Source organism: Mytilus californianus, unplaced genomic scaffold (assembly GCF_021869535.1).
Source record: "Mytilus californianus isolate M0D057914Y unplaced genomic scaffold, xbMytCali1.0.p SCAF_14, whole genome shotgun sequence".
NCBI lineage: Eukaryota > Metazoa > Mollusca > Bivalvia > Mytilida > Mytilidae > Mytilus > Mytilus californianus.
The window spans coordinates 35018757-35071298 of NW_026262626.1; the positions used below are offsets into that span (position 1 = coordinate 35018757).

Consider the following 52542-nt stretch of genomic DNA (forward strand, 5'->3'; position numbering starts at 1 on the left):
TAATACTTTAAGCAATAGGTCAACTATATTTGGTGTATGGAATGATTGTAATGTGTATATGTCTGTCTGGCAATTATCATCTGACCGTGACCTCATTTTTATGGTTCTTGGTCAATCTTAAGTTTTCCTGGTTAAGTTTGTTTCTTAGATACTATATGCAATTGGTCAACTATATTAAAAGCATGTAATGATTGTAAGGTGTATATGTCTGTCTGGCAGGGTTCATCTGACCTTGGCCTCATTTTCATAGTTCAGTGATCAATGTTAAGTTTACCTGGTTAAGATTGTTTCTTAGATGTGCAATAGGTCAACTATATTTGAAGCGTACTTGGTGTATGGAATGATTGTAAGGTGTATATGTATTTCCAGTTAGGTTTATCTGACCTTGACCTCATTATTTTGGATCATGTTAAATTTATGTGATATTTGTAGTAAAGCTTTATATTTAGGAATATCAATTAACATAATATCAATGGCTAGTAAAAAAGGCGAGACATTTCAGCGTGTGCACTCTTGATAGAATATAGCAAAGTGCTCTCTCCCAATGAAATTGTAGGATTTGGTGTTTCTTAATTGTGAAGAATGAATGAAAAAGGATTGTCCTATTGTTTAGGCCTACTTACAGTTCAAAACAAAGAGTTTCTATAAATGAGTTACAAATTCCCCTATGCTCATTTATCAGCTTGAAAGAATTTGTGATTAAAACTGACTAAAAGTTTAATTTTGAAACAATAAAAAAAATCAAATTAAGATGAAGTTTACTGGTGCAGTAGCATTGGTACCGTTAACGTTATTATGAGAATATTAAAAACTTCAAATTACTAAGAAAAATAATAAACAATATCAAACCAATGCAAAAAAATAAAACCTAAATCTTTAGCTTATACTCTTTCAAAAACTCAGATGACTGGATCCGCGGTTGGTGAAAATAGTAATTTCCAATATTCTGATAAAATTCTAAAAAAGGGAAATTAGTTTAACTTTTGAATATATTTTTTTTTTACTTTTAGAGGCATTTTATTTGAACATTTTCTTGACATAATGAAGTAGTATTTGATGTAAAGGACTGGACTCAAATTTTAAATTTTTTGATTTGAACTGGAAATAAACGATTTACGATTTATTAGAAAACACTCAGACACATTTAAACGTGTAACATGAGGTCAAATATATAATACAATATATGTAAATAACATGACAGATGAACAATTTAACATATTAAAGTCAATACACATAGCTGATTAGCATCAAACAGTGTGAATAATTATGCAAAAAGATACACAACATATATGGATCGATATGACATAAATCAAAGAAATACATAAACTTTTCTGATGAACAACGATAGCTTTTTGTATAGTTCAGTATTACAATAAGACAGTAAACCTTCAAACTTGAGAATGCTCGGGTAAGCTGTGTAGTACGTAGGTATGTATTTCTTTCTTAATGACACAATATTTTCATTTTTACATATAAACAAAATATGGAATTCATCTCCAATACCATTTGTACATAAGTTACATGTTCTATCCTCCCTTGGGATATTGTACCAACGACCAGTTTCTATGGGTAAATGTAAATTAGATGTACGTAGTTTAGTTAACCACGTTCGATTAAACTCACTAAGTCTCAATAAGTGATTTTCCAAACATACGATAACTGTTTTTTGAATATCGAATATAAGAGGCCACGGGAAGAATTTTGTATTTTTGTATAAACTGGTCACATAAAATTTGCTTCACACAATTTTATCACAAAATGGAACTGGTTTTTATAAATGTAACTCATTCCAATTCCATTAAAAATAGTTTCTACACATTTAATCCATTTGAAGGTATATGAAGGTATATTTAGTTTTAATTTGTAAGAATAACACCAGTTGTTATAAAATACTACTTAGTTTTGAATCATTTTGTACAAGTCTTGTCCAGAATGATATCATTATAAGTTTAACTTTAATTTCGAGGGGAAATCTCCCAAGTTCACCTAAAACCATAAAATTTTGCATAGTGTTCCTTACTTTGAGTACTCTTTTACACGATGGATTTGTTCGATAGTTTTAAGGTTTTCGTATCCCCAAATTTCGGAACCATACAATAGAATTGGTTCTATCATCGAGTCAAATAGCTTTAATTGGATATCAACAGGTAAAGACTCATTTCTGATAAGTTTATAAACACAAAACATTGCCGTTTCTGCTTGTTCTACAAGTTTTTTCTTAGTCTCAATAAATGTACCATTATATTTAAACATAACTCCTATGTAAGGATATGTCTCTAGATATGTATCTACAATATCAAGAATTTGACCTTGTAATGTAAAACTGAAATTGTGGTTTACTTTTCTTTTAGAAAAGATAATAACCTTGGTTTTATTTACATTTACTTGTAGTTTCCACAATGAACAATAAGATTGAAATATATCAAGAGCTTTTTGTAAACCATCTTTACTCTCTGCTAAGATGACTGTGCTATCCGCATATAATATAATAAAAATTTTATAAAAAATATGTAATTCACTCTCAAGTTTCTCTTTAATCCTTTCTAACGGCAGTCCATATAGCTGACAAAAATAGTCTTCAAAATCATTTAAAAAGATCGAGAAGAGAAAAGGCGATAAATTCTCCCCCTGTCTAACACCTGTTAACAAAAAGATAATTCCTCGCTAAAATATTACATGATTTACATTCATACTCACAACCAGGAAACATTTCTTACCATTTCATTGTACTGTTGTGTCATCTTTTATATTTTCCAAAATTATAAGAAAGTCCTTACATCACTAAAACTAATCCATAAATGAAATGCCTAAAAAGGAAGTCTCGCATTAATTACAAACATTACACTGACTATGAAACTAATTCTTAAATATAACCAATCAAGAGATCATTTGAGCCTTGAGCACTTTACAATATTCTAAGTTTGTAAGAGAATGATAATCCCTTTCTTCATAAGTACTCGATAACGCTCGTACTTAATCATGAAGAAAGAGATTATCATTCTCTTACATATACATAGTTTGCTGATGACATTTTGAATATTACCCTTCCGTCTTCTTCAATGAAATCATCGGGGCGCGTCATTTCATTAATGAAATCAAAATCCATTGCCTTAATCAAATCTGTTTGTACTATATATTATGGCATAACAGAAAACTGATTCAAGAATGGCTCGATGCTGGAAGGTATATACTTTATTCGATGTCTCATGAAGGAATGTACCATTCAACCGTTCCATACTTTCGATAACGTTGTTCCGTGTAAGAGTTTTGTGCTGCAAACAAATGGTAGAGTAGAATTTTGTTTATATTTTTTATGTTAAGATCGTCTTTATCTATCTGGTCTAAGACTTGTGCCCATTAATTAAAATAAATATTTATATTGTAAAGTCTATCAACGAATCAGTGTCCGTTTCCCCTTTCCTTTGTATAAAAAGGATGTCTTAACAAAGCACTCCGTTAGCATACTTAAAGAACAGTACGCAACAGGAAATGCGACTAAGAACATCTGCATTCCTATGATGAATTCCAGGTTGATGTTGAATTAGCATCTCAACTGAACTTGTTCTCTATTCATACAGCTATCTGGCCTTCTGTGTTCTTAAAGTTAAGTTACCACTTGAGTGATCCGTGATCAGTACTTCGTACTTTAATTGGCCTTATAAACTTTTTTTTTATGCGAGCGTCACTGAGGAGTCTTTAGTAGACGAAACGCTCTTCTGGCGTACAAAATTTAAATCATGGTATCTATGATGAGTTTCCTTACAGTAAACTTACTGCCGTATAAATAGGTATGGTTTGAAATGCTTCTCAAAACAAACGACATCAAGCAATTCCTTGCATGTGACACAGTGCTTACGTTCGGATTTTGAAAGAGCACGGCTAGCGTAAGCCACAACATATTGTAGTCCTTCATCATATTTAAGTGATAGTTTGACTATCCCTTTAGAATCTTCCGCCTCTCTTTTGTCATCTGCAGCATTTATATCTTACTATCCAGCATGCGTTTTACTCATTTTTGAATGCCACACGGTGACCTGTAGTTGATCACGTCCTTGTCCCTTGGTCTTTGGTTGATGGCTGTCTCATTGGCAATCATATCACATATTTATTTTTATGTAATTTTGTGATTTTCAATAATCCTGATATGAAAGCTACCTTACTGTAAAGTTTCTTAGTCGGTATCTTTTGGTCTGTCGTTGGTGATGACTTTTTTTTTCTGATATAGTTGTTTAAGGTGTACGTGTCTAGTCGTTGGTGATGACTTTTTTTTTGATATAGTTGTTTAAGGTGTACGTGTCTAGTCGTTGGTGATGACTTTTTTTTCTGATAAAGTTGTTTAAGGTGTACGTGTCTAGTCGTTGGTGATGACTTTTTTTTCTGATAAAGTTGTTTAAGGTGTACGTGTCTGTCGTTGGTGACGACTTTTTTTTCTGATATAGTTGTTTAAGGTATACGTGTCTAGTCGTTGGTGATGACTTTTTTTTCTGATATAGTTGTTTAAGGTGTACGTGTCTAGTCGTTGGTGATGACTTTTTTTTCTGATATAGTTGTTTAAGGTGTACGTGTCTAGTCGTTGGTGATGACTTTTTTTTCTGATATAGTTGTTTAAGGTGTACGTGTCTAGTCGTTGGTGATGACTTTTTTTATCTGATATAAATGTTTAAGGTGTACGTGTCTAGTCGTTGGTGATGACTTTTTTTCTGATAAAGTTGTTTAAGGTGTACGTGTCTAGTCGTTGGTGATGACTTTTTTATCTGATATAAATGTTTAAGGTGTACGTGTCTAGTCGTTGGTGATGACTTTTTTATCTGATATAGTTGTTTAAGGTGTACGTGTCTAGTCGTTGGTGATGACTTTTTTTTCTGATATAGTTGTTTAAGGTGTACGTGTCTAGTCGTTGGTGATGACTTTTTTTTCTGATATAGTTGTTTAAGGTGTACGTGTCTAGTCGTTGGTGATGACTTTTTTTTCTGATATAGTTGTTTAAGGTGTACGTGTCTAGTCGTTGGTGATGACTTTTTTTCTGATATAGTTGTTTAAGGTGTACGTGTCTAGTCGTTGGTGATGACTTTTTTATCTGATATAAATGTTTAAGGTGTACGTGTCTAGTCGTTGGTGATGACTTTTTTTCTGATATAGTTGTTTAAGGTGTACGTGTCTAGTCGTTGGTGATGACTTTTTTATCTGATATAAATGTTTAAGGTGTACGTGTCTAGTCGTTGGTGATGACTTTTTTTCTGATATAGTTGTTTAAGGTGTACGTGTCTAGTCGTTGGTGATGACTTTTTTTCTGATATAGTTGTTTATAAGGTGTACGTGTCTAGTCGTTGGTGATGACTTTTTTTCTGATATAGTTCTTTAAAAGAGGGACGAAAGATACCAGAGGGACAGTCAAACTCATAGATCGAAAACAAACTGACAACGCCATGGCCAAAAATAAAAAGACAAACAGACAAATAATAGTACAGATGACACAACATAGAAAACTAAAGACTAAGCAACACGAACCCCACTAAAAACTGGGGGTGATCTCAGGTGCTCCGGAAGGGTAAGCAGATCCTGCTCCACATGTGGCACCCGTCGTGTTGCTTATGTTATTACAAATCCGGTAAATAGTCTAATTCGGTAAGTCACATTCGTGAAAAGGGAAGGGTATTGTAGTTACGACATAAGGAACATATCCGATATCATCTGTGAAACGGTTATTTCATAACGGTCAACCAACTCGTGATGGCGTCCGTAAAATTTACGAAGGGATGATTTCAACTTCACCATTTGGAACTCTTGGCTTAATAGCTTCCTTGTGAGCAGCAATCCTCTATCAAGGAAATCATGATAGGAAACACAAGCCCGGGAATATCGTATCAATTGGGAGATATATACTCCGTATGCAGGCGCTGCTGGAATGTTGCTACATAGAAATAAAAATTCACAATTGGGAAGCTGAAATCATCTCTTTTGTCGTAAAGTTTTGTTTTCAACCGACCCTCATTGTCAATTTCTAGATGTAAGTCAAGATATGAGGCAGACTTAACTGTATCTGTAGTATCCTTTATCTCTAGTTCGATGGGATAGATTCGTTTAACATAGTCACCAAATTTTGTATTATTTAGTGAGAGAACATCATCTATATAGCGGAACGTAGAGTCAAAGGATATTGCTAACTTCTTATCTTTCTTCCTAAGAAGTTCCTGTATGAAGTCAGCCTCATAATAATAAAGAAATAAGTCGGCAAGAAGAGGGGCACAATTGGTTCCCATTGGAATTCCGACAGTCTGTTGAAAAACACGTCCTCCAAACGTAACAAATATGTTGTCAATCAAGAAATCAAGCATCTTGATAATGTCAGTTTTAGAGAATTTTTTGTTTGAGTCAGAGTGATTCTTTACAAAGTAGGATTTATCTCTTTAAGGTGTACCTGTCTAGTCGTTGGTGATGACTTTTTTTCTGATATAGTTGTTTAAGGTGTACGTGTCTAGTCTAACGAACTATTTTGTTTAACAGTTAAGCATAAGACGTTAGAGGGGATATATTTGAACTATATTATTTATAAATTTTTAATTCGCAGTCTGTTTAAAAAGTTTCTTTTAAGAGTGGATTAATTCGGTTGATAGTTATTTACGTACTGTATAAGACAGATAGTAAGTGCACTTGAGGATAAGCTGGTAACGCAACAGTACCCAAATTGCATCGAGTTCTTAAATTTCACCTATATGCATAAAAAAGCGACTGATATCTTATAGGTTTTCCTTGAGACTAAGAAATTCGTATTTTTATCGTTCATCATTATGCACCTATTTCGATGTCACTAAATATTCTTTGAGATACACAAAACGGGCACATTATATATCAACAGATGAAGTCTGTAGTGAAAAAAGTTAAAATTATTTTGCAGAAATGTTGCATGCGACGTCTACAAACACTCAACTTTTAATAATGAGAAAATAAAATTTGTCTCCAACATCCATTTCATACAAAATGCACAAGCATGAAGTAAAATTGTCAAATTGCTTAAAATGTGTGGAGAAATAAAACAAAACATCAGTTATTCAATTTTTACTGATGTGTAGTTAAGCATGGATGCAATTTAAGTACTCCTCATTACAGAATCCTGGATCGTTAAGAGGTCGGTTCAAACCCATTTTTCTATGATCAGATGATTCAGTATGCTTTCAAAATAAAATTTATGGAACTTTATAATAGATTAGGAACATATACAAAATGAATAAAAAATGGAAACTTGTGTCTGTTTCTGAAATAAAGGAGGGTGAAAACAGAGTCAAAATAGGTGCAAATTGGTACTCTTCCGTTATATGTTCTGGAACGCAGATGGGGCCCAAATATATGTGTATAGTTTTTGCTGACAATATGTATTGGTTAGGCTTAAAGTATTTGCTCACGATATATAATAGCAGATACATATCTCTGAAATAGTCAACGTATTTATCAGACAATTTCATTTCCTGGTAAAGCAAATCGCAACTCTTAAGCGCTATATAATTTTTCTTCTTCAAAGATTCCATGATACATGTATGTACCAACAATCAGGGTTCCTGCAAACAATTGTGAAATATACTGATAGACACAAAGTACATCTTTTTTGCGTTACTAATAAGCGCAGCGGTCGAGCTTGAACAACCAAATCGAGACGCTGATATTTTGCAATATTTATTCAAGTAAAATTTGATAATCAATTTGTCAGATTGTATTTGTGTTGTTTTCATGACCAAAAGTTCTCATTTCCTTTACTATTTAATGGCATGTAAATTTAATAAATTCGGATCAAACTTATTAATTTGATGCGACAAAAGTATTGACATGCAAGGGACTGAAAAAGGCGAAACAGATGTAGCGAAGACTGACACGAAAATGTATGATGCAAAGACACTTAAATGATGTCACTTATACCTAATATTAGAGTTTAAGCTCTGGAAGGGTAGCTGTGTATGATTTTAGATGTAACCAGTCTTTCTAATGAAGACGAACCAGAGATAGAATGGTATACGTCAATGGGACAGCAACCAACAGCGATATACGTCAATGAGACAGCAATCAAACGGGAATATACGTCAATGGGACAGTAATCAAACTGGGGTAAACATCAATGAAACAGCAATCAATCGGGGCTATACGTCAATGGGACAGTAATCAAACTGGGGTAAACATCAATGAGACAGCAATCAATCGGGGGTATACGTCAATGAGACAGCAACCAATCGGAGGTATCCGTCAATGAGACAGCAACCAATCGAGGATATACGTCAATAAGAGAGCAACCAAATGTACAGGATATACGTCAATGAGACAGCAACCAACAGCGATATACGTCAATGAGACAGCAATCAAACGGGAATATACGTCAATGGGACAGTAATCAAACTGGGGTAAACATCAATGAGACAGCAATCAATCGGGGGTATACGTCAATGGAACAGTAATCAAACTGGGGTAAACATCAATGAGACAGCAACCAATTGGGGATATACGTCAATGAGACAGCAATCTATCGAGAATATACGTCAATACGACAACAGGGGTTAACATTATTGAAAAAACAACCCAATGACACAAACAACCAAAAGAAATCAGTCAAACAGCATACATTCTTGCCTAACTTTTACATGGTTTCCAAAAAAAAGTCCATATGTGTATATACCTCAGTGACTTTTTGATTGGTAGAGATTAAATTGTGTTTGAGGAAGTCATCAGAAGTAATTCCATATTGTGGATATTTCTGCTAAAATTAAACACAATTGGTTAAAGAATTAAACAGCATATCAGAAAATATTGTATCAGCTGTCCCTACGCTATTTAAATTAAGTAATTTTGGACATTTTACTTATTATTTTTTTACTGTAGTAGTGCAGATCAGAAAATATTGTATCAGCTGTCCCTACGCTATTTGAATTAAGTAATTTTGGACATTTTACTTATTATTTTTTTACTGTAGTAGTGTCTATTTCGTTTTTGTTTGTTTATTTGATTGTTTTTTGTTACGTGTTTATTGCCGCTTTCATCGACCTTGGCTATTGGCGGCTAGCTTTTTTATTAATGTAGGAAGCTGGGTACCCGGAGAGAACCAAAGACATTCGGCATGAAAACTGACAATCCTTGTCAACAAACATTGGATTCGAGCACACCTCCATATGAGCAGAGTTTCGAACTCACAAACTCAGATTTGACAGGCTAGTGAACACTGTAGATGAATTTCTAGTTCATTTATTTTTCTTTCGACAACTTAGACGATTCGACCACCGAATCCATCGTGAAATTCTCATAATTGACAGTGTCTTTGTATGATACGGTGTTCAAATCGAATTTTGAAACGGTGGTAATGTTGTCTCTTCTACGCTACGCTGAAAGATTAGCAAAGCAACGTCACCGCTGTTTCGGAGTTTGGTGTTAAAATGTTTATGTTATTCAAGATACACAAATGCGCACGGAAATCAGTAACTTACTTTCGTGATGATTCTTTGGTGAAAAATCTGTTCTGCTTCTACTAAACATCCTGAGAAAGTTTAAGGGTAGCAACATAGTTATGTTGTCAATAGATTATGTGTCTATTCAAGACGTTTACAACAAAAAATGTTTGAATCGGTATCTAATCTTTGGGGATTAATTTAAACAAGTTGCTTTATGAACTCGCAACAAGAGAAACCCTTTCTATTCAAATCATGAATACCCTCATGATTTAGGCTGAATTGCTAAAGAATGATGATAGGTGACGACGGACTGGTTAACGTGTTGGAAATGTGTCGTAATTGTTAAAGAATGATAATAGGTGACGACCGACCTACGTGTTGGAAATGTGTCGTAATTGTTAAAGAATGATGATGGGCGACGACGGACCAACGTGTTGGAAATGTGTCGTAATTGTTAAAGAATGATGATGGGTGACGACGGACCTACGTGTTGGAAATGTGTCTTAATTGTTAAAGAATGATGATGGGTGACAACGGACCTACGTGTTGGAAATGTGTCGCAATTATTAAAGAATGATGATGGGTGACGACGGACCTACGTGTTGGAAATGTGTCATAATTGTTAAGAATGATGATGGGTGACGACGGACCTACGTGTTGGAAAATGTGTCGTTATTGTTAAAGAATGATAATAGGTGACACGGACCTACGTGTTTGAAATGTATCGATCTGGGTCAGAAGGTTAATTTGTGTATTCAGCATATGTTCAGATGCGATGTAAAATGTCTCTCTCTGTTTCTAAACAAACAAATACTATATTGTCATATAATATAGCTAATAACAAAATATTTTTCTTTATTATAGATATATGGTCTACATTATGCAATAAATTACAGTCATTTGTTCAGATGCCCTTGTTCTCCGTTCTTATTACTGTCTTCCGTGTGGTTCGTTGAAGTCAATATCAGGCCCTATTGATACTATTCCGTATGGGTTAATAGATGTATGGCTTTGCTGAAAATAAAATCAAGATGAATGCTAGCTTACTTATACTTCATTTACTCATGCTGAATAGTTTTGTTTGGCGTCTTCTTCTTATTTCAAGCATTCCTCTTATCAATTACAAAATTAGGAATAAATTAATGACTTTCATTCGAAATTGTACATGTCTTTACTAAGTTATGACTATGACATTTATCACAAATTATTCCAATTAGGATAGATCGTGGAGATTTCCTCCAATAGAAGTATATTGGGTTTTTGGAATATGTGCTGAAGTTTTTAAATATGCACTGAAGTTTGGAATGGACATTGAAGTTTTGGAATAGGCACTGAAGTTTTGGAATAGGCATTGAAGTTTTGGAATAGGCAGTAAAGTAATGGAATAGACATTGAAGTTTTTGAATAGGCAATGAAGTTTTTAAAAGGACATTGAAGTTTTTGAATAGGCAATGAAGTTTTTGGAATAGTATTGAAGTTTATTATAGTACTTTAATGTGTTATTGATTCACTATCTACAGCAGTGGTGAGACATGACATGTCTTTTTTACTGTCTGTTTCATTTTTCGTTTATCTATTAAACTATGATTTTCAGCAACAAATTATACTGAAAACAATTTCGTATGTAACAAAGTTATGTTGTAATTTCTCATCAATATTATGTCGATAAATTGTTAGTGAAACATGGGATAAGAAAACAGGTGCAAACACAATATCGATAAAAACCTTTAGTTTTTATGCCCTACTATCAGGGGCATTATGTTTTTTCGGTCAGTGCGTCCGTCTGTTCGTCCGTCTGTTCGTCCGTCTGTCCCGCTTCAGGTTAAAGTTTTTGGTCAAGGTAGTTTTTGCTGAAGTTGAAGTCCAATCAACTTGAAACTTGTTACACATGTTCCCTATAATATGATCTTTCTAATTTTAATGCCAAATTAGAGTTTTGACCCCAATTTCACGGTCCACTGAACATAGAAAATGATAGTGCAAGTGGGGCATCCGTGTACTATGGACACATTCTTGTTAATATTAAAATTCTCTACGGATAAAAAAAAACCTTAAATATTCTCCAACAAAAAGAACGAAACAAAGAACCTTCAGAGCACATGCAATAAATTAATAAAAAAATAAATGTAATTTATAATACCTGATAATGACACATTATATGTTGATGATCAACTGTTTCTGATGTACCAGCGGTCTGATAAATATCCTTTACGTACCCCCACATGTTAGGATAGTCTACAATTCTCTTCTTGTTACACTGAATAATGAAATTGAATTTAAAAAAAAAATCAAATTTCGTACGAAAACCATTATTTTTAAATGCTTTTCTATTTGTCTACAATGCCCTGTGTATCCATATGCCATCATATTCACGCCTACTTAATATCTTCTTGACGAACCATAACCAATTTAATCAGCATATGCATTACGTTGGTAAATCCATTTATCGATTTTAATCTCTTAAGCAGAGCTATATAAAATCCCTCGTCATAATGTTCGAAACAATTTAAAACTAGTAAAAATGGCTTGAAAAGTCAACACATCTGAATTTTAACCTGTTTTCATGGAAATGGTTTCCAATTATATATTTTTTTACCCTTTAGTTCCACTGTACATTCGTAATCGAGTATTTCAGGGAATTATACATATCAAAATATCTAAACTGAAATCTTCTACTGTTCACGAGGTTGCTGTATGATATCTACAGTAGTCTGTATAAAAAGTGTAGTAGGTGCAACACTTTGAGGTAGATTTCAGTAATTGTGACCCTTTTTAAAAAGGTGTTCTTTAAAATTGTTTTACGTTTAACTGTACTTTCATTGTATATAATACCAGTATTATTGATTTAAGTGGACGTTTTGTATTGTTTGTTTTTCTGAGTACCCGTGTCTATTTGACTGATCTAGATTTAAAAAAGGGGGGATGCTCGAAATAATAAGTTGACATGGTATTTGTTTGTTAAACTTTTCTAAAGCCAGGAACCTTGTCAGTGGTTGTATAAGCTTTTTTCCAAATGCCTTTGTCCATGAGGTAATTCAATGGTATGGTAGATGTTTTTGATAGTCTGTTAAATATATTCATTACTTGTCTATAGACTTGATCGGCTTTACAACTTCATATATTATTAATATTGAAATGTGTCTATTGTTGTGGAAAGTAGGTTGACCTCTACAGGTGTTTTGGAAGTTAAGTATTTGGATTGCTGTTTTAGATATATACACCACAACTCCTTATATATAAAAATAGACAAGGAAAAGATTTCGGATGGTGTCCTGATATTTCTATACATCTCGAATATAACAGAGAAAAATATCTATTGTGATTAAAATTAATCATACACATGTAAAATCATGCACTATTTTTCCAGTCCTGTCTGAGGTTGTTTTTATACCCGTTTCCTGTTTTCGAGGGATGAAAATATTTGATATAATATAAAAATGCAAAATACCTTGAAATGTCCTACATAAACCATGTCAAATCTGACAAGAGTTGTGAAAAGGCGAATGTCTGCTTCAGTAAGAAGAACTCCAGTTAAAAATCTCCTATTAGAAAGTATTTCTTCAACCTGTTAATACACTGGTTTATTAAATATTGTTAGTCTATTAAAATTTGAACAAAATAAAGCAAGTTTTCCAAAAAACAGCATTTCAAAATTTAAGTTTTCCAACTAATTATTTGACTGCTTGCAATTCGAAATTTTCTCCATATTGAAATTAACGCTTGCATACACATTTGCCAACATTGTTGAATAATGCATTTATATTGACCCCTTGATATTTCTTTTGTTTTTGTGTCGTTCGATTGCTGTCTCGCCGACGTAAACCCCCACATCTCCTTGTATTCATCTCCCCTATATTTCTTATATATGTCGTTCGGTTGTTGTCTTTTTGACATATACCTCACATCTCCGTTAATTCATCCCGGCTGGATTTCTTATTGATGTCGTTCGGTTTAGTTTCGATCAAGCATAGCTCAAGTCGTCTTTTAGTCACATTAATAAGCAGTGCCCTACTAGGAATAATTAAATATAATAAATAGTTTACAATTACGTAATATATTCTTCCTGAAAGGATGTACTTTAATATTATATGTGAATATGATATGATATCATTTAACTTATAAAAATAAGGAGATATGATTGCCAATGAGAGAGTTCAAATGACGATAGATAAAAGCAATCATGGGTCACCATAAGGCCTTCAACAATGAGGAAACCCTTACTGTACCGTCAGTTATAAAAAAAAACCTACATAAAAATGTGAAACAGTTCAAACGAGAATTTATAGTTATGACATATATACTGATCTGTTATTCTACAGATACAACATTTACTTACTCGATCAAGAGATTTGAACAGAGTCGTTACAGCTGTATTGTATGCATCCTGCTTGGTTGCAAAACCTTATTTGTAAACACCATTATTAATTTCCCTGGAAGTAAGAAACGTATAAACTGACGTTAAAACCTATTACCGTTTTCTTCAATTAAATCAGTTCCCGGTATGAACTGAATGACAATTGATGTTGATTACAAAAGTACATTGTAAGACCTTGTAAGTGTATAATGAAGACGTGCTTCTATTAGTCACATTATTATCAACCCCAGCACTGTACTCCAAAAATGTCTTAGCAGTTTTAAGGTGCTGTAGTCCACAACTGACAGCTGATGTCAAAGTGAAAGGTGCTAAACAAATTTTGATTGATGCAAATCGACATATTTTCTAATTCAACAATCACCCCCCGGTTTATGGTTGAGTTCGTGTTGCTCAGTTGGTGTTCTATGTTGTGTTTTGTATACTGTTGTTTGTCATTTGGTCGTTTTCCGTTTATTTGCCCTGACATTGTCAGTTTGTTTTCGACTTTGTTGTCTTTCACCTCTGTTTTGCATCCCAAATGTAATATCTGTTTATACCTATGTCTAATATTTGTCATATAATGTTTTATATGATAAACCAAATCTGTAGTACTATATATACAAGTTTATATATTTTTGTTTTTCAAATTTAATATCAATTCCGAACCGAAAATTCTTGTTATACTATATAAAAAAAAATGCATGTTATGTTTTGTGGAAATCTTACGGATAAATCAATTTGTTGAGTTCATCAATTTGGGAGCGAAGTTCTTCAGGATATAAATCTAACGATTTCTGTTCTTCTGTTGGGCAAAATTCATTGAATTCTGAATTAAGCATTCTAATTATTTCACTCGATTCATTATTTACAATTATTCCTTGAACTTTATCCCATAATACTGGTACGGACACAACTGCATCATAATCTGTAATCATCACAAACATGTTATCTTTTACCAAAATATGCTAATTTTCAAAGTCGTATTATCAAAATTGTGTTAATTTAGTAAGAAATTTTAAAAAATCAAAATGTAAAAACCTATCGTTAAAAGAGAGATGAAAGATACTAAAGGGACATTCAAATTTATAATTCGAAAATAAACCGACAACGCCTATCGCTAACATTCGCAATACAATAAAAGAACAGAGTTCCAATGTCCCCAGCGATGCATATATTTTTCCGTCCAAGGGCAATAACTAAAAAAACTTCTTTTTTGTTCTTCAAAACTTTTTATCAATATCTTAGGAGAAATTATGTCTTGGGAGAACTTACAATGCAACTTTCCATATAACCAATATTTCCAAAGGGCATAACTCTTTTAAAAATAGTTGATCGCCACTGATTTTCGAAAGTGTCCGAGACATGAAACTACACAAGCCATTACCAACAAATCATACATCATACGTACTTGCATTTGATCTCAAATTGAAGCCAGCAAACTGTAAAAGCGGCCATGATGGTAAATTTCTCATAAGACTCACAGTCACCCGGAGAAGGTAAAAACAAATTAAAGAACCATGAGTTCATAATGGCTATTTTACTGTGCCAATCGGACAATGAGACGAGAGTACACAACTTACCAGGATCGACAATTTCATACACTTCTCGGAGATAAGTCTTGCCATTTATGGTGTCTGGGGTGCATTTAGGTCTCTGAAAAAGAAAATACCGATTATATGATTGAATATAAACACTAAATGCATTACATTGGAAAATAAAATGTTCTTAACAAAACTTTTTTTTTAAACCAAGGGGCACAAACAAATGTCCACTAAGGACAACTTGCGATCAGTTCTTGGGATATACTATATTGCGGATTAGAGAATCTATTATTTTGTTTTCTTTTCTTCAAAAATATAATTGATGGAGATCACACACAATTTGTTGATAACATGAGTTCAATGAGATAAATGTCATTAGCTTTATATTGCAGACACCATACATATATGTACATATTCAGCAAGTTCACAGTTTGGTATTTTTACGACAATCAATCGTACCTTATCAGTAAAACTCCATCCTTTTTCTGTAAGTAGCCAATCAACGACTGTACATGATATAATATTATCTAATCCTTTTAGTTTCCGAAAAATGAACGTACGATGTGCCCATGGACATGCCAATGATACGTAGAGGTGGTATCGATTAGCCTCGGCTGGAAATCCAGAAGATCCATCAGCTGAAAATGACAAGGATTGCCAGTATATATATATATATATATATTGAATACTGTGAACAAGCGAGTAAAAGACAACTCTAGGACAGTAAGATAAGTACAGACACACGTAGGAGCAATTATAACAGTCTTTTAAATGCCTTATTGTAAAACAAAAACAGAACCATTTTGCGCCCCTTGAATACAGGACTACGTTTATCGTGGTGAACTTTCTCCTTATCATTACCATCTTTTTTGTGCATATCATACCACAGTTATTTCAACGCTAACGAAAATCTGAGATCATCTCCGCATCTTCCAGGTTATGACGAATGCTTTGGTAGGCTGGGTATAGTCTTAGTTGTCAAGTTACGGCGACCTGTGCGGAAAGATAAGAGACCATATACTTGTCTAATGCTTTTGCCAGAACCACTATTCCACCGGTTCATTCACAAATTATTGATAACACTTGCATAAGTAGATATAAGAAGATGTGGTATTAGTGCCATTGAGTCAACTCTCCATCCAAGTCAAAATTTATAAAAGTAAACCATTATAAGTCAAAGTACGGTCTTCAACACGGAGCCTTGGCTCACACCGAACAGCAAGCTATCAGGTTTTTTAAAGACATATATGAACCAGTCATCATAAATATCTGAGAGTATAGTTTAAGTCGACACTAGGGGTCTTGTTTTCTTGAATTTCTCATATGAACGAAAAGAGCTGAAGCTATACGTCCCTGAGACAGCGACCAAACGACAAATACAATATTTATATAGAGCACAACATACTGTCTTCAACAATACAAAATGTTTATTAAAAAGGCAACTATATTTGGAAAATGAATTTTTGACGAAACTTTTTTTCCATATTTTATTTTCAACAAAATGATAACTTTATCATGGCAAACATTTTTAAATATGTAAGCAAGTTTAGATTTTTTAACTTTCAGGTTTTTCATTCTCCCAAGGTTCTTTTTTTAACTGTTTAACAACACAGATCAGCTTGTCAGTTATTCTCTCGCCTTGCAAAATTACCAAAAAATAATTATTATCTATATATATAGTCATACAGATTCGTGGGTTAATTTATTCATTCATTCATTCATATCTTTAATTCCTCATAAATGAGATTCAATGAACATATAATTAATGAATATAAGTAAACGTCATAATTACACACAAAATATTAGTATAAGAGCAAAATATAAAGTAAATACACAAAAGATAAATGACTGGTTATACAAGCAATATTTAAAATACTGATGCAGTGACACATCATGTATTGGCACATCTAATAACACTGTCTAAGAGATCGACTATATTCTGCTACACACTGGATAACATGTGCATGACACAGCTTGAGAAACTGAACCGATTCATCTATGTTTGAAAAAATTGTCAGTGGTTTTCGACCGAGTAACATTTGAAACAGGATTTCGTCGTCATACATGTTTAATTCACAGTAAAGCTGCACTGGAACATTTTCAACTAAAATGTCCCACCAGACTTCGCGCTGTGCATTAGTACTTGGGCAATTGCAACACGCGTGTACATAAACATCTTTAAAATTCATTGTGCATATATCACATGTATTACTTGTTGTATTTGGTATTTCAGTTAGTAATTTAGTGATTAAGAAGGAATTTTTAATCTCCTTAAAAGAATTTGAGTATTTCCAAAATTCCGTAATAGTCACTGACGTGTGAATATTCCTGAAACGTGTGAAATTGTCATCAGAATTAACACGGTTTAACCAATTGTTTAACTGTATACTATCAACTGCGCTATAAACGATAGACTTCCAAATTTGTTTTGATGGGAATGTTCCCTCTTCAATATAGTCAAGAAGGTAACTAATAAGTCCATACTGTTTTAAAATGTCAACGATATCAGGAATAAATCCGTAGTGTTTCCTTTGAGAGTCTACAAAGAAAGTAAACAATATGGTGAGAAAAATTCTCTTAGAAAGAGAGGAAATGTCTAAGATACACAGTTTTTGTAGGAATATGAGTTTTCTTTTGTCAATATATCCTGTTATTGGATGAATACCAAGAATACTTTCGCACATATCAGATCGAGTCGACGTTTTCAAGTTGAGAATATGTTTCACTATAAAATGTTGAAACCGGTTTAAAGTAGCTTTGTCATAAGATTTCATGTTATTCCACATCTCACACCCGTATAAAACACTGGGTAGTATCACAGTTTTATATAGATTGAGTAATACACACAGATTCGTTGCGTTTGTCTTTATACCATTCAACGCAAAGTATGCGTTTCTGCCTTTTCTGCATGAACTTTCAGTTCTTTGATTTGATTTAAATCGAGAGTTTAGTTCTATACCTAAGTGCAGATAGTTATTTGCTATCGGGATACGTTCATTACCAATTAACCATGGAAAATTGACATTGATCTCTCTTGTATTTACAGAAAATTTAATAATACACGACTTATTTGCATTAAAACGAAAACGCCATTTCTTTGAATATTGGTTACACACATTAAGCATACGTTGTAAGGCTACTGGAGATGTGGCAATACATGATATGTCATCTGCAAGAGCTGGTGCACAACAATTGATATTGAAAATACCTGTATTTGGATTAAATTTTTCCAGATCACAAATTAAATCATTTATAAATACTAAATACAATAAACCTAAGAGCACACCTCCTTGTCGTACACCTTCTAATACAGAGAAAAAATCTGATTGACATTGATTGACAACAACTGCACTTTTCGTATTATAATGGCAGTCATTAATTATTAACCATAGCTTGCCATTTACACCAAGTTTAAACAGTTTGTACATTAAACCTAGCCTCCATACCGTATCAAATGCTTTCCTGCTATCCAGGAATGCTACAAAAATTTTACTAAATAATTCAATATTATGAAATATAGTTAGGATGCAGTAAGACATCCGAGATATTTCTGAAAACCTTGCTGCTGAGGGTTCGGAAAGACACTTTCATCAAAGACATATAACAACAATCTTGACTTAATAACATGCTCAAACACTTTGAGTACACATGAAAGTAAGGTGATTGGTCGGTAACTGTCCGGTGAAGTCTTAGGTTTATTGTTGCCTTTAAATAATGGAACAAGAAGACCTAGTTTCCAGCCATTAGGGATACGACCTTTACTCACAACTAGATTGAATAACGATGTTAAGCATCGAACTAAAGTATTTCCACCATACAACAGATGTTCGTGTTGAATTTTGTCATGGCCACTAGCTTTTCTACGCTTTAAGAGTTTAATTATACCATCGACTTCCCTTTCTTGGATAATACCACCTGGTAAATACACGTTTTGTTCATAACAAGATTTTAATATTTTATTGTAATCAAGTTCAATCTGTTGTTTCGTGTCATTATCATACACTTCATCACTGTCAGGCTGGTAGAGTTTCGAAAAATAGTCCATAAACGCATTAGCGATGCTTTCGGGAGTGTTGCATATATTGTCATCTTGGATTATTTCAGGATAAATTTTGGACGAGACAGTTTTATTACGTTTAATGAGTTTCCAAAAAAGACGGATATCGCATTCAGCTGCCTTATTAATGTCATCGTTAGTTTGTTGTATATATTGTTCATACGCAGCCTGTTGTATATTTCGGAATTCATGTTTTGCTCTCTTGTATAACCTATATGAATCGTGATGCATACCTCTAGGGCGACCATCAATAACCCAGGCTTTTCGTAATGATCGTTCCTTCTCGTGGGCAATCTTAACACCAGATGTCCAATACGGTTTAGTAAAAGGATTAAATCCACACTTCGGGACTGTTTTATCTGCTGCAAAATGTAAAATAGTCACCATATCGTTGTATATAGTATCAATATCTGCATTATCCGAGTCCATTTTCTTTATCAAAATTTGTAAAGGTTCGTGTAAAAATTGTTTATACAGTTCGATTTGATCGTCCGTTATTTTGTGCCATGCTGGTAGCTTACTAAATGAATTCAATATTTGATGAGGATTATGTTGCAACACTATTTCGGCTAAAACTGGTAAATGATCGGATGTACTACTAACCGAACCCTCGCTAAGTATTTCATAAGACTTAAGCTGCCTATATATACTATCATTCATAAGAATATAATCAATCATTGATGTCTTATTAATAAATGTATAATCTGGCCCTTTATGTTTAATTTTTCCACCTGAAAACAGCAATTGATATCTTTTAACAAATTTCAATAGCTCCGCAGATTTGTACCTGTTTGAACATAATTTATCTTTCTCAAGACAACTGGCATTTAAATCCCCTGCGATTATAACATTGCCATAATTACTATAATGAGTATATAATGTATCTAATATATTAAGTTCAGTTCTATAGTTATCTACAGATTCATCAGACGGTAAATATGCACCAAAAATAAATAATGACCCCTTAGATGGGGTTTTGATCTCAAGACCAACAATTCTTTCTGAGTTCGTATCATGAATTTCATTAATAGAAAATTGTAGTGTGCTCTTATACAGGATGGCAATACCACCTTTACCATGATATGCGTTATAAAAATTAGGCAAGGAATCAGCTTTACATACACATTTATATCCTTGTTCAATACTTGACAAATAATTTAAGGATCTGGTTTTAAGTTTATGTTCAGAGATAATACAAACATCACAGTCAGTACTTCTTAATAAATTACTCAAACATACAGTAGAAGACATAATACCTCTTACATTCCATGCTAAAAGTTTTAGACTAGACATTATAAGAAACAAGGTAACCAAGGTAACAAGGGAAAATAATATTTTACACTGCATTTTGATTGTTTATTATGAGTCTGGTTCATGTTGAGCATCATCCGTAAAGCGTTGATTCCATTCACGGTTGCTTAACCATTTTCTACAATACACGCCCCTTTCGGCCAAAAGTTTTCTGTTTCGACAATTTCTGCACAATTTTCTGCGATGTTAAGCTTTGCAGATATCCGACGATCATTGTTCCTTGTGCTAAACAAACGTAAGTATGTCACATGTACATTTTTATTTTCTAAGTAACTTAAAATTCCAGCTCGCGTAGATTTTGAATCAATTCCTGACAGGTAATACCTAGCCGTTCTGTTCTTTGTAACACCCGTAAAAAAGTTTTCATTTGTCGTTTCAACATTGCTAGTGAATCCTTTAAGTCGAACAGGAATTTTATAAGTAATGTCATTGTTTTCCGTATTTGGTTTCGAAATGTCTCTGTTTTCTTTGCTTTGCGTTTCATGCGTCATGTACGGCAAACCTGTAACATTATCATTATTGTTATTACCGTTAGGAGATTTTTTTTCCATGTTTTGTTTACAAGTTACGGGTGATCGCCTGTCTGGTATTTCTATAGGTGATAACTGACCACTTCTCGTACTAGAGTTCATATGTATACCGGTAGTATGCGGACTATCTGGGGTTCCCGGTGGGGTTGCTTTAGAGGCATAAGATTGTTTTGAATTCCATTTTAAATCGCTAATATTTTTTTGTAGACTAACGCATAATTTACTATATCGCTCAAGTTCGGAGTCAAATCGTTTTACATTAGCTGTATACGAATTAAAGTCAAATTCCCCAATAGCTTTGGATTGTTGGTTTATTAGCTTGTGGTTTGTGTCATACTGTGTAAATTTTCGTTCGCAATTGATTAGGTGTTGGTTTAATCGCTCATTCGTGCTCGAAAGTTCTGTTTTTAATTTGTCGTTTTCAGTTTTTATGTTTTTGATAATTCTTTTATTTTCGATTTCGTTTTTCTCTAATAGTACTACTCTTTCAAGGAGAGTTTGTACAGTTACCCTCATTTCGATGATATTACATTCTTGGGTCACAGTTTTACTTTGGTCACTAATTGATTTATGGTCATCTTTTCTGAAAACATCATCAATGCTCGAATCATCACCGTTAATGAACATATATATTATGTAGCAGTCTTTTGCATATTTTTGTGTAGAGGAACTTTTGTTAGTGCTTTTTCTGGTAAAAAGTTTTCCCGTCGGACACCCCTGGATAGATTTCGCTCTGCTCGCTAAGATAGTACGATACCAAGTTATCGTATTCTCAGAATCATGGGTCAAATCAATGAGTTTTAAGTAATAGTTATACACCGAGGGATAGGTGTGTCTGGATAAGGAACCCCGTCGGCCGGAGGCCGGAGGGGTTTCTTATCCAGACATACCGTATCCCGAGTTGTATAACTAACTTACACCCCATTCTAAACCCTATATTTGTTAACATTGATTATTAAATGAAAAAAAAAAAAACGATAGCGTATATATTGATAATATCAACCATGATTTATAAGAATATTTTTTTGTTACATGAAACCCCACTAGTAACCTTTCTTTGGTTATCTTCGTTCAAACTTTGACAAGTGAGTATATTTTACAAATGTCAAGTTGTTTTGCATATTCCCGTTAAATACATGTGCTAATATGGATCAGCAGGTCAAGGTTGACTGTTTCGTGTATTCTTATTACAAACAAAAAAAATACATCATGCTCCTGGTATACAGTTGTCAATATGGACGGGTATAAGACGGACGACATTTTGTGGCAAGGCTTGGATTTGGTAGAAGAGACTCAAGATAAAGGAAATATTATAACACAAAGCACCTACCTGTATCAGTCTAATAAAGGTAATCATAACTGTATTTTATATCTTACGATTTTATTAAAAACAAAAGCCCCCTCCCTCATCTCGAGAATAAACAAACATTCATATTCGAACATACTAAGGAATAGGTGTGTCTGCATTAGAAACCCGACTACAAGACACTCTCTACATACAATATTTAAAATTGAGAAACTCCCTTTTTTTAGGGTCAATCAGGGGCTGATCCAGCCGGGGGTTCCCAACTCAAGAGAAAAAGGGGGGGGGGGGTCCAACCATTCAAATGCATTGATCTTTTAAATAAAAGTCGGGTCCAACCCGCGGAACCCCCAACCCCGGATCGGCCACTGGGTAACCAGGGGAGGGGGGTCCGGGAGTTAGAATCCAAATTTTTTTTAAAGATCAATGCTTTAGAATAGAGACATATGACTGGGATAAAAAAAAATTACCTTCAAGCAAAAAAGTATTTAAATGATTATTTTTGTATTCCATATAGATGCTTATTGGAATTTCCTAAAATGTGTTTTTTTTAATATCATGAAACAATTTGTAGTGAACACTATTAGTAATTTCTTATGTTCATAATCAATATCTATTGTTACGAATAACAATGGACTTTGTTTGCGGGATGTAGAAGCAGGGGTTTCCAGAAACCCCGCTCGTCACACCCTGTGGTCAAAATCCATTGTTATTCGTAACAATAGATCTATTCAATTTACACTTGTTTCAGAAATAGAAACTATGAAGTACAACAATAGAACTGGGGTGTAATACATATGAATCTCTTGGAAGATCAGAGAGTTCTTGGTCTAACAAGGATATAAATTCTTGATTCGGTACAAAATCGGCTATTTGAGAGTTCTGAGTTTCTGGGTATTCGTCAATGGCGTCATTGTTGTTTACATATGAACGACTTGGGGTGTTTATCTCGGTCAAAATTTGGACAATTTGACTGTTTTGGGGTAAATACTCCCTGAAAGTATCATCGTGTACTTCTTGTAAACCACAGGGCTCATTTTCAATGTTTGTAGTTTGATTTAAATCAGATAATTCACTGTTGAAATCACTAGACGATACAACACGACCATAAACGTCGGTAGCCATCTTATCTTTTCTAAAAACCTACATACCAACAGAATAACCACTATATTGAACAAGAAGATCACAAAAGTCTGAATCGCTCACCCGGTAAAAATATGCCATTTTGATATTTTTACCAGTACTGCAATCAGTTGTAAATCTTATTGAGTAATATTTTTGTAGATCTTGTGTTGATGATCATTTTACTGTTTACAGTTTATACCTATCTATTTAAGTTTTCGAGATAATTTGTCAAAATTGTAAAAATTTAAATAAAATTTATTTAAGAGCAATAAATCCTGTCAAGGATTTGACAATTTAGCCATGCTGACTCATTTGTAGATTTATTGTGCTTTTTACAGTTTCTCTCTATCTACTAAAGTTTTTTTACGAATATGCCAAAAATGGGTAAAAATCATCATTTAGGGGAAATAACTCTTGTAAGAAGTCGGTTGACAATTTTTGCCATGTTGAATTTTTGTAGATCCTATGGTGCTGAACAATTTTTTACTGGTGCTGAACATTTTTCACTGCTTACTGTTTCCCCGCTATCTATGATAGATTCTGCAAAAAAACCACGTCAAAATGGGTTAAAAATCATCTTTCAAGGGCAATAACTACTCTAATGGGTTAATTTTTTATTTCGAACATGTTGACTTATTTGTAGATCTTTTTGCTTAACATTTTTGCTATATATTGCTGCTCTATATCTTTCATAGTTTCTTTAAAATAAAATGGGTAAAATGGTTATTCAGGGGCAACCAATTCTGTAGTTGACAATATCGGCCATTTACCTTATTCGCAGATTTTATTTTGCTTAACATCTTTGATATCTATAAGTTCTCTCTCTCTATCATTTCTTCTACAAACATTGCATACAATGGATAAACACATGCTCGTTAGGGCAATAACTCCTATGAGGGATCAATTTACGACTTCGTCCATGTAGTTGACTTATTTGTAGATCTATCTAGCTGAATATTTTTGCAATTTACAGATTCTCTATCTATTCTGGTTTCTGGAAAAATGGGCAAACATCATCATTCAAAGGTAATAACTCCTCTTTAAGGGGCAATTGAAGATTTCGGCCCTGTTTATATACTTTTAGATCTCGTTTTTTTAACATTTTTGCTTATACAATTTCTGTCTATTATATTATCAACAAAAAAGAAAACAAAAAAAGTGGTAATAATCGTCTTACAAGGGCAATTACTCCTATAAGAGATTAATTGACGATTTCGTCCATGTTGACTTACTAGTAGATCTTATTCATCATGACATTTTAGCTGTTAAAATTTCTCTTTTTCTTTTATAGTTTAACAAGATAACAACCTAAAACTTCGATATTTGAGGAAAAAATACAAAAAACATTATAGGGGCAATAACTCCAAAAGGGATTGTCCTATTTTTCTGAAAATTACACAGGATCTTGACCTGCTGATCATTTTACCTACGTCTGGTTTGCTCTAACTGTTTTTGTTTTTATAGATATAAGCCAAAAACTGAATTTATCTTTAAAAATATTACATTTTAGGGGGAATAACTCCAAAATCGGCTGTCCGATTTTTCTGAAAATTTTAAAGGAGACAGACCTTGACCTGCTAATATTTTTTTCCCAGTTTTGCTTCAGATGCTTTGGATTTGATATATAAGCCAAAATGCATTTTACCCCTATGTTCTATTTTTGGTAACCGCGTGTTTATTAATGTATCAAATCCCTGAATATAATATCAAAACTACATACCCTTCAGATGCTGAATAGAATATCAAAACTACATACCCTTCAGATGCTTTGAATTTATATATAAGCCAAAATGCATTTTACCCCTATGTTCTATTTTTAGTAACCGCGTGTTTATTAATGTATCAAATCCCTGAATTTAATATCAAAACTACATACCCTATGGAACATTCCGGTAGAGTTTTGTATTATTTGACCTAGTTGTTTAGAGGTGAAGAGGTTTTTTTAAGTCAACGACGACGGACGGACGACAGACGAAGGACGCCAAGTCATTGTAAAAGGTCGCATGACCCTTTGGGACAGGTGAGCTAACAAAGAAATAAAAAACGGCACAAATATTAGAAAGTAGGGCCAAAATGTGCCCGTTACCATAATAAGCTAGCTTAGAGAGTCACTGATGTTGGCTGAATACTTCCGCTCAAGAATAAAAAAAAATTATCAGACACAACACTCCTCACAGAACACTCCTGACACAACACTCCTTACAGAACACTCCTTACAGAACACTCCTGACACACAACACTCCTTACAGAACACTCCTGACACACAACACTCCTTACAGAACACTCCTGACACAACACTCCTTACAGAACACTCCTGACACAACACTCCTTATAAAACACTCCTTACGGATTTCATTACAACATTTTAATTGGAATCGGCAGTATTTATGAGAGCCCAGGAGATCTTTAAAATCGTCAGACCATCAGATTTGAACTGAATATGTTTGTTCATCATGCCATTAGCTCTTTCTGTTGAAAGATGTTAGACCTTTCACAAAGAACATTGATAGAAAACTAAAATTACGAATGTATAACATAAGATGACAAACCTAGAGGCATAAAAAGTTTCTACTGCTCACATGGCTTCTGTTTACTCGTCTCTAACTTGATAAGGTTAAATAATAAACAACAATAAATACTTCCTTTCATTTTCCATAGTTTGCCACTTCAATTATCTGGTTAGAGAACTATGAAACCCTTTCATTAAAATTTGTTTCAAGCAAATTTCTATATGCATGTTTAACCATTCAACCATCATCCAAAGTCAGTTGGTGCAATGTTTTCTAGTTAGAATTATCAACCATAATTCCAAATTTAGATTAAAAACATATCATTCCCCTTATTAAATAAAAAAAAAGCGCATGATGCAATTACCGTGCGTACAAAATGACATTAGGTACTCTCGCGACCAAAAGTTTGGAAAGACATCAATATATTAACTTGAACGTGGAACTTGATAGCTTTAATATCAAGCGGGCCTAAATACACACGGATAAACCAATATTATGATAACTTTGCCGGAGTGAGTTGCAACATAAACTTAAATACATTTAAAATGTATATATGTATAATTATATGAATTAGAAATTTACAGACGAAATATACACGTCAATGCCTAGGCACTGGCTATTGGAAGGATGGTACTTTCGGGGACTGATAGTCAGGCCAGGTCATTAGCAGCATTGCCGGTCAAGTGCTGGTAAAAAAATGCATACTATATGATATCCATGTGCACAACACGTGTTTCAATAATCTTAATCTGGTACTTTCGAGACCAAAAGTTTGAGAAAAGCAAAATGAATTCCTATAGGGTTTCAAAATAAACTATGACGGTTATTTTGAATTTTCAATCAACACCTTAATAATAAGATCTAATAACACTTATAAGGACTTTCATAATAATATATGCTTAAGCTTGGTTTCAATTGGTTCAGCCATTCCTGGGAAGAAGTTTTTCTAAATTCAGCCTATCAGAAAGTAGAAAAGCCATAGTGGCCATGTTTTAAACATAGGTGTACAAAGCCGGTTACAACACCCGGGAAGGTACATCTCTGCCAAATTTGGATTCTTTGTGTTCAGCTGTCTCAATGTGAAAGATAATGGACGGACGACAGACGACATACAGCAAGTGATGGTAAAAGCTTACACGACCGTCGGCTTGGTGAGATAAAAAGAGCTTTTAACATGACAGGCAAAATCAAGTGAGGTAATTTTTACCTGAAGGAGTTGAAACCTGAAATTTACAATCAAGATATATCCATATATCCTTAAACCATACAAGTAATGAAGCTACTGTCGCACGAGTGTGGTTTGGGCCTCGTGTACTGGCAATGACACAGCTATAGTCATAAAACCTGGGACTATGTTAGTATAACAGTCCCAGATAAAACATATGATACCAATTTCAATGCGCTCGGTTTTCCAACAGTTCTTTCAATAGTATGATCATAGCTATAATAGTTGGGACACAACATTGTGTCCATCATATGTGTTCAACATTGGAATTCTGGTTCTTCTATCTGCTCAGTTCTGTTATTCCTCATAATTAGATATTAATTAAAAGTATACATATATTTAACCTTGGTTTTGACAAACATTTATTACCTGTTTAAATTATGGTGTATCCTTGCTGATAGAAAAGGATTTTTATAAGCTATTTCAAAAAATATATTTAATGTTTTTACCTGTAATAAAGTTCCTAAATTTTGACTGCTTTCTTACATATTCTCCAGTATCATTAATTGATGATTTCCAACTCGCTTTTTCTTTTGCTGCCATAACTTGCAAAATGTATCGCAAAGTTCTATTTTAAAATCTGTTTGTTAATATAGAGTCGTTATTTAGAACATAAACTTGTGTTTTATTGTGTACAAAGGGAGACAAATTTAAAAAAATATTAACCAGCTTGATTCATTCCCAAATCTCTAGTAAGTACCGGTACCTAAAATTTTAATAAAGATATTTTTGTCTGGTCATGCTTGCAATATAAGCTATCTTTAAGATCGCATAAGTGTGAGATCCACCTCGATCAATAATTAGGAATAGAGGTGATATATGCTTTTTCAAGTTGTATTTTTCACCTGCTAAATGTTTGAAGTTTTGTGTTGCCATATCCTTATCCGTCAGATTTACCATTATACAATGAAAATGTTTCAGTCATCTTGTATACTCCTGTTTTTTTCCGGTGAGCATGAGAAATGCTTCTTACGTTTCTTATTAATAGTCATTGGGCTTTCTTTCCATTTATATTCGTGGCTATCCGATATTCGTACGTCCAATTATGTTACTTGTGTCGTCTAGAGTCAGCAACTTTTAGAAATCGCGAGGGATTAACATTCAGAAATACATCTTGAAATACTTGAATGATTAAATTGTCCAAGGAATACCAAATGCAGTAAGAAAAGTCAGCTGATGCAATTCATAATTAAAATGAAACTGATGCAATGGTTTGTTGTAAAACTATTCATTGCAAGATTTTTTAAAGAAAATGAAAGATATTTTTTCTCGTTATGCGGTAATCGTTTCTGCACAATGCTTTCGCAGTTGGTATTTTAGTGCATGGTATTTTTTTCTTTCCAATTTTTGTCACAATTTTGTCTTGTGTATTTTCATTATATTTGTCCAACATGCAATTTTTTGTATACAATCTTGTTTCATGTTTATTTCTTAACAGTTTCATAATCTGGTAATTGTTTCAATTTTTACTTCAAACATTGTGTTTGTTTCTTTACAATATTTGTCATCTTTCTTTCTTTTTTTTTTACTGACTTACTTAACAAATTTGCAACTCTCTATACCTATTTCGTTTCTATTTTTATCTTTGTTCTTTTATTTCTGAACAATGCATCAAGCATTGTATGTTTTTTTCACAATTTTATCACAGATTGTATTTGCTTCTGTACTTTGTCAAAAATGGTATTTGTTTCTTGTTTATTATGTAACACATTGTAATTGTTTGTTTATATTTGTCCTACATAATAATTTTGTCATACATTGCATGTTCATACACCGTAAGTTGTAACTATTAGAGTGTATTGGATATGTTTCTGGATATTTTTTGTCACTGTGGGGATTTTTTTGACAATTTTTTCTGGTATGTTATTTGTTCTTTTACCATTTTTTCACATGTTGTATAATTTAACTTGTATTGTTATTCCACATACAATTTTGTCACTTATGTTATTTTTATTTCACGGTACCTGGACATATTGGCACTGAATGTTTTAATTTCTGTATTGTTTTGTCACATGTGATATTAGTTTCTGTACATTTTCATAACCATGACATTTTTGTACCAGTTCATTGCACATGGTATGTATTTCTGTACAATTTTGATACACATGGACTTCCTTTTTGCACCATTTTGTTGCACATGGTATTTGTTTCTATACAAATTTTTCTAATTGAAAATGGTTATAACTAAAAAAAACTTTTAAACAGTTAAATTTTAAATTTTTAAGTATAAAATACATTTTTTGAGCCAAGAGTATATAAATTTTGGCATATAATAGTGGTGAAATCTTATATTAGGATCTAACAGTCGTATTGACCTTGATGGACTCTTAAGATGGAAACTGAAAGTTTTACTGCAACTATCCAGATGAAAAACAGCAGAGAAAATGAATGAGAAACTGTGGATTCATTTATATTTGTGGCTACCAATTTTTTGTGAATAAAGGGAAAATATTTTTTCATGGATATTTGAATTCATGGTTTTAAAAAAATTCTGCAAACAAGCCTATAGAAATGTGTACTATGTTGAAAATTAAAATTTGTAGTTATCATGTAACCATGGAAACTGGTATCCCACAAATAACAAGCATTCTGAGAGTATTGCATGGCAATACATAGTCCCCTACCGGTTAAAATTTCATTGTACTGGAACAAAATGCTAACTTTATCTATAACTTGAAATGGCGTAAACTATATAACAAAATATCAAATCAATATCTTCAAGCATGACGAAAAACACGTGGAAAAACTGATTATTAGCGTATATTTTCTAAGTCCAAGGACCATAACTCTGCACAAAATCATCAGATCAGAACAAAATTCGAACTTGATCTGTAACTGGTCATGATAAAACTACATACCAAATATTAAATCAATATCTTCAAGCAAAAAGAAAAAAAGTATGGAAAACTGATTTGCCTGACTGACAGGTGGACAGACAGACAGACAGAGTGCAAACTTAAAGTCCCCTTCGACTTCGTCAGTAGGGGACTAATAATAAATCCAGTATATGTTTTCAAAAATATTTATGATAATGTTTCCTCTATACCAAATCCCTTCATTTTTATTTGTTAAAGTAAGATTCAATTAAAATTCCACAAATAAATTCTTACAATTTTATTATTCTGAAATTTCATCAAATTTTTTATTACATTCAATATATAAATTCAAAATAATATTTACAAATAACAATTAAACAAATAAAATGTAAATACCTTGTCATATACTAAATTTCAATTTAATAATTCATACATATATTACAACTGTATCGAGTCGAATACAATATTTTTCCACTCAGATTAATTTTTCTAGGCTTGCTGAATATTCAAAAAAATGAAAATGGCTACATGATGATTTGAAATTGAATGATTCAGTGTTAAATCCTGATATATCGGTATCACTGGTGTTTGATAGTTTTCTTGTAGATGTGTAATGTACATGTAGGCTTATTGATTTTTAGGCATTGACCATTGACCATTCATCTTAAATCTTATTATTATTATACAGGGTTCTCACTAAGGACTCTTCTTTTTTTGTTGGTCATGGTGAGTCCAACAGTCAGAAGAAGAAATTGTATTGCTGTTTATTTATCATTTCAGTCTCCAGGAAAAATGGAAAGGGAAAGGACTAAAAAAAAATAGATTGTTTTTCAATGTTTTCCTATAAAATGATGATATGCATGCTCAGGATTGTTTTTTATCTTAAAAGTAAGACGATGTACATGTGGTATGATTGCAAATGAGACAACTCTCCACCAGAGACCAAATGACAAAGAAATTGGCTTATAAGTTTTCAAAAAATTGACTGATAATGACAACAAAAAAGATTGCCACATGTGATGCCAGTAATTCATATTAGCCTTCTGAGCAAGGTGAGTGAAAATTGAAATAGAATATTTCATTGATTTGTATCTAGGATTTGTAAAATTTTGAAGAATTATTATTATGAATTTTAAACCAAAATCATGAATATAAAGCAGCAGCGAATTACTGCAATATATACATATATATGTATTTATAACTGCAACAATAAGGGAAAAAAATTATTATTTCCAATCGATAATGTTAAGATTTATGGGTCAGAAACCTGGTTTATAGGAGCAGACTGTTCGTTGGCCTATTCTGTAAATAAGGTTTAAATTCCAGTGAGATTCTAGTTACCTAAATGTAATGTAGTGAAAATAAATTAGCAAATGACAAAACTAAATACTCTAAACATCAACTAGGCAAATCCAGAAATCTTAGTCTATTCATAAACTCAAGCAAGTACATTTGTAAGCGGATGTCTTGTCTATTGTTTGTAACAAAGAAGCCAGGTACCCCAGCTCTTTCAAGCATTACTTGTTGGTCCATTACTTTTTGGTCCAGGTCCATAATAATTTTCATGTCTCTTTTCTTGACTTCATCCTCCAATCTTTTTTCCATGGTCTACAATAGTGTACAAATGTTACTTATTTATATTTAACAAAGAGGCAATGACTTCCCTTAAAATTATCCAAAATTATCATTAGTCATGACACACCTACCTCTTAAGGGCATACAATGCAGTTACAGGGGAGGGGGGTAATGACTTTGCTAAAGTAATATATTGTTTTTGCGACTTCAAACTATGACATATCAGAAAAAGGTGCATTTTTCAACTGATTTTAACCATTAACTTATAAATGAGTACATGGACTCCTCTTTTTAAAAATGACATTTCCAATGAACTTTTTTTAAATTGGATAAATATACAGCAAAAGATGGCTGGTTTTTCTAAAATCATGAAAATTTAATAAAATAAATTATTTCCAAAGAATTGTTACACAAATTTAGAGCATACTTATGTAAAGAAGATATTCCAAATGCTTTTACAAAAATCTGCTTTTGTTTATCTTTTGAAACAAATTAAGTTAGAGAATGGAAACTAAAAATTTTGCAATTTTTTCCATTTATAAAGGGATATAACTCTAGAACAGTTAGAGTGACGCTACCAAAATTAAATCTTGATCTGTGTTTTGTGGTAATAAGCATTGTGTATAAGTTTCATAACATTTGGTTGAGGCAAACTAAAGTTAGAGAACGGAAACTAAGAATTTTGCAATTTTTCCATTTGGGTCTGTCCATTAAGCCATGACATAAAATTAAATGGGACATCATAGTTATATTTTAGAATGTGACACAGATTGAAAAAAAAATTGATTCAGAAAGAGGATATACCAAAGCATCCAGAAAAATACAACAGAAGATAGTTTGACCATTATAAAATTGATTCTGGACGCCTTCTTTTACAAATAAACATTTGTAACATATGTGACATGTCAAATATTCATTTAAAAAAATATTAGTTATGAAATCTTCTTCACTTTGAAAGCAGTGTCAACAATGCTAAGAAACAACAGTAGATGTCATTTAAATTGAAACAATTAACCAAATGAAGATGGGGAAGTGATTTTTTTTTATTTCTTTGATACAGCATATGTGACCAATATTTTGCCAATTGATTTATTATTTGTAAAAAAATCCTCCCAAAAGTATTGCCATAAAGTGACAATTTATATTTTACAAATGTAATGGGAATTATATTTTAACACACGTTTAATGAAATTATGAAGGAAAAAGGAAAAAAAACATATGTGACTTGACATTTTGACATCTGGTATAAAATATGTGACTTTTTACAACATTTATATTTATCTTTTGATTTTCTAGATTCAATTTAATCGTATATGCTAATTAATTAAGTATGGATATTTATCCTAGGATTTATAGTTTCTGCAATTCAATATTAAATGCATATTTATTATAATCAAGTATTTAATATCACAGTGAGACAATATTTTTGATGTTCCACTTCCATTCTGCAGTATTATAAGAGGCCCCATTCTGAAATTTGATAAATTATACACAAACAGGACAAATCAATGCAAATGAAACACAATGTACATGATATAAGAATGTGGTGATTGGAGGAGCATTTTCCTGATATGAACTAATGTACTTTGAATATTGACAACAGTGTAAGAACCTAGTTGAGATACCTAGTCTTGTAGCAAACGTTTTGATCAGTATATAAGAGAAGCGGAAGATACCAAAGGAAAAGGAAGAGTCAAACTCATAAGCCGATAACAAACTGACAATGACATGGCAAAAAACGAAAAAAGTTTAAAAAACAAAACAACAGTCTTCAAAACACAACATATAAAAAACTAAAGATTAAGCAACACAAATCAAACCAAAAACCGGGGTAGATCTCAGTTGCTTCGAAAGGGTAAGCAGATACTGCTCCACATGTGATATCCGTTCTGTTGCTCATGTAAGTAGAAGCCCAGTGATAAGTCTTATTCAGTAGGTGACATTCATGAAATATGGGGTCAGGATTGTGGTAACGACAATTGGAACATAACCATTGTCATCTGTGAAACAGATATTCCATAACGGTCAACAACTCATGAGTGTGACCTTACAATTTTCCAAGGGATGATTTCAACTTCACCTTTTGGAACTCTTGCTTTAATAGCTTCCTTGTAAGCAGCAATCCTCTATCAAGGAAATCATGATAGGAAATGCAAGCTCTGGAATATCGTACCAACTGGGAGATATGGTCTTCAAATGCAGGCGCTACTAGAATGTTGCTTCACAGAAATGGAAAGTTCACAATTTGGAAGCTGAAATCATCTTTTTTGTCGTAAAGTTTAGTTCTCAACTGACCTTCAATGTCAATTTCTAAATGTGTCTGTCCCGATTGTCGTTTGTTGCTGTTTATCAATTTTTTTTTTTTTATAGTTTTGTTCATAAATCAGGCCTTTGGTTTTTACATTTGATTTTTTTTTTAAACTTATGATTTTGGAGCCCTTTGCAGCTTGCTAAGCGGTGTGGGCTTTTGCTCGGTTTTGAAGCCATAGGGTGAACTATAATTGCTATTAACTTTGTTATCATTTGGTCTCTGGTGGAGAGTTGTCATATTGGCAATCATACCACATCTTATTTTTATATGGCAAAAACGGTCTGTTTAAACAATTTTATTTATAAATAACATGTGTGATTATTGACAACATCACATATGTGCATTGCTTGAATTTTCTTCTAGTTACATGAATAAAGTTGAAAATAAAGTCAAGATTCAATAAATTTTTTTTTATTTTAATTTATGAACCAAAGAAATTAATATTTCTATTTGTAAGTACCATCGGGATATGATAAGCTTCATATGTTCATATTTGGCAACAGACGTATATATCTTGGTTTTTAAGTACTAAATATTTTTAAAGGATATAGAAACAGGTATAAGACAATTCCTTCTCGATTTTGTGTACATTTGTGATAAATTGTTCATACGTTGTAATGCTGTGAAGTGTTGATGGACAAAGTACAATCGGTAAACCTCGGCAGATTCCGCTACCCTACGTTGTCATAATCGTTCAGAACAAGGCAATGATGATAACTTCCAATATAAGCAATTGTCCTAAATAATGACTCGTGTAAACAGTGGATAATAATGAAAATAATGTGCACGTTCGTTGTCCTTCATGTTGACGGACATTCGAAAGAAGCGTTTTTCTTTCTTTTTTTTTCCTCATACAAGAAATAACAGTGTCAATATTATCTAAATACAAATAGGTCAACTATAAACGTCTTTGTTTTCATACACATTAACTTTCAACTGACAGCTGTTATGTGCCTTACGAATAATTTTCTGTAAATGTAAATTTGACGGAATGTAATCACATGAACAGCATATTAAAATGTTTTAAATCATCCATTTTCACAAATCAAATTCACAAAAACAAGTAGTTTAAGACAAAAAACACACTAATAAGAACTGAAATGAATTAAAATCATTCACCCTATATTTTTTCAACATATTTGTTTTTCATCTTATACATGGTGATGTATTAATTGTCCCATTTAAAAAGGGTAAAAATAAGGCCTTTTTGAAATATAATCTTTATTATAAAAAAAAGTTGACAACCAACCAAAATATAATTATTCATACTATCTCTTCATTATATCAGCAACATGTTTGCCCATTTTGTAGCATTCAATTGCTCCTTACAAAAAAATATTATATGTTTTCCCTGCTATAACACTAAAGCACTGTGTAAATGGACTGACCCATTTATAAAGGGGCATAACTCTAGAACGGTTAAAGTGACACCAGCAAAATTCAAACTTGATTTGTGTTTTGTGGTAATTAGCATTGTGTATAAGTTTCATAACATTTGATTGAGGCAACATCAAGTTAGAGAACAGAAACCAATTTTGGGACGTACAGAGACGGACAAGGGTAAAACTTAATGCTCCTCCGCTACGACGGGGGCATAAAAAGTTAGGTATGTCTGTCCAAGGATTTGTATACTGAGTCTCACTATACAAATACAAATCCTTGGTCTGTCCAAAGGATAGAAATTTCCAAGAAATCAACATTTTAAGAAAATGTCAAAAATTTCGACCCTATTTATCACTAAAAGTAGCACATGAAGGTATACTTTTTTTTATAATTACATATTTAAATTGACTCTGTGAAAAATAGCTTGAATGCAAATTTTGTCAAAAAATTCACTGTGGGACCAAAACTGTATTGTATGCCCTTAAATAGCAAAGAATATTGTGCCTTAACAGTGCAACTTAAATGAAAAACAGAAGGTCTCGTAAAGGATTTGTTACTATTCCTCAGTATACTGATTTTCTAACTTGTCTGAGACATTGCTCATATAAACCTTTAATATAAATTTGATAAAAATCTGGCAACAATTGTACACATGAGAGTGCCAATAATGCAATTTTCCATATAATTAATATTTCCAAGGGGCATAACTCTTTTAAAAATAATTGATTGTTACTGATTTTTCGAACTTGTCTGAGACATTGCTGATATAAACCTATCATATAAGTTTCATTAAAATCTGGCAAGAATAGAGCCCTAACAATTAATTTTCCATATTGTTTTATATTTCCAAGGGCCACAACTCTTTTAAAAATAGTTGATCCTCACTGATTTTCAAACTTGACATTGCTGATATGAACCTATGATTTAAGTTTATGAAAATCTGCCTAGAATTGTACACGTGAAAGCACTAACAAGACCAGATGGACAAACGCACTGATGAATGCCCAGTATTTCTATGTCCCTGATAACGCGTTGCACGGGGGACAAAAATAGATGAAGCCCAATTTAACTACCAATAAAGAGGAAGTGCTTGTTTTTTTGTTTTTTTTAGACTCACTGCTACAGTAGAGATGTGAAACAGATTTGCAAAAGTCATTTTAAGTTTTTGGTTGTTTCAGTTTATAAGTGGTATAGGAGAGTTGTGATTTAAACATTTGTTCCCATTTGAAAAAAAAAACAACAACATTGAATCTCTATGTTTTGCTATGAGAAACCCTCACTTATCAATGTGATCCTAAATTTAAGTATAACTAACTTCATATTAACTTTACTTCCTGTTAGTCAAGTCCATGAAAGTTTGGTCTTTTTATGTAAGGTTATTTAGGATGTGTTGTTTATTGAAAACTATACGTCAACAATTTTCAAATGATGATGACTTGATTGATTGATTGATTGGTGTTTAACTCACTTTCAGCACTATTTTGTTATTTCGTGGCGGTCAATCTTTATTGGTGGATGAAGCCGGTGTGTTAGAAGAGGACCACGACCTTTGGTAGGAAAACTGACATTCCTAGTCAATAATGATTGGAGTCCAGCACACCTGCCAAGAGTGGGATTTGAACTCACAACCTCAGTGTTGACAGGCTAGTGATACAGTAGTTTGACTACTTTGACCACTCAAACACCGAGGCCCCCAAATGATGACGAAAAATACTATGGTAAATGGTTATGACTATGTGTTGACCATGCTACACAGAAGGTGATGAAGAACTTAAAAGACTGCACCTTTCTCAAAACTGATAATGAATCATATAATATTTATAGAATATTTATTTTTGTACCTCTTTTTCTCTTTCAATTTGGACCTCTACTATAGGAAGATTGTGGGGTTTTGTCTGGCAGGCTTGAAGAAGTTCTTTGTGTCGTTTCTGTAATTCATGTCTTTGTGCTATATAATGAAAATAAATAAATTTTGTCAATCAGCTGTTTAGAAATGCTACAAGTATCAAATGATAATATTATTTCAGATCAGTGCATCATAAAACTGTATTAGTAATAAAATAGGAACATTTGTACATGTAAAAACTAAACTTAGGGGAGGGTTGATGCTCACAAACATGTTTAATCCCTCCACATGTCCCAAGCCAGGAGCCTGTTATCCAGCAGTTGTTGGTTGCTGTGTGTCATTATTGTTTTTTGTTTACTGTTGTAAGCATAAATCAGGCCCTGTATTTTCTCTTTTGAATACTTTAGTTCTGAGATCCTCTGTTTTACTGTGTCTGATTACATTTTACACAGAAACGACTCATGATAATGTCAGAAATCTATGCAGCATTAGGATCAGTACGACATCTTATGCATGAAAACATCACCATTTGGACGATGTCACCTTACGGTAGGTTTTAGTTTAAACATATTTTATTTGCAAAAAAAACTCACAAAAAGGATTAGACACATGTTAGTCCAACTTAGATTGTCTTCTCCTAAGATACAATATTAGACAATATAATTTCATAGCAAGTAAATATCAAATTTATTATTGCACAATATATAATCAAACATCTGTAATTTAAGTGACATATTAAGAAATAGAATAGAAAAAGGAAAGATAGAAGGAAGGAAAAAAAAATATGCATATGTGTGTGTGTGTGTGTGTGTGGATCATTACATTCATCTTATACACATGATTAAACAAGGAACCTTTTGGTCTTTTTTTATATAATCAAAAACATTTCTAAATATTTCTTCATTTTGCTCATTTGTCAGATTTATACTACCAGATGTTATTAATTTTAGATCCAACACAAGGTCATCGCGTAACTAACTAAGACTATTCCTAAGAATGTGACGTAAATTTGTATATAAAGGACATTTAAAGAAGAAATGATTAGAATCTTTGCGGGGAAACCCACAGCAACAAGATGGATCTGATACAATATTTATTTGAAAGAGATCAAAATTAAGGAATGTAGCTGAACATCTAAATTGCGTTAAAGCTGTTATCCTAATGCTAGCAATTTAAAGGTCTGGTTGGCTTGCTTGCTTTGTTTGTATAAATGTTTGCTCAAGCATTGTAATAAAGATTGACATCTGCAATCAATAGATAGGTGGGGCTTCAGCTTGTATACATTATACATAACACCCAATAACATTTTAAGTATCAATAATGTATACAAGTTGTTATTTTTAGATTTTGATAAAGTTTCTGTTTTTTACATAGTAGGTTTTCATCAGGTTAAGGAAATCAAACTAGAACAGCAAGGTCGACTTTTTTAGATCGAAATATGATTAGATTATCACATTTGCTTAATTCGCAGTGTACAAAGTAGGCATGTGCAAAGAAAAATGTCACATGATACAACTTTTTCAATCTCTACTTTGAAACAACAAATATCCCAGAACTCTCCTTTTGTTTTACATTTGTTATCCAATGGATTAGCTTTCCATATGGTATGGGTTTGTGCTCATTGCTGAAGGCCGTATTGTGGCCTGTAGTTGTTTTATCCTTATTCTTCGGTCTTTGGTGAAGTTGTGTCGTTGGCAATAATACCCCATATCCTTATCGTCATATCAACATTCTGTAAACATCCTTATTGCTGATAGTTCATCAATATTTTGTACATAACAATGTAAACAATATACATGGACATACCAATTTATGTTTTCTTTATACACACAGATGTCTGTTTTTAGTGAAATTTTCTTATTTTTTTTCCTGTCACACTGACATTTACCCAATACCTCCTTTAAATCATTTGTACCAAAGCATTGTACTATGTAGCAACATATATAATAAAACCTTATTTTACTCAAGAAGACACTTAATTTATACAGTTATACTGTTACTATCCATAGCTCATTATACATTATCTATGGGATACATATACAAGTAATGATAGAGTATTCTTACAGTATTGGGTACTGTAAATTCAGAAATTATTGCGAGGTTTTTATTAATGCGAATAATGCAACTGGGTAAAGATCGCAAAATAAAAACTCGCATTATGGTATCTGATACATATATCTGTATGGAAATTTTCCTGAAATCGCGATTATTAATCCTGCATTTTTGTCCATTTTTCGAAAATCACAATAATAAATGCACGCAATAATTTCTGAATTTACAGTATATGATATAAACTTATAACTTTTGTGTTTACTTCCATTCTTTCAGTATTACATGTAGTATCAATAATGTAGTTTTCGTCTGTCAATGGACATATAATGCAACTTAATTTAACAAACCAAACAAGACTTGAACACTTTGACATGGAGTCTAGCATAATAATATACAAATGCTACAGAAATATTTTCATATTTCTATTTAGATTTGATACAAAGCATTGACCAGAGAAACAAAGTTTGCAAAAAGTTTACATTTACTATGCAGCTGTGAAGTTAAGAAACTATGTGTACAATTCAACAGATGCATGAATTCTACATCATTTGGTATCTGGTGGATATTTGTGTCATTGGCAATCATACTACGTCTTCTGATTTTTATATGAACTTTCAAAATTTTGAACCAACATCTTGCACTTTCAATATCTCGTGTGGTAATGTATATAAAAACACATCAAAGACATCAGAATTGTAATTTACATTTGAAATGTAGTTATTTGTTTCATTACACATTTACATACAAAAATTCACATACTGAGAATACAAATTGTGTTTCAAAATGATTGTAGATACTGGTAGTTTAATCAGAACTGCAACATAATGGTCAACCTGATATCCTGGCTTTATGGATCAAATTCTAGTTGTACCTTACTTTGTGAGCATTACCACAGCTGCACATACAGTTTAACTAGATTCTGGTTTAACAGTTCTATTTGTTGATCCTTTTTGATTGACTCGTTTAAATTGTCAATGCCATCATTTATGAAAACTGTGCATACATGTACAAGTTATACTTCCCTTGTGATAATTGATGATTAACTTGTTATATTTGCAAGACTTGCCTTGTGATAGTTCATGATTAACTATAGTTTGTGAAAATTTCTAGTTCACTGCTATACATAAAATTGAGAATGGAAATGGGGAATGTGTCAAAGAGACAACAACCCAAACAGCAGAAAACAGCCAACGGCCACATGGGTCTTCAACACAGCGAGGAAATCCCGCACCCGGAGGTGGGCTTCAGCTGGCCCCTAAACAAAATGTGTACTAGTTCAATGAAAATGGACGTCACACTAAACTCCAAAACATATAAATGAACTAAAATTAAAAAACATACAAGACTTGTTATGATTTCTGATAAAATCTGTTATACTTATCTTTGTTCCGTTTAGTATATTACACTTACCTTGTTATAATTCATAGTTAACATTTACACTTGGTTCATGAAAATTTCTGGTTAACCTATTTTACTTACTTAACTCATGTTTAACTGTTGAACTTACCTTTGTGATCATTTATCAGTTTCATTCTCTGAGAAGACAAATGTTTCTCCTCTAAATGTTGTACTTCTTGTAGACTACGCACAATTTCAAAGACAGTACCATCCAGTAAAGCATTAGCTAAACTTGATAATAAATCATAGGGAAGTCTCTGCTGAAATTTTCTAAAACAGATAAAGAATAATTAGACAAAGATATGTTATGAAGTACATTTTGTATAAATCTAAATGTATTTAATGTTTAAATTAATTCATCTCAAATCTCTTTATGAATCAACAATTTGTCATGAATAAACAACATTATCATTATAAAACATCAAATATTAAACATATTTAATTTCCAATTTGGAGCCCTTGTGGGGCATACAGATACATATATGTTATAAGAATAGAATGATCCAAATACAGACAGCAATAATATAAACTGTTATCACAGAGATATGTCTCACCTTTTTGTAATTTTGATAATGCAAATGTTGAAATTAAAATAGCAATACTTTAACATTTAAGTTATGCAAATATTCAAAGTCGATGAACCATGACTGAAGGTACATGGCTAAACAATCTCCATGGAATGAGATGTGCCAATGCTAATACAACTGCATACCAAATACCATTGACTTATTATAAGTCGTTCCCTTTAAACAAACCTAAACACAAACATTAACTTGTAAACTATGTAAAAGTTTCAAAGTCATTGAACCATGATCAGGGGTGGGGCTATATAATCTCCATGGAAATGATACTTGCAAATGCCAATAAATTTGCATACAAAATATCATTGACTTAACATTAGCAGTTCATCTTAAACTGATCTAATCACAAACTAATACATGTAAACTAAGCAAAAGTTTCAAAGTCAATAGACCATGACTGAGGGGGCGGGGCCAAATATTCTCCATGGAAATGAGATGTGCTAATGCTTATACAACTGAACACCAATTAACATTGGCCTACCACTAATGGTTCCCCTTGAACTGACCTAATCATAAACTAATACATGTTAACTTAGCAAAATTTTCAAAGTCTATAGACCATGACTAAGGGGGCGGAGCCAAATAATCTCCATGGAAATGAGATATGCCAATGCTTATACAACTGCATACCAAATATCATTGACCTACCACTAGTGGTTCACCATGAACTAGACCTAATCACAAACTAATACATGTAAACTATAAAAAGTTTCAAAGTCAATAGACCTTGACTGAGGGGGCAGGGCCAAATATTCTCCATGGTAATGAGATGTGCCAATGCTAATTCAACTGCATACCAAATATCATTGACCTACCACTAGTGGTTCACCATGAACTAGACCTAATCACAAACTAATACATTGTTGACGCCGACGTCGGAAACAGCATACCTATGTCTCGCTTTTTGACTCCGTCAAGGCGAGACAAAAAACTATATTCTGACACATGATATTATTGTATACAATTTATGATTAATATTAACAATGTGGTAAGCACATAATTCAGTTTAATCAGTGATATCAGAAAACAAATTAGTATAAAACTTCGGGGCCTTTTATAGCTGACTGTGCGGTATGTGCTTTGCTCATTGTTGAAGTCTGTACGGTGACCTATAGTTGTTAATTTCTGTGTCATTTGGTCTCTTGTGGAGAGTTGTCTCATTGGTAATCATACCACATCTTCTTTTTCATATTCCGCATGTATCTGGCCAATGTTAGGAATGTTAGTAAATGTAGTCTTTTGTCATATCTTGTGTTTTAATCATTTGGAGAATTTGGTATTTAAAGATAATATGAAAATTAAGTTACTTATCCTTTAATGTCTGGTTTATTACTATTGCAAATTCCAACATCATCTATGTTATCATATGAATTTCACAAGCTATTTGTTTGTGTACTTGCTATAAACATTTAAGTTCTATTACTGGTAATATTACTATTTTGGGACTATTGTTTTCCTTTTACTGTTTATTGACTATTTATACTGAACTATGCTTTAAGCTATATTCATTTAAGACATATTTGCCATAAGCAGTCAGGGGACTTACTTAAATGAGGGATTTTCTAAATCACTGATTCAAGTAACATTATGGCCATAAAGGTTGGAAGTAAGAGTTGTCTTTCTTTAATAATCACCTATTTAAGTTGTACAAATTAATCACTAAACTAAGTGATTTAATTTTATTGTAGCTTTAAATATAGAATACTAATGATCCAGGGACTAATTATGTTGCTGAAATTATCAGAACCAACATCTGTGTTGATAGGATGACCGGGTCATGTCAGGTGATGACCTTGTACTAAATCTAGGATAATGACTTAAAAATCACTAGTTTAAGTATCATACCTCAATTTCCTTAAAAAAAATCACTTCTTTAAGTATCATTATTTTAATAACCCCCACTAATTTCAACACCCCGAACAGTTAAATTCGAACAGTAGAATTTTATTACATAATCTATATGAAACCTTGAATTTTACAGGAAAAATACTCCCACTGCTGGGAAAAATCTGTTAAGAAAGTATCAGTTCATTATATAAAGCCATTTTTATAGCATTTTTTCAACTAAAATAGAATTTGCAGCTAAATGATTGCATCAAAGGCTGCTTAAAAGAAAAAGTTAATTTTTTTCAATTTTACTAATGAACAGATATTATCTAAACCTATGTGTTTAAAATTTTGGTAAAACTACAAAATCACAATTTGCGACAAAACTTCGAATTTGCTACTTAAAGGGGCACTAGCTACGAGATATATAAAAAATCTAAAGTATGATTTTTTTTGTTCAATCATTAATGAAAGTGAAATAGTGAAATAATAATTCGCTTTTAGCAGCCAGTATGGTTCAATTTTGTTAAATTAAGCGAAGAAACATTGATGATGAATTATTCACTTGCAAGTGAATAATTCGACTTCATTGAATCCGTATTCACGTGAACTTAAATTTAACCCCTTACCTAGAGATGGATAACGCATGCAGTGTGCATGATCGGTTATCTAAAGGAAAAGAATGTCAACATTGAAAGTGAAACAAAGGTAAATCATTTGATTGACTGATTCAATCCACAAAAAAATCATTCTTTTACAGGTAAAAACCATGATTAACATATAATATTAATCTATAATATGAAATTAAACAGACCTAGAAAAATCCAATTGCACGTGTTCGCTTTGTATTTATATCTATATTTATGTTTATATCGCTTATATGACCATCAGAGGTTTTCGGAGGTCAACTCGATAGTTAATTAGATGACGTCAAGACTAAAATACACACGAAACGAAGCTACATATTATCGAGCCCATGTCCTGTAAATTGTTCATTTAAGACTTGGATAAATGTTTTACATGGTTATAAATCAAATATGAGAATTTGAGTCAAATCGGTGAACATGAATTTGACAGCTAGTGCCCCTTTAAATAAGTGATTTAAAAATCACTTATTTCAATAAGTCCCCTGACTGATAAGTGTTTGTAAACTAGCCAAAGCTCACATGAATTCAGCTGGAACTTGACTTGTCATAATTACCTGATTTCCCAATATTATAGTAATATTAATTCACCTGAATTTTCCTTATCATGCTTATACAAATCTTTAAAGTCATAAGTACATTTGTACACATAATATAGTCTAAAAAAAAATGTGGTATCTTAACAACAACATGAATAATATATTGTTTTGTGTTTCAAACTCCAGGAATTTCCTCAGCTACTTATCATCCCAGAGCAATAACCCTTTGATGAAATTATAGCTGAGACACTTTCTCTTGTTTTCAAAACAATTTATAATTATCTAAAGTTTTTTACCCTGGAAGATCTCGCGACATTGACTGTAATTCACTCTGCAAAAAATAATGCTGCTTTTGTTGTAACTCTCTTCTTGCATGTTCATTTTCTGCCATACTATCTTTCTAGCTTTTTTCAGGTAGTTGAATTATCTACATGTAACTTGTGTAACATCTACAATTAAAGAGTGAACAATCATATCATGACAAATATGTGTAACAGAATAGAAAAAAGATACTTTGATTATAATGTATTTTATCAACATTGTTGAAAATCCTATGCTTTCTTTCTCTCTCAGTTTCCTAAATATAAAAATAAGATGTGGTATAATTGCCAATGAGACTTGTATTTCTCCACAGTCATCTTCTTTGTTATTTCTTTTAAAAGATGTAACATGCATAGGTCTTATGTGTTTGTTGGCATCAAGTTTTGATCAGTACATTTAATTCACAGGCACTTGTCTCTGAATTTTTTTAACCTTTCTGCTTAATATAACACAAGGTACATTTTTGAGAAAAGATACATGAACTTCTGTTATATTTCAATTCTGAGGTTGTCTATCCCACTGAAACCATTATATCTTTAATATAAATTAAATAATCTACAAAAAGGTGTATAAACATGCCTATTTCTGCTGTGGGTATCATTCATAGCAGGCCCTCCAAGTAGGTCAACCGTAAATAAACTAGTCTTCTCACAGTGAAATGAAAATTTTTGCATCTCAGTAGATTTACAACACAACAGGTTTTAGTAGGATAGACACCCATGTAATCTACATATAATTTATAAAGGAAGTATGCAACCAGGTGCCATTTCTCCAAAAATGTGAGTTCGAGTACCTTGTGTTATCAGGTTATATTAAGGTATACTGCATAAATATTTTTTTTCAGAGCCGAGTGCCTGTGATTTAATCACAATACAAATGTGGTATCTTAACAAAATTGGAAATTGGAAATTGGAAATTGAAAATGAACAACATTTCTTATTACAATGTAATAGATTTACCTCAAAACGAGAAATATTAGAAGATAAAATAAATGTTATATTTAAAATACAGCGTAACATTACCACTGATGAAAAAATATCTCTATTGGTTAACAATAGCTCAGCATTATTACTTAGACTGTCTTCCTCTTTCATATCAGAGTGTCTAAATATAAGGAATAGTGATTCGAACTAATATGATACATCAATATGTAACTTTTCATTCTATCATATGTTATCATGTAACTTTTAATTCTACCATGTCAATTAATATAATTATATATATGCAATAGGTCTTAACCATTTATAGTTAATGAGTTTGTGCCAATAAAAATATTTGTATTTGTATTTGTACATGAACATTTTGAAGATAAGTTTTGTCTTTGAACCTTGTTAACAATTTCATAATGAAAACGCCTATATTTATAAGTTAAAAATGTTAATGTAACTGTGTAATGGTATAATTTTTACATTTTTTTTATATTCTTGTCTTGAAACCTATCAGTATCCTACCGTAGTCTATAATCGGTCATAATGTTGGTTCGTTCGGATTTTGTTATTGTACTTATCACACGGGAAAACTCCGCATTGACGTCACTACGCTAATACCAGCGTACAAAATTAGTACAGAATACATTTTTTCTACTCTTCTAAATAAACAAACATTTCTAAAGATATGTTTTCATTGTTATTCTAAAGAATTGTACAAAAATGCCAATTTTCTAATGGCCGTTTCAAACCTGACTTCCGAATGCCTAAAAACATTCCAGAACTTCAGAAATCCCCTCTTCTGGCCTCCATTGCTTTGTTTACATTCCATTAAGCGTCATCAATCTTAATGGCAGACCAAACAGGCCAAGCAAATCGTATTTTCAAGAATTTCAAAATGGCAAGCACCTTACGTCTTAATCGATTTTCCCGCAAAAAAAACCCATCCAAAATGAAAGAAGAACTTTGGGAAACAAACGATAATCATGCCATATTTTTGGTCAGGAATATAGAGTAGGTTAATAAAAAAACAATATACATATATTTTTCATTAAAAAAAAGATTGGTTCAATATAAAGAGATCGATATTCTGACCATAAGTAAATATTCATATAAAATTCCATTGATATCAAATTTCATGGCTAATAATGAGGTTTCCTATTGAATAAACCCCCAATTTATTGCAAACTATTTCAAAGCAATATCATACAAACAAATTATATAATTGCCTTGTACTAAAAAATCACCTAATTGACAGTAGAGCAATTTGATTGGATATAACGATTCAATGTGTCACGTGGTTTTGAAGCCATTAGAATTTGAATGTAAACAAACCGGGTCAGCTGCTGCAGTATGGAACAACATCGTACATTCAGTGACTGAGAAACAATAATGAGTAACCAAGCTTGACAATACACAGTAATAAAAAATCAAAGCTAAGTCTACAGAAAAATAAAATAAAAAATGGCCTCAAGTGCACGACTTACCACCATTGCGGGATATATCAAGTGACAGCAGTGCACAGGTCCGAATAAGCTCAAAAATGTTCTTTGTCCCTTTCAATATGTGGTTTAAGTCCTTTCAACAACATAAATATGCCAAAGGAATGCAATATACGGATTAAAAGGTCACATTTAAAGAATATGTAAATAAGACTAAATTTCATTACAATTTCTGTTGATGCACATGTTTTTATCTCCCCTTTAACACGTACCCGTAATGGAAATGAATAAAATCCGGAAAGCGATACGAGTTGAGAAAAAAGTATATCCAATCTGGGACTTTTATACTAATATATTTTGTCCCAGATGCAATAAAGAAACAATAAAGAAAATACCCGACAAGACAATTTCAAGGACGAAATTAGGCCTATATATATAATCACTCACGTGACCATATAACTGCACTAATCGGGTTTTCAGAGGCCATGTCAGCTTTGACTCGAATAGAATGTAAAAAAAATAATTTTTTTTTACATAAAATTGATGTTTAATGATGTGTTCCATTTAATGTAACACAAAAAAGAAAATGGTTTTATTTTTTTCAAATCCGCTGGTTTCCATGGCAACAAATTTCATTTCCTTGGATACTCAGTTGTCAAAATACTACTCAAAAACGTGGTAAACTAATACCTCCAACCACACTGTCGAACCCTAGTATACCAACATTCCTTCTTCCCGAGTGCCATCAGAATTTGGAACTACCTGCCACAGCCACTAGTCAGTTTGCCAACCCTCGATGGGTTCAAACAGGCACTGGCTACCTCCACCGTCTCCTAAATTGTAATGATTGGTTTTTAACTGTAAATACTCTTTTTTAACTGTATATAGAGGAGGGCTGTACTGCTATGGTACGTATGCGTCAGTGTGAATATACTCAAAATGAGTCCTACACTTAACCAGAAGAAGAAGAAGACTATGCATTTTTCAAAGTTAAGGAGGAAATCAATACTGTTAAAATGTCATCTTTCAACTCTTATATCATAAAGAGGACATCTTGCCTTGATATAATTGTACAGTATTGAGTAATTAACATAACATTTAATTGCCTTCATTTAAAAATCCGGATAGCAATTTTAATTGCCCCTTATTGTATTCTTGATAGCATAGGTACACACAACTATTTGAAAAATAAAATTAGGTAAGTATTCAAAAATGTAAATTTGTGTCCCTTACAAAAAAAGAAGAGTTAAACAATTTTTGAGCTCAATTTCTCAATGAAATATTTTTAAGGAACTGTGACGAAAATGTTGCCCGTTATGCAACTTTAACTAAAGTGTACACACGTGTGTTTGTGCTGTGTTGTTGGGTGTATGAGTTTCAGGTCGTGCCTTTCACTCGTACACGGACCGGCGACAAATGCCAATGATACACTTTTACAGGATTACCCTAGAAATCTACTGGTAGCTATAGCGTGATTAAGGGAATCCTGGTCACATAAATAAATAAATGGATCCTGGTGTAGTCTGAACGAATTCTTGTAAGTGAACATAAACACGAAGTCGAATAAAAGTTCAATACTGTATTATCAAAATCACACGACAATAACAAAATGTACATTTAACTTCAGGCTCAACAATACGGTTCTCCTCTCTACTATAAACGTAACTGTCCTCTCCTCACTATAAATTCTCTCTCCTCCTATCTCACGCTCTTTCTCTCTTTTATATCACTCCTACAAGCCCGGATACAAATATAGAATACTAGGGCAACCGAGCTCCGTGTATTCCGTGCTCCGGTTATTCGGCTGCTCCGGTTATCCGGGCTCCTAGTGTTCCGTGCTCCTTACATAAATTTACTAGGGCACCATATGCAAATCATTAGGGCTCACTAGTCAAACAAAGAAATCTAAATATAACTCTTAATTAATATCTCTGATGATCTCTAACTGTACTAAATGACTATTTGTGTAAATACAAATGTAGGTAAACCTGATATAATTACGTAACACACTTGACCTAACATATAAAAACATTACAGAACATATGATTTCCCAATTTAATCAAATGTAAACTTTGTATCATAAAGTAAAGACTATAAGCACACATTGAGGTCATAAACGAACAATCTGAAAGAAAATTGTTGCTTAGCAATAAATGCATTCCTTATTAATGGAGTTCAATTTTAAGTAGGCTAAGTACAGATAATGTTTTAATAAAGAAATATTCGGATGAATATGATCAGCAGTTACCAGCTTTTTCTGAGTCCATTTATTTTGTATAATGTTTAGCCTGCATATTTATTATTTATAAGTCAGTTTTCCATGTCTTCATTCCAAAGAGAAGGTTACTAGACAACAGCAAAAGGGAAGAAATACAATATTATTATATTGCCCTGAAAATAAGTTCACGTTTTTGTGCATTGTATCTGAAAATATGTATAAATTCTTTTCAAGTACTTACAAATTAATTATATATTTTCTGTAACTTGATATGACAAATCACTTTTCAGGGACCTAGCAACGGACATCATCCTAGGGAACAGACTTATGCTTTTTTAATAATTCGATATATCTATTCCGCAATCTCGGACCCCTTTTTACATCCACAAATTTAATGAAAATTTTAACTTAACTTTCAATAGATATTTTAAGACAATACAGATATGTACAAATTATTAAACATTAGCAACAAATTGCACTGCATAGCAACAGCTATCTTCTTCTTGATTCTGTTTGTACAGATAAGCCGCTAAAAGATCAGGTTGGTACAAATGTACTGAAATTGAGTAGGTCATGTTTACTTCAGGTTGTTAATGACGTCTTTACACTAAATCCATTGGATGTTGGGTGTTTATTGATTGATATTTTAGTCTTAGATACATGATTTTTTTTATTAGTTGTTATTGGCTTTGAACTAGCTGTCAATAACTGCGTGTACTCTCAGATCTGTACTTAGTGTCCTTTTTGTTGTTAGGTATGAGGGATGGATAAATATTCTGCCACGTCCGGTCTGTGTTGTTGTTGGATGTTTTTCTGCTTTGTATCAATCTGATGAGTTAAGCCTTTTTCAACTGATTTTTATAGTTTGTTCTTATGTTGTGTTGTTACACCACTGTCCCCGTTTAGGGGGAGGGTGTTGAGCGCTCACAAACATATTTAACCCCGCCACATTCTTAAGGTGACTGTCCCAAGTCCGGAGCCTGGTTCATGTCGGTCGTATTTGTTTTTCGTAAATTGTTTTGTTATAAATTAGGCCGTTAGTTTTTTCAATTGAACTGTTTCATATTTTTTCTGTCGGGGCCTTTAATGGCCGACTATACAGTATGGTTTTTCTCATTGTTGAAGTCCGTTCGGTTGCTTATAATTGCTTACATCCACTTTATTTGAACTTTGGTGGATAGTTGTCTCATTGTCAATCATACCACATCCCCTTATATTTATATAGAAACTACTAAAATAACATTGATTTTTGCTAAATTCAATTCTTTAACTAACGCAACGGGAAATTATGGAGAAATTATGATCCCCAGATAGTGATCTTTGAACCATTTGTTAAAACTTTTACCGCATTTGGCGTGATAATGCCCTATGGAGTGAAGAAAACCTCAACTAATTTAGAATGCGCTATGTTTAAAGTCAAAACACAGCAATTGCTAGACTCAAATTGGGGCACGCATTTAGTTACTGTGTTACATATATCTTTTGAAACACAAGTCCGAAATTCTCTGAATGTAGCTTGAGAACTTTGGAAAGAAAAGTTTGGTTTTGTGCAGGAAATTCCATAATTACCATTTTGGACACACATTCATCTCTTGCCCATGATAAATTGGCACTGGTAAGATGGAATCGTGCCAATTATAAAGGAAGCCTTAATTTTAGTTTAACATGTAAAATCAAAGCATACTCTAAAAGTTGATCAACTTCTGCTTACATCGTTGGGCCTACACGCAATTTGTGGATTCGTCATATATACATATTCCTTCAGCCAATAGCCAGGGGTAGATGTTATGCTACTTCCTAATAGACCTTTTCAACAATTATCACTATTGTGTTACAATAAAAATTATATTATTGTTACCTGCAATTTCCGTCTCGGAAGTAACAATAATTATTTCTTATTGTTACTTTTTGCGGGTAATCGTAGCCAGTGCCTATCACACTAAAACAGATATTTATATAATTTGGCTTAAATTCTTACAAAATGATTATTTTGACTGTGTCGATTAGTTTATTTGATTTAACCAATATTTTACATATGTATATTGTGTTAATTTAATCTTTCTTTTGCACCTTTTATTCTGAAATCATTCATTTTGACCATTCATACAAAATCATAAACCTGGGACTGCCCAGCATAAACACACAATACTATAATAGCCCAGCATAAACCCACAATACTATAATAGCCCAACATAAACACACAATACTATAATAGCCCAGCATAAACACACAATACTATAATAGCCCAGCATAAACCCACAATAATTTAATAGCCCAGCATAAACACACAATACTATAATAGCCCAGCATAAACACACAATACTATAATAGCCCAGCATAAACACACAATACTATAATAGCCCAGCATAAACACACAATACTATAATAGCCCAACATATACACACAATACTGTTAATAGCCCAGCATAAATACACAATACTATAATAGCCCAGCGATGATAAACACACAATACTATAATAGCCCAGCATAAACACACAATACTATAATAGCCCAGCATAAATACACAATACTATAATAGCCCAGCATAAACACACAATACTATAATAGCCCAGCGATGATAAACACACAATACTATAATAGCCCAGCATAAACACACAATACTATAATAGCCCAGCATAAACACACAATACTATAATAGCCCAACATAAACACACAATACTATAATAGCCCAACATAAACACACAATACTATAATAGTCCCAGCATAAACACACAATACATTCATAACAGTATATCAGTATAATGTGCGTATAAATAATAGAAAACTGACCTCATTTGATATAATCAAAGATGTCCACCGTAAAGGAATACAAATTATATAAAAGAACAGCCATGACAGCACAGCACCATTCAGTTCAAAATATAAGTAAATTCTAACCAAACATTGGAGTTTCCCTCCAAAAAAGATATATGACTTTAGCACATACTTACAACTTCTCGTCCAATCAAATTGCTTATAATTGCCTTCTAATTTTCATAGTACATACTTTTCCCGTGTACTAAGTAACTACGCATGAATGACCACAAGCCGGGTAAGATTTCAATGTATCGTAATCAAGATATTAAAAACAAAAATTGCCACTGGCTATTTTGAAATAAAATGCTGTGTTCCAAATTAAATTAAATAGTTTGTAATTAGTTTTCACGTTGAATTTTAAATATCCTGCAATTTAAATCTTTGGATCTATAAAATGTTTTTGACAATTGCAAATTTTTCATTTATATAAAGGGAAATACATATGGTTGTTTATACCTTGATTAGAGT

At 32.6% G+C, this 52542-nt stretch overlaps 2 protein-coding genes across 2 annotated transcripts; both read right to left on the reverse strand.

Moving 5' to 3' along the window:
* Positions 1–10260: 10260 nt before the first annotated feature.
* On the reverse strand, positions 10261–27988 carry LOC127724723 (glutathionyl-hydroquinone reductase YqjG-like). The gene is given in 8 exon segments (XM_052231815.1): positions 10261–10436; positions 11563–11679; positions 12871–12987; positions 13759–13852; positions 14503–14701; positions 15357–15429; positions 15777–15955; positions 27828–27988. Coding segments are annotated over 8 exon segments (957 nt in total). The 5' UTR covers positions 27922–27988; the 3' UTR covers positions 10261–10352.
* Positions 27989–30477: 2489 nt separating this feature from the next.
* Positions 30478–46107, reverse strand: LOC127724742 (protein DGCR6-like). The gene is made up of 5 exons (XM_052231838.1): positions 46081–46107; positions 44647–44799; positions 40869–41029; positions 37305–37411; positions 30478–31802 (listed from the first exon to the last, which is right to left on the reverse strand). Exons 2-5 carry the CDS (start codon positions 44739–44741, stop codon positions 31593–31595), a joined length of 573 nt encoding a protein of 190 aa, XP_052087798.1. The 5' UTR covers positions 44742–44799; positions 46081–46107; the 3' UTR covers positions 30478–31592.
* Positions 46108–52542: the final 6435 nt, after the last annotated feature.

What these genes read in the sequence shown, in the direction of transcription:
- LOC127724742 (XM_052231838.1), bottom strand. Translation starts at nt 44,741, where the DNA reads ATGGCAGAAAATGAACATGCAAGAAGAGAGTTACAACAAAAGCAGCAT. An exon ending in ATGTCGCGAGATCTTCCAGG is followed by an intron (nt 41,030 to 44,646) that starts GTAAAAAACTTT and finishes TATCTGTTTTAG; the next exon opens with AAAATTTCAGCAGAGACTTC. An exon ending in AAATTGAAAGAGAAAAAGAG is followed by an intron (nt 31,803 to 37,304) that starts GTACAAAAATAA and finishes ACACTATTGTAG; the next exon opens with ACCATGGAAAAAAGATTGGA.